Source organism: Durio zibethinus, chromosome 7 (genome assembly GCF_047325235.1).
Source record: "Durio zibethinus cultivar Kanyao isolate XHJ-2024 chromosome 7, ASM4732523v1, whole genome shotgun sequence".
Classification (NCBI taxonomy): domain Eukaryota; kingdom Viridiplantae; phylum Streptophyta; class Magnoliopsida; order Malvales; family Malvaceae; genus Durio; species Durio zibethinus.
The window spans coordinates 21,299,657-21,361,399 of record NC_143168.1 but is presented as its reverse complement, the minus strand read 5'-3'; the positions used below and the strand labels follow the sequence as shown (position 1 = coordinate 21,361,399).

General features: G+C 33.0%; 4 protein-coding genes and 2 long non-coding RNA genes across 12 annotated transcripts; 3 read left to right on the top strand and 3 right to left on the bottom strand.

Moving 5' to 3' along the window:
• Positions 1-4,873: 4,873 nt before the first annotated feature.
• Positions 4,874-7,775, bottom strand: LOC149518137 (uncharacterized). The gene is made up of 2 exons (XR_016343818.1): positions 7,147-7,775; positions 4,874-6,666 (listed from the first exon to the last, which is right to left on the bottom strand). It is a non-coding gene; the product is annotated as an uncharacterized LOC149518137 (long non-coding RNA).
• A 5,853-nt stretch (positions 7,776-13,628) lies between these two features.
• LOC111276962 (UPF0481 protein At3g47200-like) lies at positions 13,629-18,531 on the top strand. 4 transcript variants are annotated; one of them, XM_089763795.1, is made up of 3 exons: positions 13,629-13,703; positions 13,859-13,922; positions 16,997-18,531. In XM_089763795.1, exons 2-3 carry the CDS (start codon positions 13,872-13,874, stop codon positions 18,314-18,316), a joined length of 1,371 nt encoding a protein of 456 aa, XP_089619921.1. In that variant the 5' UTR covers positions 13,629-13,703; positions 13,859-13,871; the 3' UTR covers positions 18,317-18,531. The 4 variants fall into 4 exon arrangements, with proteins under 4 accessions (XP_089619921.1, XP_089619922.1, XP_089619920.1 ...); XM_089763796.1 differs by having other exon boundaries at positions 13,859-13,963; XM_089763794.1 differs by having other exon boundaries at positions 13,809-13,922.
• A 7,186-nt stretch (positions 18,532-25,717) lies between these two features.
• Positions 25,718-28,619, bottom strand: LOC149518136 (uncharacterized). Its single transcript, XR_016343817.1, has 2 exons — positions 27,991-28,619; positions 25,718-27,510 (listed from the first exon to the last, which is right to left on the bottom strand). It is a non-coding gene; the product is annotated as an uncharacterized LOC149518136 (long non-coding RNA).
• A 5,857-nt stretch (positions 28,620-34,476) lies between these two features.
• On the top strand, positions 34,477-39,379 carry LOC149518135 (UPF0481 protein At3g47200-like). 4 transcript variants are annotated; one of them, XM_089763791.1, is made up of 3 exons: positions 34,477-34,551; positions 34,707-34,770; positions 37,845-39,379. In XM_089763791.1, the coding sequence occupies exons 2-3, from the start codon at positions 34,720-34,722 to the stop codon at positions 39,162-39,164; spliced, it is 1,371 nt and encodes a 456-aa protein (XP_089619917.1). In that variant the 5' UTR covers positions 34,477-34,551; positions 34,707-34,719; the 3' UTR covers positions 39,165-39,379. The 4 variants fall into 4 exon arrangements, with proteins under 4 accessions (XP_089619917.1, XP_089619918.1, XP_089619916.1 ...); XM_089763792.1 differs by having other exon boundaries at positions 34,707-34,811; XM_089763790.1 differs by having other exon boundaries at positions 34,657-34,770.
• An 8,323-nt stretch (positions 39,380-47,702) lies between these two features.
• On the bottom strand, positions 47,703-48,338 carry LOC149518134 (uncharacterized). The gene has a single exon (XM_089763427.1). It carries the CDS (start codon positions 48,336-48,338, stop codon positions 47,703-47,705), a length of 636 nt encoding a protein of 211 aa, XP_089619553.1.
• Positions 48,339-51,665: 3,327 nt separating this feature from the next.
• On the top strand, positions 51,666-60,632 carry LOC149518133 (UPF0481 protein At3g47200-like). Its single transcript, XM_089763788.1, has 3 exons — positions 51,666-51,727; positions 51,857-51,946; positions 59,098-60,632. Exons 2-3 carry the CDS (start codon positions 51,860-51,862, stop codon positions 60,415-60,417), a joined length of 1,407 nt encoding a protein of 468 aa, XP_089619914.1. The 5' UTR covers positions 51,666-51,727; positions 51,857-51,859; the 3' UTR covers positions 60,418-60,632.
• Positions 60,633-61,743: the final 1,111 nt, after the last annotated feature.

Genomic DNA, 61,743 nt, shown 5'->3' with positions numbered 1-61,743 from the left:
TTGCATAAATTCTTGCATAGACGTCTTTCAATATGAGACTGTTGAGCCATTTATCACTCCAAAATAGGATTCTGGAATCGTTACCTGCACAAGGAAAAAACCTGGATTTTATGAGGTTAGAAAAATCTCCCACATTCTAACTATTTTTGAATGTCACTCCACTCTAGAGAGGAAACAAATAGAACAAGGATCCGGCCAAACAGTCGCATGGGGCATGTTACAATTGTCACAGACAACCTCTCTCCAAAGAGCTTGATTTTCATTGCCGAATCTCAATGGCCATTTCAACAGCAGTGCCTGATTACCCGATTCAAGGCTTATTATTCCCAGACCACCAAATTTCTTACTTCTACAGACAGTATCCCAATAAAACCATCCTCATTTCTCTTTTTTCATATGTGTCTCCCCATAGGAATTGTCTCTGGGTTTTTTCCAACTCTTTTCTGACACCTGCAGGCATTTTGAAAATGGACATATAGTAGTATATCGAAAGGTTTATGAGAATAGATTTTATCAAAGCAATTCTACCTCATATTGACAGAAGTTTGCCTTTCCATTTGCTCAGTCTATTCTTAAAAGAATTAATCACCCCGCTTCCATGTTGATACCAATCTTGGGTTTGCTCCAAGAGGAAGACCCAGATATTTTGGTGGAAGAGTTTCAATTTTGCACCTAAGGATCTCTACCCAATTAAGCATCAATTGATGCTCCACCATCATCTCATATAGTGCACTCTTTAAGAAGTTCACTTTTAGACCAGAGGTTAGCTGGTAGCATTTTAAGATTCTTTCTATTTGCCTTAGCTGTCCCACATCACCTTTGCAGAAGATAATCATATCGTTTGCGAACTGTAGGTGTGAGATATGAAGGTTTTGTGGAAAAATTAAGAAATAAATCAAATGTGAAAACTGAATGTATGTTGGAAAATTACTTATTGAGAATTATACAAAAATCTTAGGTTTATATACAACTAACTAGGGGTTAAACTAGGAAACTAAATCTTCCTAAAAAACTAATCCTATAATTGAAGGATTGTCTATCCTAATTTTAGGGATACAAATACTTAATTCTAGAGATACAAATATAAATATATAGATTACAATATTACAACCAACTGTAAATAAGTGTTTTCCCACACTCCCCCTCAAGCTGGTGAATAGGAGTTTTCCATTCCCAGCTTGGAAATAATTTCTTGAAATGTTGCACTAATGAGACCTTTAGTCAACACATCTGCAAGTTGACCCTTGGTTGATACATAAGGTGTACAAATCAACCTACTGTCCAGTTTCTCATTTATGAAATGACGGTCTACTTCAATGTGTTTTGTTCTATCATGTTGCACAGGATTGTGTGCAATGCTTATTGTAGACTTGTTATTACAGTAGAGTCTCATTGGTCCATCCCACTTAATCTTCAAGTCTTTTAGGATAATTTTTAACCATAGTAGTTCACAAATTCCTTGAGCTATTGCTCTGAACTCTGTTTCAGCACTTGATCTTGCCATCACATTATGTTTTTTACTTCTCCAAGCCACAAGATTACCACCTAAAAAAGTGCAGTAGCCTGAGGTGGATCTTCTATCAGTTACTGAACCTGTATAATCAGCATCTGTATATGCTTCTAGAACTAACCCTGAATTTTTTTTGAATAAAATACCTCTCCCAGGATTGGCCTTCAAATAGTGCAATATACGGTAGACAGCCTGTAGGTGCACTTTTTTAGGACTATGCATAAATTGACTTACCACACTCACAACATATGCTATATCGGGCCTAGTATGTGAGAGATAGATGAGTCTTCAAACTAATCTTTGGTACATCTCTCTATTTACAGCAACATCTTCATTAGCTTCTCCAATTTTATGATTAGGATCTATAGAGGTATTTGTAGATTTACATGCAAGCTTTCCAGTTTCCTTCAAAATATCCATCACATATTTTTATTGTGAGATGAAAATACCATACCGTGAGTGAGCTACTTCAATTCCTAGGAAGTACTTCAATCTCCCTAGCTCTTTTATCTCAAATTCTCTAGCCAAACACTGTTTTAGAGATTTTCTCTCTTTTTCATCATCTCCAGTTACAATTATATCATCAACATACACTAACAGAACTGTGACTCTTCCTGAATCAGAGTGCTTGATAAACAATGAGTGATCTCCTTGACTCTGTTTACATCTCATTGCTAGCATCACTTTGATAAATCTCTCGAACTAAGCTCTAGGAGACTGTTTAAGGCCATATAAAGCTTTTTTTAGCCTATATACTTTGTTTGCTTCTAGATGACCTCAAAATCTCGATGAAACCTTCATATATATTTCTTCATCCAAATCACCATGTAGAAAAGCATTCTTTACATCAAATTGTTGAAGCTGCCAATTGTAATTTGTAGCCAATGATAACAAAATCCTAACTGTATTCATCTTGTCAACTGGAGCAAATGTTTCCTGATAATCTACTCCATAAGTTTGAGTGTAGCCCTTAGCCACTAACCTGGCTTTATACCTTTCAACAATACCATCTGTCTTATATTTTACAGTGAAAACTCATTTACACCAAACTGAATTTTTTCCTTTAAGGAACTCTACCAGTTCTCATGTCTAATTTTTCTTTAAGGCCTTCATTTTTATTTTCATGGCTTGCCTCCATTTCTCACTGGATAATGCCTCGGATAATGTAGTTGGAACAAAAATAGTGTTTAGGCTCACAAGAAAATTTTTGTGGGATGATGAGAATTTTTCAAATGACACAAAATTAAAGATTGGGTATAGTAGATGCTTGGTACATTCTCTAGTTCTTTTCCTAATGGCAATAGGCAGATCATAATCACTAGTTATAGTTTTAGGAGATTCATGCTCATTTTGAGAAACATAGTCAAAAACTGTAGTTACCTTATTTTCAGAGTTAGGATCAGGTTCTTGGACTGGCATTGGTTCAAGATCTGGAACTTTTCTTCTTGAGTACACCTATAATTCCTTCATAGAATCAAGAACAATATTATCTTTTGTCACATCTTTCGTATTTGGAATGGGTTCAGACTTAAATTCAATGTTTGACTTGGGCTCAGCAGAAACAGGTTTCGACTCAGAAGAATTAATGGGTGTAAATGTTAAAGAAGGGGGCAAATCAAGCAAAAAGAAGTCTTTATCCTTATTTTTCATAAATGAAGTCTCCCCCTGAAGATAAAGTTGAGTAAAAAATGGTTTATTTTCTTCAAAAGTGACATCTGCAGACACAAAAAATTTTTTGGTAGGAAGATGATAGCACTTATATCTTTTTTTAGTTGAAGAATATCCCACAAAATACACTTAATCGCTATTGGATCTAACTTTCTCCTATTATGATTGTGAATATGAACAAATGATGTACAACCAAACATCCTAGGTGTGAGATTATTTGTGGTATTGAGGTTGGGATAAAATTGTGAGAGTAGTCCATAGGAGTTTTAAATCCAAAAACCCTTGAAGGTAACCTATTTATAATATGTGTGACAGTGAGAACAGCTTTCCCCCAGTAAAATTTAGATACATTTGCTTGAAAAAGAAAGGCTCGGGTTGTGGCTAGTAAATGACTGTTTTTTCTCCCTGCCACTCCATTCTGCTGTGGAGTATTAACACAAAATGACTCATGGATAATCTCTTCTTTTTTGAAATTGGTAGATAGACTCTGGTTGAAGTAGTCTATTGCATTATCAGACCTAAATCTCTTGATTCTCACTCCAAATTGATTTTGGATCATGTTTTAGAAACTTAAAAACATACTATTCACATTTGATTTGGATTTAAGTAAAAAAACCCAAGAGACCCTGGTACAATCATCTATGAATGAAACAAATCATCTAGCACAAAAAATATTAGGAATTGTAGAGGGACCGTAAATGTCACTATGAATCAAGTAAAAGGGAGTAGAACTTCTTTTGTTACTGATTGGAAAAGACACGTCTATACTTTGCAAGTTCGCAAACATCACAATGAAAATTTTCGACATTTAATCCTTTGAACAAAGAAGGAAATATGTTTCTCAAGGTTTCAAAAGAAAGATGTCCAAGACGAAACTGATAAAGTCAGATTTTATCTTTATTGGAAGATTTTTCAGAAAGAAATGACAAAAGTAAACTATTCTTGATACTACTTGTGTTATTTGATGTCTCAAGATAGTATAGTCCATCTTTCTCCTTAGTAAGTCCAATCATTTTTCCCGAAATCTGGTCCTAAAATTCACAATAAGAGGGATAAAAAGTTACTTTGCAATTCATATCTCTGGTAAGTTTTTGTATAGATATTAGATTAGTAGACAATCGGGAACATGAAGAACATTTTTTAGAACAAACGAGGGATTAACTTGAACATCTCCTAATCCTGCCACTGTGGTAAGTGAATCATCTGCAACAACAATTTTCTTATTACTGGGACATAGGTTATATGTACTAAACTTTTGTGAGGAATGTGTCATGTGGTCTGTGGCTCCTAAGTCAATAACCCAAGAACTCGTAATAAGCTTAGCTGAGACATTTAATCCATTAGAACCGGAAGCTTTACTTGAACTAGAAACCTTACCCAAAGAACATACCACAGTAGGCTTTTCAAAGATTTTTAATAAGTTTCTCAGCTTTTTAATCTTTTCCCTGTCGAACTCTCCTTATTTCTGAGACATCTGTAGTACTCCAGTGATTTTTCCAGTTAAAATTTTCTCAAATTGGGTGATAGTGATATCTTTCTTTGAAAAGATTCGGCAATGAAGGCCTAAACAGGATTCGGCAATAAAGGCCTAAAAAAGTCAACAATGAAGGCTGAAAATTTTGCTTCCCAAAAAGAGCCTAAAGCTTTGATACCATGTGAAAAAACTAAGAAATAAATCAATGTGAAAACTGAATGTATGTTGAAAAACTGCTTATTGAGAATTATAAAAGAATCTTAGATTTATATACAACTAACTAGAGGTTAAACTAGGAAACTAAATCTTCCTAAAAAACTAATCCTATAATTGAGGGATTGTCTATCCTAATTTTAGGGATACAAATACTTAATTCTAGAGATACAAATATAAATATACAGATTACAAGATTACAGCCAACTGTAAATAAGTGTTTTCCCACAGGTTTCCATGCCCATCCTTTATTCCATTAAACAAATTCAGATCAACCGCCCTTCTTAGCATCATACTTAATCCTTCTGCAACTATCAGAAACAACAGTGGAGAGAGCGGATCAGCTTGTCTAAGTCTGCATCATTATTAGTCTGGTGAGTGAGCCACTGATGCTGTTGATATGCACCCCCATATCCATGAAATCCATTTTCTGTTGAAGCCCATTTTTACCATCATTGATATTAAGAAGTTCCAGTCAACAATGTCAAAAGCCTTCTCAAAGTCAAGCTTCAAAATCATACCCCCCTCTGACGATTTTTTCATACTATTTATCACCTCATTTTCAATAAGAACACCGTCCATAATATGTTTTCCCTCCACAAAGGCAGATGACTTGCTTCAATCTATTAGCTAATACTCTTGCTTCTATCTTGTATAAGCTACTGATTAGAGATAATGGACGAAAGTCCTTTTAGGGACTTGTAGCACTGTGTTTTAGTTGATAACATAATGAAGGAGCAATTTATACCTTTTGCCAATTTTTCAGTTTTTTCAAACTCTTCCAAAAAATCCAGTATATCAGACTTTAGTAAGCTCCATTTCCCTTTTATAAAGTTGAAGTTGAATATATCCGGTTCAGGCACCTTATCTCCATCACATCCTTCAACTGCATTCCATACTTCCTCTTCTGTGAATGGTACCTCTAGCCTCTGGGATTCCATCACAGTTAACTTCTTGGTTTCCAATTCCACCACGAAGAGCAATTGCTTTAAAAATTTTCTGAACATATTTTGGAAATGATTCTCTGCCGCTGCTCTAATCTACTTTGGGTTGTTAAGTCTTTTGCCTCTGTGGGATATGTAGCTGAGGAAATTATTTCTCCATCTGTTGTTGGAAATACAGTGAAAATATTTTGGGTTCTTATCTCCCTCTTATATCCATTTTACTCTTGCCTTCTGCCCCCATGTTTGTTCTTCCCCTCTTTGTAATCCCCATAACATTTCTTTTTTTGTTACTATAGCCAAGTTGATGCTTTTATCCATTGGTTTGACTTCATGCTCTCTCTCCCACAATGCTATCTCCTTCTCTAGTGAGTCTATTGAGGCTTCCATATCTCCTTTCCCATGATCGTTCCATTGTCTGATGTCCTTCTTCAGAAGTTTGAGCTTTTGCATCGCCATGTTACCTGTGTATCCCTCCACCTCGTATAAGCTCCATTTATTTTCTACCAGCCAATGAAACTCCTCATTCTTAAGCCAGTGATTAAAAATTTTAAACGGTTTCGGTCCCCAATCCTGTGCTTCAATTCCCAGACAGAGAGGAATATGGTCAGATATAGAGCATTCTAAGCACCATTGATTGATCGTTGAGAAGACCGATAACCAGTTCTGTATGATAAGGAATATCTCCAGTCTGTTCATTGCGATTCTTTCACCTCTCCTATACCACGTGAATTTTTTACCAGCTAGGGGAAGATCAATTAACTCTGCTTCTTGTATGAAGTTTGCAAAGTCTGTTGATGATCTGGCAATATCTGCTATCCCAACTCTTTCCTCCTCATTTAGCATTGCATTAAAGTCGCCTGCAAAGCACCACAATTTTGAGCTACTTGCTTTTACTTCAGCTAGTTCTTACCAAAATACTTTCCTTTCGTAAACATCATTAAGGGCATGCACATTGCATAAATTAAAAGTGCCAGATTTATTTGTGAAACTACCACTGATCCAAATGAACCTCTCTCTACAAGTGGAGGATATGAATGTGAAATCCTCCTCTGCCCACATACATATCAATCCCCCCGCAACTCCATTTGGTTCATTTTGGGTAAACTTTACTCCTTTTCTTTCCCATAGTTGTCAAATTGTTTTGTCAGTCACTTTATGGGTCTTGGTTTCTTATGTAAAAATACTTTGGTTTTTCGTTTGACATTATCGTCCTAAAGGTCTCTTTTTTTCACTCCTTCCAATTCCTCTAATATTTACAGAAATAATCTTCATTGTGAGAAATAAAAACCCCTTGATTCTACCATTTTCCCTACTGAGAATAAGTAATTAAGAATTACCTTCCCATTCCTCCTCTGCCGCCTCTATCTCTATTAGCTTTTACAGTACTTCTTCTTCGTCTCCTCTTACTGATAGGCCTAGCAGCTTGCCCACTTCAAGTGTTTTCTCTGATTCTCTTCTAAGCACCCTATTCCTGTTTCGAATATCTTCATCAGATAAATCAGCCTCCTCCCAATACTGTGTCTTCAAGGCTTTCTTCCCTATGGCTGTATCTTGCCCACGGTCCTCTCTTCCTTTTAATACCTTTTCCTCGGCTTTGTATCATTTCTTCTTCTACCAGTATTTTTTCTGTCCTTTCTGCCATGTATTAGCTCGCCTTTCTGACTTTGAAGAATAATATTTTCCGCAATCGACAACTCTGTCTGAAGCTTTGCAATTTTTGGCCCCCATAATTCTTGTCCAGTCTCGTCATTATTTTCATCTTTCGATTGGGTCCTTGGCCTTTCAACTTTTGCTTGCGCAGTTTGGGCTTAGTTCAACGACCAATTCCACTCTTTTTCAGCCCAATTTTCCTCTATAGCCCAAATATCATCAGTCAGTGGTTGTCTTCATGTGTTGTGACTGGGGTTTCTTTCCCTGTTTTCCAAAGTTAATACCACGTCATCTTGCGACTGCACGCGGTTGGAACTTGCGGCTGACTTAACTCTCCTCCAGCTGTATAACCCTTTTCCAATACCTCACTACTTGCTCGTCTGTCAATGTTTCCCAGATCCGACTTTTCACCTCCTTCATCGTTGCACTATCCATTACTGCACAGTTGGAGTTCCTTTTCTGTGCTTGAGGAAGCTGAACTTGATGAGGACGATGGTGTTGATTGACTCTTTTTGATTTGTTTTATCCCAGTATTCCATAAGAAACCTGACCCGTCTTCCAGCGTTACTTTAACATGATATGATTTCCCGTTTATTACTATCTGCAAGTAACTTGGGAGATGAGTATCTGTTCTGATGAGAGCTAAAACTCTTGCTACGTCCAATCTTCGTTTTCTCATCATACTATTATCGATGGTAACAAAAGTTCCCCAAGTGCTTCCAATTCTACTAAATAGCTCATAATTCCATGCATGCAGTGGGATATTTTCAAGTTTAATCCCAACAAACTTGTCACTTGGATGTATCTCTGGATTCCACGGCCTAGTCCAGAAGAACCAGTCACATAACCACATCTTTCCATCTTCAAGCATCCCCAACATTTCCTCTCGACTCAAACTGTAGTAACACCATACTACCCCCCCACGAACGTAACAAAGAAGTGCATAACCCCTTGACTGAATATTTGTTGCTATAGGAAGTTTATTGCCTGTGGATTTTTTACCCCCGCTACTGCAAATCGTTCAAGCCATTCCAAATCAAGGTTTTCCTGTTTCCACTCAAACATAACTGACTTCTGTGGTTCTGTCTCCTTATCACGATCTTTTTTGTCATCATTATCCTTTCTACCTTCTCCTCCTCTATTACTTTCTATCTCATTGTTTCTGCAGTTGTTGCCCCTTATTATTTCGTTTTAAGTTGGCTTGCCTTTCTCTGTACTAGTATGGTTTAGTGGAACAACTTTTCTTTTGTCTTGTCTGATTGCTGTTTTGGTGACTGCGCTGTTTTTTTGCATCCCTTTCATACTTTGCTAGTTCATCGTCAGCCTCCATCCATGCCAAAAGGTCCCATTTAGTGCCCTGATTACTGCCGGTGCTTCTCTCAGATCTTTGAACCTGAAAAAACCAAACTTACTGCGCCTTGTCCATTTCTTGTTTATGGATATGTAGTAATCTAGGGCCCTTCCATATTGCATTATTAGATCTCTCAGTTCTGCTTCTCTACCCATAAGGTGAATTTTGTCCACGAAAACAGATAGTAGCTTTCTCCTCCATCTATCTTTGTCATGTCTGGCTCTCCACTGTGGCTGTTCCCTGGCTATTTTATTCCACCCTTTCTTTCTAGCTCTCTCTTTAACTCTTTCTCTCACGGTGTTTTTTATACCGGACTCCACTTATTTATTTATAAAAAAAAAAATTTCTTATAACTTTTCTTTTAAAATTTTTTTATTTATCAAGTAATATCTAATTAATTTTATCTGAAATAAATCTTTATTCAAATTTTTTATAAGATTTAAGTGAATCCTAACAAATATATATCATCTTCAAAACAGAAAATTGTTTTGTCTTTTTCTCTCAAGGTAGCAGTTCTGTCATTGTCTAATTATTTGAGTCTAATTATTTTAAATTCATGAAATAAAAATGACATGGAGAGTGAATTTGAGCTACGCGATAGTCATGGAAAGTGATGATTCTAATTATCATAAACGTACAATTATTGAAAATGTGAAGTAATATATCTGATGTCATTCATTCATGTGTCCATTATACATAAGCTGGGTATGGGTCGCCCACTCCAATATTTATAGGTGATCAGATTTATCACTCTTTTATCACCACCAAATTTCACAAGCACAGGCACGATTCTGCTTTCCACTTTGGCTGGTAAACCTTAAACAAATTATCGTTCGTTCGTTTCTCAGTAGAAGTACAATACATTCTTCAAGAGGTAGTTAACCTTTCTCTTCAATTAAATCATAATAATGTAGTGTATATCCCATGTTTTTGTCCAGGTAATGGCTATAGGTGGTGACGTCAGCATTACAATGAACAAGATGGAGTTTGTGCCATGTTCGACAGAGACTAGTCAATTTTTCAGAGAGGTAATTGAAAAGCCCTGCCGTATGTATATGAATTGCGTGGTTAGCTTTGCCGTTTTCAATTTAATACACGACATCGGAGAAATATACATCTTTTTTTTTTCTCGTACGTAGGAAATCAAGATCTAATTGTGGGTTTTTTTTTTCTCGATTGTGTGTTTCTGGCTTTCTTGTTTCCAATCACTTGTTGTTGATTGTGTTGTTCGGTATTGCATCTTTGCGTTGCTTAGTTGTGGTTTCTCGTATTCTTTCTTGCCTGTTGGTTATTTCGACCATGTCTACTGGGTCTATTGTCTCTGGGTTGTGATAAGTGATTGTGGGCTGATGCTGGGTTCTTATTCTATGCGAGCTTTTTTAACCGATGTACAAGATTTTTTATTTTTTCTATAATTTGAAAATAGTGAGTTTTGAAATAAATTTTATTTAATTCAAATCAATAGATATCTTTCAAATTAAAAAAAATAGTAAGTGATATTGTGATTTTAAATTTTGAAGAAGTTTAACAAATGTAAAAATTATGAAGAAATTTATTAAGAAAAAACTGTCTTTATGAGATTTTAAAAGTTTGAAAATTTTGTTTGGTGATTTAATTTTGAATTTGATTGTTCACTTTTATCAAATTTAAAATGTCTAACTTTTCAGATTCTTTAATTTGTGAATTATAAAATTAAATCAATACTTGATTTAAAATATAATAGAGATTTAGATAACTAATAATTATTTTAAATGAATTTATTTAATTGATTAATAACATAAAAATAAAAACCATATTACGGGTCAAATAAATAAAATATCCACTTCATGTAAACAAATTTTATTGTAATTATGTATTTTGTAATATAATATTATATATTATTGCCCTTTGCTTTGTGATTATCTTTTATTTTTAAGTTAGAACAACAAAAAATTTTATAAATTTTATCACTTTATTTAAGGAAGTTTTTATATCTTTATTGTATCAAAATATATTTTTAATATTTAATTTTCATCCAAATAAAATTTTAATATAAATCAATCTTTCATTTGAAATAAAATTTTATTTGAGTACAAATAAAAAGTAAAAAATTTTTTGAATACAAATTATAAGAGCTTACTTTAAAAAAGTAAAATAATTATTTTCTCGTTTTAACATATTCCAAAAATAGTGAAGTTTAAAACTAAAAGTGTTACCAAATTTTATGTAAATTAGGAAATAGTATTTGAAATTTCATATTCTTATATGATTAGTTAGATAAGAAATTATATGATGGGTGCTTTTATTCATACCTCAAAAATTATTCTCTACATTCAATTACTTTTTATACTCCAAATTTAAAGTCTAATTTTTTTTTTTTACTAATTACACCCTTAACCACATTTCTAATTTTCCCTAAATACCCTTACACCCATTTTTCCATTTCCTTTTCCATTTTTCTTCAACCATAACCTTCAAACCCTAACCCTAAAAACCATCCTAAAAACTTTAATCCAAACTCTAAAATCACAAGCTTTGAAGTTAATCAAGCCATTAAACTTCAATTTAGAGAGAAATGACATGTAAATTTTTTTTTATTTTGGTAAAATATTGATTAAATTGAAAATCTGAATTGTTGATATAAGTAAAAAGGGATATATTTGAAATGAAGATTTAAAAAACAGTTTCAATTGAGGATCTCATGAGGTATGGATAATGCCTAGATTGAAGAACTTAAAGATCAAGAATATTAATGGAATGAGTTTTTGAAAAAGAATTTCGAATTAATTTGTTTAGAATTGTTGAATGTTTGTTATTTTAGATGTTTTGAACCTTTCCAAGCATTTATCTTGGTAATATAATGATTTCTTTGCTTGTTTATTTTTTGCCAAACTTGTTTTTATAATGAATATCTTTTCTTTAATTTTTTTTCTTGTTCTTCACCATTTATTCCTTAAGGAAATGTGATGGATTCCATTTGTCATCAAACTAGAATGATGATGAATAAATAAATGATTGATATGAATGATTTTTGCATTATTTCGAAAAAATTAAAAAGTGATTAGAGTAGATAAAAAATGAAATGTGAGTGATAAAAAAAGTTTAAAATGATGTGCATCCTTGTGACTTATAAATGAAAAAAAAAATTCCAAATGTTGAGATCAAATGAAAGGAAATTTTGGGTCATAAGTCGGTTGATATATTTGTTGGCTAGTTCTAAAGAAGATAAAGAACGTAATGGGAAGTTGAATAGAAGAAAACACATAAAAAAGAGTCTTGAGAACCTTTTACCACAATTAGAGATATATGACATTAATTTTTGCATTTCATGTATTGTATTCATTGCATCCATTACATTTTGATTCTATCAAGTTGAAAACATGCCATTCATTATATTCATTTATTCTATGCATCATGCATATTTGAAAAAACAGGAAAAATGAAAGTTTGAGTTTTGAAATTGAATTTGAAAGTTTTGAAAAATCTTTTTCGTTCATTGTATGCATTCATTGCATACGCTTGGAAAGAAAGGAAAAAGTAGATGTTGAAATAATTTTGAGAATAGACATTGGAATATGGTCAATGGTGAATTTGACGAGATCAAAGGAATCACTTTAAGGTATGAATTTTTTATTTTAAAATTTTAATGCCTCTATTATGGAGAAGTTTTTATCCAAAAATGATAATGAGCTATAATACCTCAAAGCATAATCTTGAAAACCTCAAGTATTTCATTTTATTTTTCAAAAGTTTTAAAGTCTTTGGTGGGGAAACATTTTACTTTTTGAAAGTTTCAAGCCTTTAATAGGTTGAAGCATTTTATTTTTCTAAAAGTTTCAAAGCTTCTACTAATGAAGAGCTTTTCCATTTTTGAATGTTTTAATGCTTCTATTGAGAAGGATCTTTTGTGATTTTCCTTTTTGATTTTTTTTATCCGAATAAAATGGATGTTTTTTTTATTTTCATACACTTTCCGTTTTACAAAAAATTATACAAAAAGGGTAAATTAGTTCTTTTAATGTAAATTAAAATTTATTTTTTTAGAAATTTTTAGTTTAAGTTTAGGATAATCTTAAAAAGAATAATTTATACCAATCACATTTATATAAAAGAGATTAGTAATAATTTCATATTTTTTGTATAAATGAATAAATTTTCAAAATTAAATATTATGATAAAAAGTTAGGCACAATATATGTTAATGAAATTATTTATAAGACTCAAATAATGTTTGAAATAACTTTTTATGAATTGATGTATATATATATACACGCGTGTATATATGTATATATATATATATATATATATATGTAATGAGAGAGAGAAAGAGAGAGGATGAAGGATCATTATTTTGGAATGAAACATCATGTCGAGCGGACTTTTTTTAATTTTCAATAATTATTTTGGAATGAAACATCATGTCGAGCGGACTTTTTTTAATTTTCAATAATGACGATACCTAATAATGATATTCAATTGCTTTAAACAAATTCTCAATAGAATATAAAATAATGACAAGCATTCGACTTTTTCCTTAGAGCATTTGATTGTTTTAGTCTAAAGGTAGTTGTTATGTCATTACTGACAATAGTACATCCCGTGATTCCGAGCATTACGGTAGTCATGAAATGTGAAGATGTGAAGATGTGTAATTATCATTTAGACATACGACTGTAGAAAATGTGACAGTTGTGTTATCTGTTCTGTAAGGGTTGTTGTTATGTCATAATCGATAATAGTACATCACGTGAATCTGAGCAACACGGTAATCACGAAATGCGAAGACGTGTAATTGTTATATATACATAGCTTGGGTATTGGTCGCCCGGTCCAATATCTATAGGGGATCAGTTACATCAATCAACACCAATTTTCACAGCTGCACAGGCACGATTCTGCTTTCCACTTTGACTGGTAAATCTTAAACAAATTATCATTGATTCTTTTCTCAGTAAAATAACAATTCATTCTTCAAGAGGTGGTATTATATTTCTCTTCAATTAATTCATAATAATGTAGTGTATATCCCGTGTTTTTGTGCTGGTAATGGCTACATATGGTGACATCAGCATTCCAGTAAAGATGCCACAAGTCGGGCTTAAGGCGGCACCGGAAGAGAAGTTTGTTCCAGGGGTAATTGAAAAGCGTTGCTCTATATATATATGAATTTCGTGGTTAGCTTTGCCTTTTTCAATTAAATATATGCCTTTTTGTTTTCCTTTTCTTTTTTTACGTAGAAGATCAAGATCTAATTGTGTTTTGTTTTTTTTTTTTTTTTCCGATTGTGTGTTTCTATGTTTCTTGTTTCCTGTTTCCGATAAGTTGTTGATCTCCTGTTTGGTATTGTGTCCGTGTTGCTTAATTGTGGTTTCTTGTATTCCTTCTTGCCTATTGGTCATTTCGACCATGTCTACTGGGTTTGTTGTCTCTGGGTTGTTATAAGAGATTGTGGCTGATGCTGGATTCTTATTGGCTTTGTACGGTATATAACTATACTTAACTTTTTGAACCCACGATACACAAGATTTTTTATTATATTTTTTGTAATTTATAATTTATATTTTTTTATAATTTTAAAAGAGTGAGTTTTGAGATAAATTTTATTTTATTTAAATCGATAAATATATTTCAATTTTAAATGCATAGTATGTGATATTATGATTTTAAATTTTAAAGAAGTTTAAAAAATAAAAAAAATTATGAGGAAATTTATTAAGAAAAAAGAATCTTTTTGATATTTTGAAGTTTTAAAATTTTATTTCGTGATTTAATTTTGAATTTGATTCTTCATTTTTATCAAATTTAAAATATTTATTTTTCAGATTCTTTAATTTGTAAATTATAAAATTAAATCAATACTTGATTTAAAATATAATAAAGATTTTGATAACTAATAATTATTTTAAATGAATTTATTCAATTGATAAATAACATAAAATAAGAATTGTTTTACATTCAAATAAATAGATTATCCCCCTAAATGTTTATGTAACCATGTATCCTATAATATAATATTATTTATACTTACCTTTTGTTTTGTGTTTGTTTTTTTCTTTTTTTCTTTTTGCTTTTTAACAATTAAAATAACAAAAAAAATTTATGAATTTTATCACTTTATTTAAGGAAGTTTTATATCTTCGATCTTTATTTTATCAAAATACATTTTTTAAGTCCAACTCTTAATTTAGTGGCTAAAAAAATTTTATAAAGATGTAAAAGACCTAGTTTCAAGTTAAGATCTTCTCTTCTTTCCTCTTTGTAAGGATATTTTTTCCCCCAAACCAAAAAAAATATACTTTTTAATATTTAATTCACATCAAATAAAATTTTAGTTTAAATCAATATTTTATTTGAATTAAAAGTTTATTTGAATACAAATTATGAGCGCTTAATTAAAAAAAGTAAAATAATTATATTATCTTCCTTACACAAATTTTAACATATTCCTTAAATTTTGATATTCTTATATGATTATTTAGACAATAAATTATATGATGGGAGCTTTTATTCATATCTCATAAGTATTCTGTAAATTCAATTACCTTTTACTTTTCAAATTTAAATTTTTTTGTTTAATTACACAACTAACCATATTTTTTATTTTCCCTTAATACCCCAAACAGCCATTTTTATATTTCCTTTTCTATTTTTATTCAACTTAAACCTTCAAACCTTAACCTTAAAAGTCATCCTAAAAACATTAATCTTAACTCTAAAATCATAAGTGTTGAAGGTAATCAAGCCACTAAACTTCAATTTAGAGATAAATGACATGTAATTTTGTTTGACTTTGAGAAAATGTTGATTAAATTGAAATCTAATATTGAATTACTTTTGGGTGAAATCGTTAATTTTGGATTTACATTTCAATAAGCAAAAGCTTTTAAAAGTTTTTAAAAATGCAAATTTAAATGTTTTTACAAATTTTAGAAATGTAAATTCGAAATTTGTAAACCTTAAACTCTAAATCTCAATCTTTTAATCTCATTTTTTTTTCAGTGTGGTTATACACTTTTTAAATATTCTAGATAATAATTGCTGGAGCTGTTTGTTGTTGCTGAAATTTTTTTATCTTTGAGGTTGTATGTATTGACTCTGTTTCGGTGCCGACTCTATTTCGGCTTGTTGATGATTTGCTGCTCGGTTTGTGGATGGGTTCGGTTCTGGGTCGACTTGATTCAATTCTTTGCTTCTGGGTACAGGCTTCTCCGTAGAATTGCTTGTTGACTCTATGTTGCCTTTGTTAAATTGCTGTTGACTAGAAAATCAAACTTGAATGCCAAATTTCTCTTTGCGTCGAATTGCTCTTGATTATTGCTTCTTGCTTGTTGCTTGATGCCTGATTTGCAGACTTGATTTTGCTTGTCTTGGTCTGCTTCTGTTGGCTATATTGCCTGAATGTGCTTGTCTGCTTCTTTTGAATTGCTGGTTGGTTTGAATGCTTATTTTTTGTTGATTCTTGCTTCTGGCTTGAATTGCTTCTTCGATTGATTTCTATCCCTGGCCTTTGCTCGTGACTCTCTGTTTTGCTTGATTTTCTGCCAATTGTTTGCTTTTGACAGATTCGATCTTGGTTTAACTCTAAATTTCTTCCCGAGGATGTCTCAGTCATTAATTCAAAATCTTAAGAAAAATCAAGGCCTTCACAAAGAATCCCACTTTTTCTCTTTTGGCTTTTCTAACTTTTTTTTTTTTTCATGACCAAATTAAAACTAAAAATAAAATTAAAGTCGAAATCTAAAACAAAAAGCAAAATTAAAATTTGGGCTTCTATCTCTTGGATCCAAAATTCATCATTTGTATTAAAGCTCAATTATATAATCAAATTAAAATTTGAAATATAACTAATTTTGAAAAAATCTTATAGTTGAAATGGATGTTTAAATATGAATAAAAAGAAAAACGAAAAGAAAAAAGTGTAGGAAATAAGATGAAGAATAAAAATGAGTAGAAATGGGTGTGAGATTGAAAAGTACTTTGTCAGAGGTTAAGTAATTATATATAAGAATACTTTTGTAATAAAAAAATTAGGGTATAAATAATAATAAAGAATAGAAGCTTCCTTATATAATTTATTTTCAAAAAAAAAAAAGGTGTTGTTTGCTTAAATTTTAATGCAATTATTTTAACAATTTCAAATCTTGAAAAATGCATTTTATAAAATGATCGCTTATTAAAAATCACTGCATGTGCCACCTTTTTAACAGAAGATAGACCCAAATAGTTGGATTATTAGTAGAGTGCCTCCTCGACTACGTGAAGTAAATGCAGTAGCCTATGAACCAAATGTGATTCAAATCGGTCCCTATGGAGGTCCTCGTTATTGGGAACGCACGCAGGCAATGGAAGTTGTCAAAGAGAATTGCTTCAGTAGGTTCATTGAGAAAACCAAGCGTGATCGCAGCGAATTTGAAGGGGCCATGAGATCAATAGCAGAACGAGCTAACAAATGCTACCAAGTTTACCGTGGCACTTATGTTCCAGTAGACAAGCTGGTCCGTGATGGATTTTTTATTGTTTCGCTAATACGGGGGAAGTACCCAAAAGAAAATTTTTACCAACTTGGACGGATTCAAACTGACATTCGGTATGATTTGTTACTGTTCGAAAATCAGCTTCCTTTCTTTGTGCTTTGCCATCTAGATCGCATAATAACGTCAGAGGGTGAAGATGAAGAAGATCGCATAATAACGTCAGAGGGTGAAGATGAAGATGCTAGCATAATAACGCCAGAGGGTGAAGATGATACGTTCGCTCGTTTAGCTCTTTCTCTTTTCGGAAAAGGGGCGCGACGACCAGCGATGTGGTCTGAAAAGTACTATCCCACAGGCAGAAACCCGAATGATTTCAAGCATCTTCTGGGCTTGGTACATGCTACTTGCCTTCCTTCAGCTCAAGGAAGAAACCGCCACTTTTATTTTAAACAAAAAGCAGAAAAAGTAGCGAAAGATCCAAAATCCCAACGCTCATGGAAATTCATACGCAGTGCAACAGAGCTGGAAGAGGCAGGAATCAAGTGTGAGAAGAATAATACGGAGAGCTTGTTCGATATAGAATTTACAGATGATACAAAAGTACTGAAGATTCCCACCTTCCACGTTGACGATAATACGGAGCGTATCTTGCGAAATTTAATGGCCTACGAACAATCCATCCCAAGTTCGGAACCAACTTACGTTAGTGATTATGTGACGTTCATGGATAACCTCATCAACACAGGCAAGGATGTGCAATTACTCTGTAACTGTGGAGTTGTTGATAATTGGTTAGGGGATGATGAAGCAGTTGCCCAAATGGTTAACAAACTTCGCAACAACATTTACTCGTCCGATGACTTCTACTATGCGGAGATATTTGGTAAGGTGAACGAGCATTGCCAGAAAAAATGGAACAAATGGAAGGCAACATTGAAGAGAGATTATTTTAACTCGCCCTGGTCGCTCATTTCCTTCCTTGCTGCGGTTGTCGTACTCCTATTTACCGCGATACAAACTTTATTTTCGGTTCTTTCTTATGTTCATCAGTAAGTCTAAGTTTTCTTAAGTTCCCATGGTTGATGGGAGGCAGGGGAACTACTAAAAGCTCATGTTAATGAGCTATTACATATAATAAAATAAATACTTGAGTGCTGCCAACAGCCATGTACGTGTATTAATTAGATAGCTGTTTGTACGTGTATTAATTAATTGTGTAATTGCTTCGATGGATTAATGCTTATTCTCTGGGTTTTCTAACAATAGAATTTGTTTAACTTGTGTGCCAAAAATGACATGTTTTAATTACAGCGCTTTCTGTCGCCATGATCACTCTGATATCTTCTCAAGGGATTGATGAATATGTAACTCCCTTTTATCTTTCAACCCAAATCTTATTGCTATCAATCGTTTTCATAGGTTTTTCCCTTGAAATTGTTAGTATTGACTTTAACCAAATTATTTATGTTTTTGGACAATTCAAGTTATATTGGCGAATTTTCTTCCAATTGTACACATCTCTCAATGTTGAAAGATTTTTATTAAAGTGGCAAAAGATATTTGGGTGTTATCAAATAATTTTGGACAAAGCACATTTGAAAGTTGTTGAAGACTTAGTCACTATATTATTTTAGTATCAATTTCATAGACTATTTATAATTATAACTCTTTTATACTTACAATTTCATTAAAAAAAAAAAAAAATAGCTTAGGAAAGTTTGAACAGTTTTTTCCTATATATGTGCAGGTGCTCTTTAATCTTATTTCCCAAACTAGAGTAATTTTAAATTTAATTCTCAAAAAAAATTACTTTGTACAAATGTAATCCACATCATCATAAATAAATGACAAGTCATACCAACAAAATAAAAAATCTTCCAAAAATTCACAATTGAAAGGAAAAAAAAAAAAAAAAACTCCTTTAATCCTCTTCCAAAAAATTAGGATTCTTTTCCTACTCCGTTCTTCTTTGCCAAATGAGTTTCTCTTGACATTCTTGGGTTATCCAAAATTAAAAGCAAAAGCAGAAGCAATACTTATTCAAACGCAAAAGAACAGCTCAAGACTTTCATTAAAGCAGCAGAAGCAGAAGCAAAAGCAAAAGCAAAGGGATTAATATTCGCGTGACTCAAACGCTGTGGAGTGCAACAGAGCTGGAGGAAAAAGGCTCATGGAAATTCATACGCTGTGCAACACAGCTGGAAGAGGCAGGAATCAACTTCGTAAAGATAGGTAAGGAGGGGAATATTAAGAACGGGGAGAAGGAGCAAGTTAAAAGCTTGTTCGATGTAGACTTTACAAAAGATGCGAAACTGAAGATTCCAACCTTGACGATAATACAGAGCGTATCTTGGCCTATAAACCATTCGTCCCAAGTTCGGAACCAACTTACGTACGCTTTTGATTACGTGGAGTTCATGGATAAGCTCATCAACTGAGGCAAGGACATACAAATAGACGCAAACATGGAATTATTGATAATTTGATGAAGCAGTTGCCCCAAACGTTTAACAAAATTCTCGACTTTACTCGTCAAATGACTTCTACTATGAGAAGATAATTGGTAATTAACGTGAACAAGCAATATTGCCACAAGATGTGGAACAAATGGAAGGCATCATTGAAGAAAGATTATTTCAACTCGCCCTATTCGCCCATTTCCTTTCTCACTGCACTTGTCTTGCTCCTACTTGCAGTGCTACAAGCTATATTTTCAGTTCTTTCTTATGTACATCAGTGAGTGCCATGTTTCTTTTGCTTAATTTGCAGACTGGAGGCAGGGTGCTGTGAAGTGAAGCCAAGTGATCTATCAAGTACTGTAACCTAAATAAGTTTTTGGCTTCCCTGTAAGATATAATTAATGTCTTATGTTTGTAATTAGTAATTTCTTATGGTTTGTGCATATATATACTTCTTCATTTGATATATCTGGTAAGGTGTGATTATTTGCAATTAGTATATTAATTGTGCAATAAAATTTAGTTAAGTTGAATTTTATTTACCCAAAGCTTACAAAAATTTGCTGCAGCACTACTATTCCAGTTTACAAAACAATGATATTATGTTAGCAGCTTATTCTAGAATAACTATAGAAAGCTTCCAGCCATCACACAATTGCTTGTTCACTATATCTATTGTAATTGGCCTTAAATCATGTAACTTGTATCTGACAACTTCCTTGATCCTTCCCACCAACTGTCTTGTTGTCTCTTCTATATGCTTGAACAGCTGTTGATTTCTTTCCCCCCATAGCAAAAAATTGCAAGCATTCAAAGCTATACATAATATGATGGAAATCAAAGCTTTTCCCTTTAGCCTGTTCATTGCCCACCTTAGCTCAACTTCCCAATTCCCTGTTCTTTTGTGAATCCTGCATAACTGGAGTACCAAATGCCAAACTTCTTTAGTGTAAGCACAGTCGAATTACGTATGATCTTTAGATTCATTCGCTCTTTGACACAAGCAACACCTGTTGTCTATCTCCATTCCTCAAGACCTTAGTCTATCCTTCATTGGGAGTCTGTTCAAGATGACCATCCAAGCTATCAATGAATGCTTTGGAACATGAAATTTGAACCATATAAGCCTATGCCATCCGACCTTTCCTGCTTAGGCCTAATCCTATTCCACACCATTATAGTTTAATAGCAACCATATGGAAATGTCCATACCGCAAAACCATTCTCCTTGTTAATGAATTGATGGGCAATTTGTATTAGTTGAAGTAATTTCCTTCGACTCCAGCTACTATTTTGTTGGCCTGTCACTTGCCAAATGCTTTGTACTTTCGACACATAAGCTTCTAACCCTTGCTATCTACATTTACCCTGCTTTAGTAAACATAGACCAATGATTCTTCATAATACAAGCTCAGCAAACTATGTTCTTGACTCCTAGTCCTTCAGATTTTGGAAAACATATTGCCTGCCAACTTACTTGATGTTGTTCCTTCTCTTCATTTCAAAAAAAGCTAAACATAATTGGTTTATTTTTTTTAGGGCATGCTTGGGAAGAATAAAATGTTTGCACCAGTAGTTTTGGACATTAAACAACACAGACTGAATTAATTGCAGTCTACCCGTATATGGTAAGTGCCGACCAGCCTAGCTTTTGATCCTTGATGTGATCTACTCTAATAAAGGCAAACAATCTCTTTTTGTAAGTCTTCTAGTGACCAAAGGAACGCCTAAGTATCTAACTGGCAGAACACCAATCTGAAATCTTGTAGTGTGCTAGATCGCGTTTTGTTCATCTCTGCTAATCCCTATGTGATATAGTTCACTTTTCCCACAATTCAGCTGCAGACCATAAATGGTGTAGACAACTTCCAGCACCGTTTTTTTCCCAACACAGAATCAAGTGCCCTTTGCAAAAATCATAAACGTGTCAAACTTATTTTCTGGCACTTCGGATGGAAAGCAAGGACTCCTTGTTTGGCAGCTGCATCAAGCAATCGTAATAAAACATTGATTGCCAAATCAATTAAGGATACAGACAATAAAGGGGTTGTAATACAGCTCTTTATCTATCTAATGAATTGATCTGGCACTTTTATTGTTTCAAGACAGAATAAATAAAGCCCAGTCCACTAAATCAAATGCCTTTTGAAGATCTATCTTGATTGCACAGCTCGGAGATAAGGTAGATTGACCATACCCTCGAACCATGTCTTGAGCCATAAGGACATTATCAGTGATACTTCTCCCCTTTATGACTGCACTTTGACTGTAGCAATGATCCCTGGCAGAAATTCCTTAAACCTCTTCACCGATATCCTTATGATGCATTTGTAAACTGTGGTGCAACAAGAGATTGGCCTATATTTTTTGATGTTACTGGGATTTGTGCACTTAGGCACCAGTGCAATGATTGTTGAATTAAACGCAGGCAACATATTCCCTGTTTGAAAAAAAATGCACAATAGCATTAGAGACATCCTCTCCAAACATATTCCAAGTCTTTTTTAAAATATTGGTTGTAAAGCCATTAGGCCTTGGTGATTTCTCACTATTGAGTGAAAACATTGTCTCCTTTATCACCTCCTTGGTCACTGGTCTAATCATCATATCTTGTGCTTCGTTGGACAAGTCTCCCTGTAATAGATCAGTCAATAATTCCTGTGTGCAGCCTGTGACATTATGATCCACTTTTCCAATTAGCTTTTGAAAATACGGGATTGCTTCTTATGAAATCTAGGAAAATGAATCGAACGTATTCCCCTCTACATTGACTGATACTCTAATACTTTTCTTCTTCTGGTTAGCTGTTACCATCTTGTAAAAGAACCTCGTGTTTTGGTCTCATTCCTGCAACCATCTGATTCTAGATTTTTGTCTAAAATAACTCTCCTCAGCTTTCAACAATTCTGTAAGATCTTCATATATTCTTCTTTCTTCCTTCACTAAAGATGAAGAGATTAAACCTGATGTGGACAGAATGGCTTTTTGAATCGATTCCAATTTCATTATTTTTGCTTGCAACCTGCCAGACAGATCACCATAGCATGAAAGATTGAACTTCCTAAGCTCCAACTTTAATCTCTTCAATTTTTTATGCAATATAGGCATAGGGTTTCCTGCAATAGGAATTTGGCAGTAGTTCTCCACAATTAACTTGACCTCTAGATGCCTATTCCAATAATTAAAGAACTTGAATGGCTTGGAAGGAGATTGGGTTGCCATATTAAGCCTGATGAATGCTGTACAGTGGTTTGAAACCTCAGGGCCTAAATACTCCACATACGACTGTGGGTAAGCCGAAAGCCATGAGTCATTTATCAAAACTCTATCCACTTTCCTTGCTAGATGACTTTTAGACTGACGGTTGGACCAAGTAAATTGAGGTCCAACGTAAGCATTTTCAAACAACGTTACTTGCGTTGAGCAATTATGAAATTCTCTCATCTCAGAATTTAGAGTTTGTGCTTCAGTGTAATCTGAGCTTTCAGCAAGGTGAACTATAACATTGTAATCTCTAGCTAATATCTAGGGATTATCCCTTACAATACCTTTAAGATGAGACAAGTGTGCCCACAGCTGCCTTTTTTGAATACCATCATTACTCCCGTCAATGGGAAAGAAATAGAACTTTTTGGGTTCATGTAGAACACAACAGGTAACACTCTGATCAGATAACTCTAGTAAATCCACATTCATATGATCTCGCCATAGCATCCAGATTCTTTCATTAGGAGCTTCTAAATGATTGTCCAACATACCTCAACCTTTAAAGTGTTGATCTACTATAAGTTGCATCTAGTGCTACTTTATTCTAGTTTCTATCAAACAAACAATATCTACCTTTATTCTTCTTATTCTATCTACAACTTCTTTTTGTTTTTTAGGATCATTAAATCCTCTAATATTCCATACTATCAATTGCATGATGAAGAAGAATATGTTTAGCTCTAGAGGCAGAAGAATTTGCCTTAAATTTCTTACCCTTGTCAATAGGTCATTTCTTCTTGATTTTTAAGGTTTTCATCAAATCTGCTACTCTTGCAACTGCTGCTCTTTGCTTCTTTGGTGATGGTTGAATTAGCTTTTCAATTCTATCTGTACTGTCCTCTTCCAATGTCAGCTCAGACTCCTTAATTGATTCAAGAAGTGCAAACCTGTTAACAAAACTTGCTCTGGCCGTTGGAGACAATTGAATAGGTGCCTTCTCTTTCCTTTCTCCTCCATTGTTGTCTTGTTTCATCCCTGCTTCATCATCTTTCTTGATCTCGTGTATTGGCTTATTACCTTTATCCTTTGGCGCCTACACTTTTTCTAGGGACCTTGATTGTTTTCTATGGACATGTCTTATCATTATGCCAAAAAATACAATAATGCATACATCTCTGTGGCAACCATGGAATTTCAACTGAAACAGATGTAAAAGATCCATCTTTTTGCACCATATCAATAAACCGAGGAACCGCCATACTTGCCTTAAACTCAACACAAATATTGGCATAAGCCAACCGCTGCATATTGGCTATGATTGAGTCCATATACGGAGGATTCCCCAATGCACTTGCTATATAGCTCAACCCTTTCTTTGAACATAGCTCCAATGGAATCTTTCCTAATTGCACCCAAACTGGCAACATTTTCATATTGAACTCCAAAGATTGCATTCCTGGTTCCCATTTTCGCACTATCAATGGCTTATTCTAGATATGCCATGGTCCATGCTCAATTACCCAATCCCTACCTTCTTTTTTGGGAATTGAATCACGAAGAAGTTAAATCCAGCATGCTTAATCTGTATCTCACTATTCTTGCCTCATAGAACGTTAAACATATTCTGAAAGAAACTGAAGTTTGGCATTTTCCCATTGAATTGAGTTACCAAAGAGCTTTGCCATTGATGAACCCCTTCGTCAAAAGCCTCCTCTAACAGCTTGACAGTTAATCTACCAACTATCTGCTGTGGGGGATAATACTCTAACGTTTGATCTGATGAAGCCGCAAACAACTTCCTCCAATCCATTGTATTCTCCTTGTGAATCAGCTCCCAGATCCCCGAATCGAAGCTTTTGCTATCAAATCCAGAGTCAAACCGAAAGAATTCCCCAATTTGCTCATATCAATTCCAACAACTCAATCAATTAATACTGTTTACTCTCAGTATCAACAAAAATTTAACTGTAAATCAAAGAGAAATGATAAAGAATTGAGGAAAAATGAGAAAATCCTTAGCTCATAAAAGTTCTGCTAAGGCGAGATGAGGCACTTCCACCATGTTCATAATTCGAGTTAATAGTCTTTTTTAATTTTTTTAACTTGTAAAGAGGGAGAATAAAATCCTAAAAGTCTTACACAGGCTGCAAAAATTAAGAATTTTGGATAAATGCAATCGAATTTAGTTGCAAAAATTTAACGAAAATATCAATTAACACCTTTAAATTGACATTTTAAAAGAATATAATGGTTAAATTCATTAAAGGTGGAAAATGGTGAATAGCGTATCCGACTTAGAAGTAGAGATTGACAATATCAGTAGTAGAAGAGTGACGAGCTTTTATATGATTTTGCATGGAAGATAAAAGAAATGAGGAAAGAAATGGAAAGAATGGGATAAAAAACTGCTCGTCAGAGCTAACAGAACTTTGATACTGTATCATAGTTTAGGAAATAGAATCTTATTTGGTGTAAAAGACTTGCTGCCATTGTTCTCATTAATATATATATATATATATATATATATATATATAATTATAGTACAAGAATTACACTATCTGAGACATCTGTAGTACTCCAGTGATTTTTCCAGTTAAAATTTTCTCAAATTGGGTGATAGTGATATCTTTCTTTGAAAAGATTCGGCAATGAAGGCCTAAACAGGATTCGGCAATAAAGGCCTAAAAAAGTCAACAATGAAGGCTGAAAATTTTGCTTCCCAAAAAGAGCCTAAAGCTTTGATACCATGTGAAAAAACTAAGAAATAAATCAATGTGAAAACTGAATGTATGTTGAAAAACTGCTTATTGAGAATTATAAAAGAATCTTAGATTTATATACAACTAACTAGAGGTTAAACTAGGAAACTAAATCTTCCTAAAAAACTAATCCTATAATTGAGGGATTGTCTATCCTAATTTTAGGGATACAAATACTTAATTCTAGAGATACAAATATAAATATACAGATTACAAGATTACAGCCAACTGTAAATAAGTGTTTTCCCACAGGTTTCCATGCCCATCCTTTATTCCATTAAACAAATTCAGATCAACCGCCCTTCTTAGCATCATACTTAATCCTTCTGCAACTATCAGAAACAACAGTGGAGAGAGCGGATCAGCTTGTCTAAGTCTGCATCATTATTAGTCTGGTGAGTGAGCCACTGATGCTGTTGATATGCACCCCCATATCCATGAAATCCATTTTCTGTTGAAGCCCATTTTTACCATCATTGATATTAAGAAGTTCCAGTCAACAATGTCAAAAGCCTTCTCAAAGTCAAGCTTCAAAATCATACCCCCCTCTGACGATTTTTTCATACTATTTATCACCTCATTTTCAATAAGAACACCGTCCATAATATGTTTTCCCTCCACAAAGGCAGATGACTTGCTTCAATCTATTAGCTAATACTCTTGCTTCTATCTTGTATAAGCTACTGATTAGAGATAATGGACGAAAGTCCTTTTAGGGACTTGTAGCACTGTGTTTTAGTTGATAACATAATGAAGGAGCAATTTATACCTTTTGCCAATTTTTCAGTTTTTTCAAACTCTTCCAAAAAATCCAGTATATCAGACTTTAGTAAGCTCCATTTCCCTTTTATAAAGTTGAAGTTGAATATATCCGGTTCAGGCACCTTATCTCCATCACATCCTTCAACTGCATTCCATACTTCCTCTTCTGTGAATGGTACCTCTAGCCTCTGGGATTCCATCACAGTTAACTTCTTGGTTTCCAATTCCACCACGAAGAGCAATTGCTTTAAAAATTTTCTGAACATATTTTGGAAATGATTCTCTGCCGCTGCTCTAATCTACTTTGGGTTGTTAAGTCTTTTGCCTCTGTGGGATATGTAGCTGAGGAAATTATTTCTCCATCTGTTGTTGGAAATACAGTGAAAATATTTTGTGTTCTTATCTCCCTCTTATATCCATTTTACTCTTGCCTTCTGCCCCCATGTTTGTTCTTCCCCTCTTTGTAATCCCCATAACATTTCTTTTTTTGTTACTATAGCCAAGTTGATGCTTTTATCCATTGGTTTGACTTCATGCTCTCTCTCCCACAATGCTATCTCCTTCTCTAGTGAGTCTATTGAGGCTTCCATATCTCCTTTCCCATGATCGTTCCATTGTCTGATGTCCTTCTTCAGAAGTTTGAGCTTTTGCATCGCCATGTTACCTGTGTATCCCTCCACCTCGTATAAGCTCCATTTATTTTCTACCAGCCAATGAAACTCCTCATTCTTAAGCCAGTGATTAAAAATTTTAAACGGTTTCGGTCCCCAATCCTGTGCTTCAATTCCCAGACAGAGAGGAATATGGTCAGATATAGAGCATTCTAAGCACCATTGATTGATCGTTGAGAAGACCGATAACCAGTTCTGTATGATAAGGAATATCTCCAGTCTGTTCATTGCGATTCTTTCACCTCTCCTATACCACGTGAATTTTTTACCAGCTAGGGGAAGATCAATTAACTCTGCTTCTTGTATGAAGTTTGCAAAGTCTGTTGATGATCTGGCAATATCTGCTATCCCAACTCTTTCCTCCTCATTTAGCATTGCATTAAAGTCGCCTGCAAAGCACCACAATTTTGAGCTACTTGCTTTTACTTCAGCTAGTTCTTACCAAAATACTTTCCTTTCGTAAACATCATTAAGGGCATGCACATTGCATAAATTAAAAGTGCCAGATTTATTTGTGAAACTACCACTGATCCAAATGAACCTCTCTCTACAAGTGGAGGATATGAATGTGAAATCCTCCTCTGCCCACATACATATCAATCCCCCCGCAACTCCATTTGGTTCATTTTGGGTAAACTTTACTCCTTTTCTTTCCCATAGTTGTCAAATTGTTTTGTCAGTCACTTTATGGGTCTTGGTTTCTTATGTAAAAATACTTTGGTTTTTCGTTTGACATTATCGTCCTAAAGGTCTCTTTTTTTCACTCCTTCCAATTCCTCTAATATTTACAGAAATAATCTTCATTGTGAGAAATAAAAACCCCTTGATTCTACCATTTTCCCTACTGAGAATAAGTAATTAAGAATTACCTTCCCATTCCTCCTCTGCCGCCTCTATCTCTATTAGCTTTTACAGTACTTCTTCTTCGTCTCCTCTTACTGATAGGCCTAGCAGCTTGCCCACTTCAAGTGTTTTCTCTGATTCTCTTCTAAGCACCCTATTCCTGTTTCGAATATCTTCATCAGATAAATCAGCCTCCTCCCAATACTGTGTCTTCAAGGCTTTCTTCCCTATGGCTGTATCTTGCCCACGGTCCTCTCTTCCTTTTAATACCTTTTCCTCGGCTTTGTATCATTTCTTCTTCTACCAGTATTTTTTCTGTCCTTTCTGCCATGTATTAGCTCGCCTTTCTGACTTTGAAGAATAATATTTTCCGCAATCGACAACTCTGTCTGAAGCTTTGCAATTTTTGGCCCCCATAATTCTTGTCCAGTCTCGTCATTATTTTCATCTTTCGATTGGGTCCTTGGCCTTTCAACTTTTGCTTGCGCAGTTTGGGCTTAGTTCAACGACCAATTCCACTCTTTTTCAGCCCAATTTTCCTCTATAGCCCAAATATCATCAGTCAGTGGTTGTCTTCATGTGTTGTGACTGGGGTTTCTTTCCCTGTTTTCCAAAGTTAATACCACGTCATCTTGCGACTGCACGCGGTTGGAACTTGCGGCTGACTTAACTCTCCTCCAGCTGTATAACCCTTTTCCAATACCTCACTACTTGCTCGTCTGTCAATGTTTCCCAGATCCGACTTTTCACCTCCTTCATCGTTGCACTATCCATTACTGCACAGTTGGAGTTCCTTTTCTGTGCTTGAGGAAGCTGAACTTGATGAGGACGATGGTGTTGATTGACTCTTTTTGATTTGTTTTATCCCAGTATTCCATAAGAAACCTGACCCGTCTTCCAGCGTTACTTTAACATGATATGATTTCCCGTTTATTACTATCTGCAAGTAACTTGGGAGATGAGTATCTGTTCTGATGAGAGCTAAAACTCTTGCTACGTCCAATCTTCGTTTTCTCATCATACTATTATCGATGGTAACAAAAGTTCCCCAAGTGCTTCCAATTCTACTAAATAGCTCATAATTCCATGCATGCAGTGGGATATTTTCAAGTTTAATCCCAACAAACTTGTCACTTGGATGTATCTCTGGATTCCACGGCCTAGTCCAGAAGAACCAGTCACATAACCACATCTTTCCATCTTCAAGCATCCCCAACATTTCCTCTCGACTCAAACTGTAGTAACACCATACTACCCCCCCACGAACGTAACAAAGAAGTGCATAACCCCTTGACTGAATATTTGTTGCTATAGGAAGTTTATTGCCTGTGGATTTTTTACCCCCGCTACTGCAAATCGTTCAAGCCATTCCAAATCAAGGTTTTCCTGTTTCCACTCAAACATAACTGACTTCTGTGGTTCTGTCTCCTTATCACGATCTTTTTTGTCATCATTATCCTTTCTACCTTCTCCTCCTCTATTACTTTCTATCTCATTGTTTCTGCAGTTGTTGCCCCTTATTATTTCGTTTTAAGTTGGCTTGCCTTTCTCTGTACTAGTATGGTTTAGTGGAACAACTTTTCTTTTGTCTTGTCTGATTGCTGTTTTGGTGACTGCGCTGTTTTTTTGCATCCCTTTCATACTTTGCTAGTTCATCGTCAGCCTCCATCCATGCCAAAAGGTCCCATTTAGTGCCCTGATTACTGCCGGTGCTTCTCTCAGATCTTTGAACCTGAAAAAACCAAACTTACTGCGCCTTGTCCATTTCTTGTTTATGGATATGTAGTAATCTAGGGCCCTTCCATATTGCATTATTAGATCTCTCAGTTCTGCTTCTCTACCCATAAGGTGAATTTTGTCCACGAAAACAGATAGTAGCTTTCTCCTCCATCTATCTTTGTCATGTCTGGCTCTCCACTGTGGCTGTTCCCTGGCTATTTTATTCCACCCTTTCTTTCTAGCTCTCTCTTTAACTCTTTCTCTCACGGTGTTTTTTATACCGGACTCCACTTATTTATTTATAAAAAAAAAAATTTCTTATAACTTTTCTTTTAAAAATTTTTTATTTATCAAGTAATATTTAATTAATTTTATCTGAAATAAATCTTTATTCAAATTTTTTATAAGATTTAAGTGAATCCTAACAAATATATATCATCTTCAAAACAGAAAATTGTTTTGTCTTTTTCTCTCAAGGTAGCAGTTCTGTCATTGTCTAATTATTTGAGTCTAATTATTTTAAATTCATGAAATAAAAATGACATGGAGAGTGAATTTGAGCTACGCGATAGTCATGGAAAGTGATGATTCTAATTATCATAAACGTACAATTATTGAAAATGTGAAGTAATATATCTGATGTCATTCATTCATGTGTCCATTATACATAAGCTGGGTATGGGTCGCCCACTCCAATATTTATAGGTGATCAGATTTATCACTCTTTTATCACCACCAAATTTCACAAGCACAGGCACGATTCTGCTTTCCACTTTGGCTGGTAAACCTTAAACAAATTATCGTTCGTTCGTTTCTCAGTAGAAGTACAATACATTCTTCAAGAGGTAGTTAACCTTTCTCTTCAATTAAATCATAATAATGTAGTGTATATCCCATGTTTTTGTCCAGGTAATGGCTATAGGTGGTGACGTCAGCATTACAATGAACAAGATGGAGTTTGTGCCATGTTCGACAGAGACTAGTCAATTTTTCAGAGAGGTAATTGAAAAGCCCTGCCGTATGTATATGAATTGCGTGGTTAGCTTTGCCGTTTTCAATTTAATACACGACATCGGAGAAATATACATCTTTTTTTTTTCTCGTACGTAGGAAATCAAGATCTAATTGTGGGTTTTTTTTTTCTCGATTGTGTGTTTCTGGCTTTCTTGTTTCCAATCACTTGTTGTTGATTGTGTTGTTCGGTATTGCATCTTTGCGTTGCTTAGTTGTGGTTTCTCGTATTCTTTCTTGCCTGTTGGTTATTTCGACCATGTCTACTGGGTCTATTGTCTCTGGGTTGTGATAAGTGATTGTGGGCTGATGCTGGGTTCTTATTCTATGCGAGCTTTTTTAACCGATGTACAAGATTTTTTATTTTTTCTATAATTTGAAAATAGTGAGTTTTGAAATAAATTTTATTTAATTCAAATCAATAGATATCTTTCAAATTAAAAAAAATAGTAAGTGATATTGTGATTTTAAATTTTGAAGAAGTTTAACAAATGTAAAAATTATGAAGAAATTTATTAAGAAAAAACTGTCTTTATGAGATTTTAAAAGTTTGAAAATTTTGTTTGGTGATTTAATTTTGAATTTGATTGTTCACTTTTATCAAATTTAAAATGTCTAACTTTTCAGATTCTTTAATTTGTGAATTATAAAATTAAATCAATACTTGATTTAAAATATAATAGAGATTTAGATAACTAATAATTATTTTAAATGAATTTATTTAATTGATTAATAACATAAAAATAAAAACCATATTACGGGTCAAATAAATAAAATATCCACTTCATGTAAACAAATTTTATTGTAATTATGTATTTTGTAATATAATATTATATATTATTGCCCTTTGCTTTGTGATTATCTTTTATTTTTAAGTTAGAACAACAAAAAATTTTATAAATTTTATCACTTTATTTAAGGAAGTTTTTATATCTTTATTGTATCAAAATATATTTTTAATATTTAATTTTCATCCAAATAAAATTTTAATATAAATCAATCTTTCATTTGAAATAAAATTTTATTTGAGTACAAATAAAAAGTAAAAAATTTTTTGAATACAAATTATAAGAGCTTACTTTAAAAAAGTAAAATAATTATTTTCTCGTTTTAACATATTCCAAAAATAGTGAAGTTTAAAACTAAAAGTGTTACCAAATTTTATGTAAATTAGGAAATAGTATTTGAAATTTCATATTCTTATATGATTAGTTAGATAAGAAATTATATGATGGGTGCTTTTATTCATACCTCAAAAATTATTCTCTACATTCAATTACTTTTTATACTCCAAATTTAAAGTCTAATTTTTTTTTTTTACTAATTACACCCTTAACCACATTTCTAATTTTCCCTAAATACCCTTACACCCATTTTTCCATTTCCTTTTCCATTTTTCTTCAACCATAACCTTCAAACCCTAACCCTAAAAACCATCCTAAAAACTTTAATCCAAACTCTAAAATCACAAGCTTTGAAGTTAATCAAGCCATTAAACTTCAATTTAGAGAGAAATGACATGTAAATTTTTTTTTATTTTGGTAAAATATTGATTAAATTGAAAATCTGAATTGTTGATATAAGTAAAAAGGGATATATTTGAAATGAAGATTTAAAAAACAGTTTCAATTGAGGATCTCATGAGGTATGGATAATGCCTAGATTGAAGAACTTAAAGATCAAGAATATTAATGGAATGAGTTTTTGAAAAAGAATTTCGAATTAATTTGTTTAGAATTGTTGAATGTTTGTTATTTTAGATGTTTTGAACCTTTCCAAGCATTTATCTTGGTAATATAATGATTTCTTTGCTTGTTTATTTTTTGCCAAACTTGTTTTCATAATGAATATCTTTTCTTTAATTTTTTTTCTTGTTCTTCACCATTTATTCCTTAAGGAAATGTGATGGATTCCATTTGTCATCAAACTAGAATGATGATGAATAAATAAATGATTGATATGAATGATTTTTGCATTATTTCGAAAAAATTAAAAAGTGATTAGAGTAGATAAAAAATGAAATGTGAGTGATAAAAAAAGTTTAAAATGATGTGCATCCTTGTGACTTATAAATGAAAAAAAAAATTCCAAATGTTGAGATCAAATGAAAGGAAATTTTGGGTCATAAGTCGGTTGATATATTTGTTGGCTAGTTCTAAAGAAGATAAAGAACGTAATGGGAAGTTGAATAGAAGAAAACACATAAAAAAGAGTCTTGAGAACCTTTTACCACAATTAGAGATATATGACATTAATTTTTGCATTTCATGTATTGTATTCATTGCATCCATTACATTTTGATTCTATCAAGTTGAAAACATGCCATTCATTATATTCATTTATTCTATGCATCATGCATATTTGAAAAAACAGGAAAAATGAAAGTTTGAGTTTTGAAATTGAATTTGAAAGTTTTGAAAAATCTTTTTCGTTCATTGTATGCATTCATTGCATACGCTTGGAAAGAAAGGAAAAAGTAGATGTTGAAATAATTTTGAGAATAGACATTGGAATATGGTCAATGGTGAATTTGACGAGATCAAAGGAATCACTTTAAGGTATGAATTTTTTATTTTAAAATTTTAATGCCTCTATTATGGAGAAGTTTTTATCCAAAAATGATAATGAGCTATAATACCTCAAAGCATAATCTTGAAAACCTCAAGTATTTCATTTTATTTTTCAAAAGTTTTAAAGTCTTTGGTGGGGAAACATTTTACTTTTTGAAAGTTTCAAGCCTTTAATAGGTTGAAGCATTTTATTTTTCTAAAAGTTTCAAAGCTTCTACTAATGAAGAGCTTTTCCATTTTTGAATGTTTTAATGCTTCTATTGAGAAGGATCTTTTGTGATTTTCCTTTTTGATTTTTTTTATCCGAATAAAATGGATGTTTTTTTTATTTTCATACACTTTCCGTTTTACAAAAAATTATACAAAAAGGGTAAATTAGTTCTTTTAATGTAAATTAAAATTTATTTTTTTAGAAATTTTTAGTTTAAGTTTAGGATAATCTTAAAAAGAATAATTTATACCAATCACATTTATATAAAAGAGATTAGTAATAATTTCATATTTTTTGTATAAATGAATAAATTTTCAAAATTAAATATTATGATAAAAAGTTAGGCACAATATATGTTAATGAAATTATTTATAAGACTCAAATAATGTTTGAAATAACTTTTTATGAATTGATGTATATATATATACACGCGTGTATATATGTATATATATATATATATATATATATATATGTAATGAGAGAGAGAAAGAGAGAGGATGAAGGATCATTATTTTGGAATGAAACATCATGTCGAGCGGACTTTTTTTAATTTTCAATAATTATTTTGGAATGAAACATCATGTCGAGCGGACTTTTTTTAATTTTCAATAATGACGATACCTAATAATGATATTCAATTGCTTTAAACAAATTCTCAATAGAATATAAAATAATGACAAGCATTCGACTTTTTCCTTAGAGCATTTGATTGTTTTAGTCTAAAGGTAGTTGTTATGTCATTACTGACAATAGTACATCCCGTGATTCCGAGCATTACGGTAGTCATGAAATGTGAAGATGTGAAGATGTGTAATTATCATTTAGACATACGACTGTAGAAAATGTGACAGTTGTGTTATCTGTTCTGTAAGGGTTGTTGTTATGTCATAATCGATAATAGTACATCACGTGAATCTGAGCAACACGGTAATCACGAAATGCGAAGACGTGTAATTGTTATATATACATAGCTTGGGTATTGGTCGCCCGGTCCAATATCTATAGGGGATCAGTTACATCAATCAACACCAATTTTCACAGCTGCACAGGCACGATTCTGCTTTCCACTTTGACTGGTAAATCTTAAACAAATTATCATTGATTCTTTTCTCAGTAAAATAACAATTCATTCTTCAAGAGGTGGTATTATATTTCTCTTCAATTAATTCATAATAATGTAGTGTATATCCCGTGTTTTTGTGCTGGTAATGGCTACATATGGTGACATCAGCATTCCAGTAAAGATGCCACAAGTCGGGCTTAAGGCGGCACCGGAAGAGAAGTTTGTTCCAGGGGTAATTGAAAAGCGTTGCTCTATATATATATGAATTTCGTGGTTAGCTTTGCCTTTTTCAATTAAATATATGCCTTTTTGTTTTCCTTTTCTTTTTTTACGTAGAAGATCAAGATCTAATTGTGTTTTGTTTTTTTTTTTTTTTTCCGATTGTGTGTTTCTATGTTTCTTGTTTCCTGTTTCCGATAAGTTGTTGATCTCCTGTTTGGTATTGTGTCCGTGTTGCTTAATTGTGGTTTCTTGTATTCCTTCTTGCCTATTGGTCATTTCGACCATGTCTACTGGGTTTGTTGTCTCTGGGTTGTTATAAGAGATTGTGGCTGATGCTGGATTCTTATTGGCTTTGTACGGTATATAACTATACTTAACTTTTTGAACCCACGATACACAAGATTTTTTATTATATTTTTTGTAATTTATAATTTATATTTTTTTATAATTTTAAAAGAGTGAGTTTTGAGATAAATTTTATTTTATTTAAATCGATAAATATATTTCAATTTTAAATGCATAGTATGTGATATTATGATTTTAAATTTTAAAGAAGTTTAAAAAATAAAAAAAATTATGAGGAAATTTATTAAGAAAAAAGAATCTTTTTGATATTTTGAAGTTTTAAAATTTTATTTCGTGATTTAATTTTGAATTTGATTCTTCATTTTTATCAAATTTAAAATATTTATTTTTCAGATTCTTTAATTTGTAAATTATAAAATTAAATCAATACTTGATTTAAAATATAATAAAGATTTTGATAACTAATAATTATTTTAAATGAATTTATTCAATTGATAAATAACATAAAATAAGAATTGTTTTACATTCAAATAAATAGATTATCCCCCTAAATGTTTATGTAACCATGTATCCTATAATATAATATTATTTATACTTACCTTTTGTTTTGTGTTTGTTTTTTTCTTTTTTTCTTTTTGCTTTTTAACAATTAAAATAACAAAAAAAATTTATGAATTTTATCACTTTATTTAAGGAAGTTTTATATCTTCGATCTTTATTTTATCAAAATACATTTTTTAAGTCCAACTCTTAATTTAGTGGCTAAAAAAATTTTATAAAGATGTAAAAGACCTAGTTTCAAGTTAAGATCTTCTCTTCTTTCCTCTTTGTAAGGATATTTTTTCCCCCAAACCAAAAAAAATATACTTTTTAATATTTAATTCACATCAAATAAAATTTTAGTTTAAATCAATATTTTATTTGAATTAAAAGTTTATTTGAATACAAATTATGAGCGCTTAATTAAAAAAAGTAAAATAATTATATTATCTTCCTTACACAAATTTTAACATATTCCTTAAATTTTGATATTCTTATATGATTATTTAGACAATAAATTATATGATGGGAGCTTTTATTCATATCTCATAAGTATTCTGTAAATTCAATTACCTTTTACTTTTCAAATTTAAATTTTTTTGTTTAATTACACAACTAACCATATTTTTTATTTTCCCTTAATACCCCAAACAGCCATTTTTATATTTCCTTTTCTATTTTTATTCAACTTAAACCTTCAAACCTTAACCTTAAAAGTCATCCTAAAAACATTAATCTTAACTCTAAAATCATAAGTGTTGAAGGTAATCAAGCCACTAAACTTCAATTTAGAGATAAATGACATGTAATTTTGTTTGACTTTGAGAAAATGTTGATTAAATTGAAATCTAATATTGAATTACTTTTGGGTGAAATCGTTAATTTTGGATTTACATTTCAATAAGCAAAAGCTTTTAAAAGTTTTTAAAAATGCAAATTTAAATGTTTTTACAAATTTTAGAAATGTAAATTCGAAATTTGTAAACCTTAAACTCTAAATCTCAATCTTTTAATCTCATTTTTTTTTCAGTGTGGTTATACACTTTTTAAATATTCTAGATAATAATTGCTGGAGCTGTTTGTTGTTGCTGAAATTTTTTTATCTTTGAGGTTGTATGTATTGACTCTGTTTCGGTGCCGACTCTATTTCGGCTTGTTGATGATTTGCTGCTCGGTTTGTGGATGGGTTCGGTTCTGGGTCGACTTGATTCAATTCTTTGCTTCTGGGTACAGGCTTCTCCGTAGAATTGCTTGTTGACTCTATGTTGCCTTTGTTAAATTGCTGTTGACTAGAAAATCAAACTTGAATGCCAAATTTCTCTTTGCGTCGAATTGCTCTTGATTATTGCTTCTTGCTTGTTGCTTGATGCCTGATTTGCAGACTTGATTTTGCTTGTCTTGGTCTGCTTCTGTTGGCTATATTGCCTGAATGTGCTTGTCTGCTTCTTTTGAATTGCTGGTTGGTTTGAATGCTTATTTTTTGTTGATTCTTGCTTCTGGCTTGAATTGCTTCTTCGATTGATTTCTATCCCTGGCCTTTGCTCGTGACTCTCTGTTTTGCTTGATTTTCTGCCAATTGTTTGCTTTTGACAGATTCGATCTTGGTTTAACTCTAAATTTCTTCCCGAGGATGTCTCAGTCATTAATTCAAAATCTTAAGAAAAATCAAGGCCTTCACAAAGAATCCCACTTTTTCTCTTTTGGCTTTTCTAACTTTTTTTTTTTTTCATGACCAAATTAAAACTAAAAATAAAATTAAAGTCGAAATCTAAAACAAAAAGCAAAATTAAAATTTGGGCTTCTATCTCTTGGATCCAAAATTCATCATTTGTATTAAAGCTCAATTATATAATCAAATTAAAATTTGAAATATAACTAATTTTGAAAAAATCTTATAGTTGAAATGGATGTTTAAATATGAATAAAAAGAAAAACGAAAAGAAAAAAGTGTAGGAAATAAGATGAAGAATAAAAATGAGTAGAAATGGGTGTGAGATTGAAAAGTACTTTGTCAGAGGTTAAGTAATTATATATAAGAATACTTTTGTAATAAAAAAATTAGGGTATAAATAATAATAAAGAATAGAAGCTTCCTTATATAATTTATTTTCAAAAAAAAAAAAGGTGTTGTTTGCTTAAATTTTAATGCAATTATTTTAACAATTTCAAATCTTGAAAAATGCATTTTATAAAATGATCGCTTATTAAAAATCACTGCATGTGCCACCTTTTTAACAGAAGATAGACCCAAATAGTTGGATTATTAGTAGAGTGCCTCCTCGACTACGTGAAGTAAATGCAGTAGCCTATGAACCAAATGTGATTCAAATCGGTCCCTATGGAGGTCCTCGTTATTGGGAACGCACGCAGGCAATGGAAGTTGTCAAAGAGAATTGCTTCAGTAGGTTCATTGAGAAAACCAAGCGTGATCGCAGCGAATTTGAAGGGGCCATGAGATCAATAGCAGAACGAGCTAACAAATGCTACCAAGTTTACCGTGGCACTTATGTTCCAGTAGACAAGCTGGTCCGTGATGGATTTTTTATTGTTTCGCTAATACGGGGGAAGTACCCAAAAGAAAATTTTTACCAACTTGGACGGATTCAAACTGACATTCGGTATGATTTGTTACTGTTCGAAAATCAGCTTCCTTTCTTTGTGCTTTGCCATCTAGATCGCATAATAACGTCAGAGGGTGAAGATGAAGAAGATCGCATAATAACGTCAGAGGGTGAAGATGAAGATGCTAGCATAATAACGCCAGAGGGTGAAGATGATACGTTCGCTCGTTTAGCTCTTTCTCTTTTCGGAAAAGGGGCGCGACGACCAGCGATGTGGTCTGAAAAGTACTATCCCACAGGCAGAAACCCGAATGATTTCAAGCATCTTCTGGGCTTGGTACATGCTACTTGCCTTCCTTCAGCTCAAGGAAGAAACCGCCACTTTTATTTTAAACAAAAAGCAGAAAAAGTAGCGAAAGATCCAAAATCCCAACGCTCATGGAAATTCATACGCAGTGCAACAGAGCTGGAAGAGGCAGGAATCAAGTGTGAGAAGAATAATACGGAGAGCTTGTTCGATATAGAATTTACAGATGATACAAAAGTACTGAAGATTCCCACCTTCCACGTTGACGATAATACGGAGCGTATCTTGCGAAATTTAATGGCCTACGAACAATCCATCCCAAGTTCGGAACCAACTTACGTTAGTGATTATGTGACGTTCATGGATAACCTCATCAACACAGGCAAGGATGTGCAATTACTCTGTAACTGTGGAGTTGTTGATAATTGGTTAGGGGATGATGAAGCAGTTGCCCAAATGGTTAACAAACTTCGCAACAACATTTACTCGTCCGATGACTTCTACTATGCGGAGATATTTGGTAAGGTGAACGAGCATTGCCAGAAAAAATGGAACAAATGGAAGGCAACATTGAAGAGAGATTATTTTAACTCGCCCTGGTCGCTCATTTCCTTCCTTGCTGCGGTTGTCGTACTCCTATTTACCGCGATACAAACTTTATTTTCGGTTCTTTCTTATGTTCATCAGTAAGTCTAAGTTTTCTTAAGTTCCCATGGTTGATGGGAGGCAGGGGAACTACTAAAAGCTCATGTTAATGAGCTATTACATATAATAAAATAAATACTTGAGTGCTGCCAACAGCCATGTACGTGTATTAATTAGATAGCTGTTTGTACGTGTATTAATTAATTGTGTAATTGCTTCGATGGATTAATGCTTATTCTCTGGGTTTTCTAACAATAGAATTTGTTTAACTTGTGTGCCAAAAATGACATGTTTTAATTACAGCGCTTTCTGTCGCCATGATCACTCTGATATCTTCTCAAGGGATTGATGAATATGTAACTCCCTTTTATCTTTCAACCCAAATCTTATTGCTATCAATCGTTTTCATAGGTTTTTCCCTTGAAATTGTTAGTATTGACTTTAACCAAATTATTTATGTTTTTGGACAATTCAAGTTATATTGGCGAATTTTCTTCCAATTGTACACATCTCTCAATGTTGAAAGATTTTTATTAAAGTGGCAAAAGATATTTGGGTGTTATCAAATAATTTTGGACAAAGCACATTTGAAAGTTGTTGAAGACTTAGTCACTATATTATTTTAGTATCAATTTCATAGACTATTTATAATTATAACTCTTTTATACTTACAATTTCATTAAAAAAAAAAAAAAATAGCTTAGGAAAGTTTGAACAGTTTTTTCCTATATATGTGCAGGTGCTCTTTAATCTTATTTCCCAAACTAGAGTAATTTTAAATTTAATTCTCAAAAAAAATTACTTTGTACAAATGTAATCCACATCATCATAAATAAATGACAAGTCATACCAACAAAATAAAAAATCTTCCAAAAATTCACAATTGAAAGGAAAAAAAAAAAAAAAAACTCCTTTAATCCTCTTCCAAAAAATTAGGATTCTTTTCCTACTCCGTTCTTCTTTGCCAAATGAGTTTCTCTTGACATTCTTGGGTTATCCAAAATTAAAAGCAAAAGCAGAAGCAATACTTATTCAAACGCAAAAGAACAGCTCAAGACTTTCATTAAAGCAGCAGAAGCAGAAGCAAAAGCAAAAGCAAAGGGATTAATATTCGCGTGACTCAAACGCTGTGGAGTGCAACAGAGCTGGAGGAAAAAGGCTCATGGAAATTCATACGCTGTGCAACACAGCTGGAAGAGGCAGGAATCAACTTCGTAAAGATAGGTAAGGAGGGGAATATTAAGAACGGGGAGAAGGAGCAAGTTAAAAGCTTGTTCGATGTAGACTTTACAAAAGATGCGAAACTGAAGATTCCAACCTTGACGATAATACAGAGCGTATCTTGGCCTATAAACCATTCGTCCCAAGTTCGGAACCAACTTACGTACGCTTTTGATTACGTGGAGTTCATGGATAAGCTCATCAACTGAGGCAAGGACATACAAATAGACGCAAACATGGAATTATTGATAATTTGATGAAGCAGTTGCCCCAAACGTTTAACAAAATTCTCGACTTTACTCGTCAAATGACTTCTACTATGAGAAGATAATTGGTAATTAACGTGAACAAGCAATATTGCCACAAGATGTGGAACAAATGGAAGGCATCATTGAAGAAAGATTATTTCAACTCGCCCTATTCGCCCATTTCCTTTCTCACTGCACTTGTCTTGCTCCTACTTGCAGTGCTACAAGCTATATTTTCAGTTCTTTCTTATGTACATCAGTGAGTGCCATGTTTCTTTTGCTTAATTTGCAGACTGGAGGCAGGGTGCTGTGAAGTGAAGCCAAGTGATCTATCAAGTACTGTAACCTAAATAAGTTTTTGGCTTCCCTGTAAGATATAATTAATGTCTTATGTTTGTAATTAGTAATTTCTTATGGTTTGTGCATATATATACTTCTTCATTTGATATATCTGGTAAGGTGTGATTATTTGCAATTAGTATATTAATTGTGCAATAAAATTTAGTTAAGTTGAATTTTATTTACCCAAAGCTTACAAAAATTTGCTGCAGCACTACTATTCCAGTTTACAAAACAATGATATTATGTTAGCAGCTTATTCTAGAATAACTATAGAAAGCTTCCAGCCATCACACAATTGCTTGTTCACTATATCTATTGTAATTGGCCTTAAATCATGTAACTTGTATCTGACAACTTCCTTGATCCTTCCCACCAACTGTCTTGTTGTCTCTTCTATATGCTTGAACAGCTGTTGATTTCTTTCCCCCCATAGCAAAAAATTGCAAGCATTCAAAGCTATACATAATATGATGGAAATCAAAGCTTTTCCCTTTAGCCTGTTCATTGCCCACCTTAGCTCAACTTCCCAATTCCCTGTTCTTTTGTGAATCCTGCATAACTGGAGTACCAAATGCCAAACTTCTTTAGTGTAAGCACAGTCGAATTACGTATGATCTTTAGATTCATTCGCTCTTTGACACAAGCAACACCTGTTGTCTATCTCCATTCCTCAAGACCTTAGTCTATCCTTCATTGGGAGTCTGTTCAAGATGACCATCCAAGCTATCAATGAATGCTTTGGAACATGAAATTTGAACCATATAAGCCTATGCCATCCGACCTTTCCTGCTTAGGCCTAATCCTATTCCACACCATTATAGTTTAATAGCAACCATATGGAAATGTCCATACCGCAAAACCATTCTCCTTGTTAATGAATTGATGGGCAATTTGTATTAGTTGAAGTAATTTCCTTCGACTCCAGCTACTATTTTGTTGGCCTGTCACTTGCCAAATGCTTTGTACTTTCGACACATAAGCTTCTAACCCTTGCTATCTACATTTACCCTGCTTTAGTAAACATAGACCAATGATTCTTCATAATACAAGCTCAGCAAACTATGTTCTTGACTCCTAGTCCTTCAGATTTTGGAAAACATATTGCCTGCCAACTTACTTGATGTTGTTCCTTCTCTTCATTTCAAAAAAAGCTAAACATAATTGGTTTATTTTTTTTAGGGCATGCTTGGGAAGAATAAAATGTTTGCACCAGTAGTTTTGGACATTAAACAACACAGACTGAATTAATTGCAGTCTACCCGTATATGGTAAGTGCCGACCAGCCTAGCTTTTGATCCTTGATGTGATCTACTCTAATAAAGGCAAACAATCTCTTTTTGTAAGTCTTCTAGTGACCAAAGGAACGCCTAAGTATCTAACTGGCAGAACACCAATCTGAAATCTTGTAGTGTGCTAGATCGCGTTTTGTTCATCTCTGCTAATCCCTATGTGATATAGTTCACTTTTCCCACAATTCAGCTGCAGACCATAAATGGTGTAGACAACTTCCAGCACCGTTTTTTTCCCAACACAGAATCAAGTGCCCTTTGCAAAAATCATAAACGTGTCAAACTTATTTTCTGGCACTTCGGATGGAAAGCAAGGACTCCTTGTTTGGCAGCTGCATCAAGCAATCGTAATAAAACATTGATTGCCAAATCAATTAAGGATACAGACAATAAAGGGGTTGTAATACAGCTCTTTATCTATCTAATGAATTGATCTGGCACTTTTATTGTTTCAAGACAGAATAAATAAAGCCCAGTCCACTAAATCAAATGCCTTTTGAAGATCTATCTTGATTGCACAGCTCGGAGATAAGGTAGATTGACCATACCCTCGAACCATGTCTTGAGCCATAAGGACATTATCAGTGATACTTCTCCCCTTTATGACTGCACTTTGACTGTAGCAATGATCCCTGGCAGAAATTCCTTAAACCTCTTCACCGATATCCTTATGATGCATTTGTAAACTGTGGTGCAACAAGAGATTGGCCTATATTTTTTGATGTTACTGGGATTTGTGCACTTAGGCACCAGTGCAATGATTGTTGAATTAAACGCAGGCAACATATTCCCTGTTTGAAAAAAAATGCACAATAGCATTAGAGACATCCTCTCCAAACATATTCCAAGTCTTTTTTAAAATATTGGTTGTAAAGCCATTAGGCCTTGGTGATTTCTCACTATTGAGTGAAAACATTGTCTCCTTTATCACCTCCTTGGTCACTGGTCTAATCATCATATCTTGTGCTTCGTTGGACAAGTCTCCCTGTAATAGATCAGTCAATAATTCCTGTGTGCAGCCTGTGACATTATGATCCACTTTTCCAATTAGCTTTTGAAAATACGGGATTGCTTCTTATGAAATCTAGGAAAATGAATCGAACGTATTCCCCTCTACATTGACTGATACTCTAATACTTTTCTTCTTCTGGTTAGCTGTTACCATCTTGTAAAAGAACCTCGTGTTTTGGTCTCATTCCTGCAACCATCTGATTCTAGATTTTTGTCTAAAATAACTCTCCTCAGCTTTCAACAATTCTGTAAGATCTTCATATATTCTTCTTTCTTCCTTCACTAAAGATGAAGAGATTAAACCTGATGTGGACAGAATGGCTTTTTGAATCGATTCCAATTTCATTATTTTTGCTTGCAACCTGCCAGACAGATCACCATAGCATGAAAGATTGAACTTCCTAAGCTCCAACTTTAATCTCTTCAATTTTTTATGCAATATAGGCATAGGGTTTCCTGCAATAGGAATTTGGCAGTAGTTCTCCACAATTAACTTGACCTCTAGATGCCTATTCCAATAATTAAAGAACTTGAATGGCTTGGAAGGAGATTGGGTTGCCATATTAAGCCTGATGAATGCTGTACAGTGGTTTGAAACCTCAGGGCCTAAATACTCCACATACGACTGTGGGTAAGCCGAAAGCCATGAGTCATTTATCAAAACTCTATCCACTTTCCTTGCTAGATGACTTTTAGACTGACGGTTGGACCAAGTAAATTGAGGTCCAACGTAAGCATTTTCAAACAACGTTACTTGCGTTGAGCAATTATGAAATTCTCTCATCTCAGAATTTAGAGTTTGTGCTTCAGTGTAATCTGAGCTTTCAGCAAGGTGAACTATAACATTGTAATCTCTAGCTAATATCTAGGGATTATCCCTTACAATACCTTTAAGATGAGACAAGTGTGCCCACAGCTGCCTTTTTTGAATACCATCATTACTCCCGTCAATGGGAAAGAAATAGAACTTTTTGGGTTCATGTAGAACACAACAGGTAACACTCTGATCAGATAACTCTAGTAAATCCACATTCATATGATCTCGCCATAGCATCCAGATTCTTTCATTAGGAGCTTCTAAATGATTGTCCAACATACCTCAACCTTTAAAGTGTTGATCTACTATAAGTTGCATCTAGTGCTACTTTATTCTAGTTTCTATCAAACAAACAATATCTACCTTTATTCTTCTTATTCTATCTACAACTTCTTTTTGTTTTTTAGGATCATTAAATCCTCTAATATTCCATACTATCAATTGCATGATGAAGAAGAATATGTTTAGCTCTAGAGGCAGAAGAATTTGCCTTAAATTTCTTACCCTTGTCAATAGGTCATTTCTTCTTGATTTTTAAGGTTTTCATCAAATCTGCTACTCTTGCAACTGCTGCTCTTTGCTTCTTTGGTGATGGTTGAATTAGCTTTTCAATTCTATCTGTACTGTCCTCTTCCAATGTCAGCTCAGACTCCTTAATTGATTCAAGAAGTGCAAACCTGTTAACAAAACTTGCTCTGGCCGTTGGAGACAATTGAATAGGTGCCTTCTCTTTCCTTTCTCCTCCATTGTTGTCTTGTTTCATCCCTGCTTCATCATCTTTCTTGATCTCGTGTATTGGCTTATTACCTTTATCCTTTGGCGCCTACACTTTTTCTAGGGACCTTGATTGTTTTCTATGGACATGTCTTATCATTATGCCAAAAAATACAATAATGCATACATCTCTGTGGCAACCATGGAATTTCAACTGAAACAGATGTAAAAGATCCATCTTTTTGCACCATATCAATAAACCGAGGAACCGCCATACTTGCCTTAAACTCAACACAAATATTGGCATAAGCCAACCGCTGCATATTGGCTATGATTGAGTCCATATACGGAGGATTCCCCAATGCACTTGCTATATAGCTCAACCCTTTCTTTGAACATAGCTCCAATGGAATCTTTCCTAATTGCACCCAAACTGGCAACATTTTCATATTGAACTCCAAAGATTGCATTCCTGGTTCCCATTTTCGCACTATCAATGGCTTATTCTAGATATGCCATGGTCCATGCTCAATTACCCAATCCCTACCTTCTTTTTTGGGAATTGAATCACGAAGAAGTTAAATCCAGCATGCTTAATCTGTATCTCACTATTCTTGCCTCATAGAACGTTAAACATATTCTGAAAGAAACTGAAGTTTGGCATTTTCCCATTGAATTGAGTTACCAAAGAGCTTTGCCATTGATGAACCCCTTCGTCAAAAGCCTCCTCTAACAGCTTGACAGTTAATCTACCAACTATCTGCTGTGGGGGATAATACTCTAACGTTTGATCTGATGAAGCCGCAAACAACTTCCTCCAATCCATTGTATTCTCCTTGTGAATCAGCTCCCAGATCCCCGAATCGAAGCTTTTGCTATCAAATCCAGAGTCAAACCGAAAGAATTCCCCAATTTGCTCATATCAATTCCAACAACTCAATCAATTAATACTGTTTACTCTCAGTATCAACAAAAATTTAACTGTAAATCAAAGAGAAATGATAAAGAATTGAGGAAAAATGAGAAAATCCTTAGCTCATAAAAGTTCTGCTAAGGCGAGATGAGGCACTTCCACCATGTTCATAATTCGAGTTAATAGTCTTTTTTAATTTTTTTAACTTGTAAAGAGGGAGAATAAAATCCTAAAAGTCTTACACAGGCTGCAAAAATTAAGAATTTTGGATAAATGCAATCGAATTTAGTTGCAAAAATTTAACGAAAATATCAATTAACACCTTTAAATTGACATTTTAAAAGAATATAATGGTTAAATTCATTAAAGGTGGAAAATGGTGAATAGCGTATCCGACTTAGAAGTAGAGATTGACAATATCAGTAGTAGAAGAGTGACGAGCTTTTATATGATTTTGCATGGAAGATAAAAGAAATGAGGAAAGAAATGGAAAGAATGGGATAAAAAACTGCTCGTCAGAGCTAACAGAACTTTGATACTGTATCATAGTTTAGGAAATAGAATCTTATTTGGTGTAAAAGACTTGCTGCCATTGTTCTCATTAATATATATATATATATATATATATATAATTATAGTACAAGAATTACACTATCTGAGACATCTGTAGTACTCCAGTGATTTTTCCAGTTAAAATTTTCTCAAATTGGGTGATAGTGATATCTTTCTTTGAAAAGATTCGGCAATGAAGGCCTAAACAGGATTCGGCAATAAAGGCCTAAAAAAGTCAACAATGAAGGCTGAAAATTTTGCTTCCCAAAAAGAGCCTAAAGCTTTGATACCATGTGAAAAAACTAAGAAATAAATCAATGTGAAAACTGAATGTATGTTGAAAAACTGCTTATTGAGAATTATAAAAGAATCTTAGATTTATATACAACTAACTAGAGGTTAAACTAGGAAACTAAATCTTCCTAAAAAACTAATCCTATAATTGAGGGATTGTCTATCCTAATTTTAGGGATACAAATACTTAATTCTAGAGATACAAATATAAATATACAGATTACAAGATTACAGCCAACTGTAAATAAGTGTTTTCCCACAGGTTTCCATGCCCATCCTTTATTCCATTAAACAAATTCAGATCAACCGCCCTTCTTAGCATCATACTTAATCCTTCTGCAACTATCAGAAACAACAGTGGAGAGAGCGGATCAGCTTGTCTAAGTCTGCATCATTATTAGTCTGGTGAGTGAGCCACTGATGCTGTTGATATGCACCCCCATATCCATGAAATCCATTTTCTGTTGAAGCCCATTTTTACCATCATTGATATTAAGAAGTTCCAGTCAACAATGTCAAAAGCCTTCTCAAAGTCAAGCTTCAAAATCATACCCCCCTCTGACGATTTTTTCATACTATTTATCACCTCATTTTCAATAAGAACACCGTCCATAATATGTTTTCCCTCCACAAAGGCAGATGACTTGCTTCAATCTATTAGCTAATACTCTTGCTTCTATCTTGTATAAGCTACTGATTAGAGATAATGGACGAAAGTCCTTTTAGGGACTTGTAGCACTGTGTTTTAGTTGATAACATAATGAAGGAGCAATTTATACCTTTTGCCAATTTTTCAGTTTTTTCAAACTCTTCCAAAAAATCCAGTATATCAGACTTTAGTAAGCTCCATTTCCCTTTTATAAAGTTGAAGTTGAATATATCCGGTTCAGGCACCTTATCTCCATCACATCCTTCAACTGCATTCCATACTTCCTCTTCTGTGAATGGTACCTCTAGCCTCTGGGATTCCATCACAGTTAACTTCTTGGTTTCCAATTCCACCACGAAGAGCAATTGCTTTAAAAATTTTCTGAACATATTTTGGAAATGATTCTCTGCCGCTGCTCTAATCTACTTTGGGTTGTTAAGTCTTTTGCCTCTGTGGGATATGTAGCTGAGGAAATTATTTCTCCATCTGTTGTTGGAAATACAGTGAAAATATTTTGTGTTCTTATCTCCCTCTTATATCCATTTTACTCTTGCCTTCTGCCCCCATGTTTGTTCTTCCCCTCTTTGTAATCCCCATAACATTTCTTTTTTTGTTACTATAGCCAAGTTGATGCTTTTATCCATTGGTTTGACTTCATGCTCTCTCTCCCACAATGCTATCTCCTTCTCTAGTGAGTCTATTGAGGCTTCCATATCTCCTTTCCCATGATCGTTCCATTGTCTGATGTCCTTCTTCAGAAGTTTGAGCTTTTGCATCGCCATGTTACCTGTGTATCCCTCCACCTCGTATAAGCTCCATTTATTTTCTACCAGCCAATGAAACTCCTCATTCTTAAGCCAGTGATTAAAAATTTTAAACGGTTTCGGTCCCCAATCCTGTGCTTCAATTCCCAGACAGAGAGGAATATGGTCAGATATAGAGCATTCTAAGCACCATTGATTGATCGTTGAGAAGACCGATAACCAGTTCTGTATGATAAGGAATATATCCAGTCTGTTCATTGCGATTCTTTCACCTCTCCTATACCACGTGAATTTTTTACCAGCTAGGGGAAGATCAATTAACTCTGCTTCTTGTATGAAGTTTGCAAAGTCTGTTGATGATCTGGCAATATCTGCTATCCCAACTCTTTCCTCCTCATTTAGCATTGCATTAAAGTCGCCTGCAAAGCACCACAATTTTGAGCTACTTGCTTTTACTTCAGCTAGTTCTTACCAAAATACTTTCCTTTCGTAAACATCATTAAGGGCATGCACATTGCATAAATTAAAAGTGCCAGATTTATTTGTGAAACTACCACTGATCCAAATGAACCTCTCTCTACAAGTGGAGGATATGAATGTGAAATCCTCCTCTGCCCACATACATATCAATCCCCCCGCAACTCCATTTGGTTCATTTTGGGTAAACTTTACTCCTTTTCTTTCCCATAGTTGTCAAATTGTTTTGTCAGTCACTTTATGGGTCTTGGTTTCTTATGTAAAAATACTTTGGTTTTTCGTTTGACATTATCGTCCTAAAGGTCTCTTTTTTTCACTCCTTCCAATTCCTCTAATATTTACAGAAATAATCTTCATTGTGAGAAATAAAAACCCCTTGATTCTACCATTTTCCCTACTGAGAATAAGTAATTAAGAATTACCTTCCCATTCCTCTGTTGGGAAATATCACAATACCCACGCGCAGCAACCACACAAAAAAACAAGCTCAAATCAAGAATAAGAACACACAAATATATTTGGTTCGGCCCAACTCAAAATGGCCTACTCCAAATCTAATTCACTATCAAATAAGTCTTTACAATTGTGAGACTTTTAGAATGAGAAAAGTCTCCTAAAACTCCTTACTCAAAACTTAACCCAAAACCCAATTACACCCTTTTAATAGCCTACTCACTTAGCTATTCTCTTGGTGTCTAACTCTCTGGGGTTACAAACTAAAACCAAAACATCTTATTTATAAGGGTGAAACCCTTTATACCTTTACTAAACTCCCGATGTGGGATACAAGACAAATTCAAACTTACTTAACTGTCGATGTGGGATTTTGAGATTCAAGGCAAATCCCAACATCCTCCTCTGCCGCCTCTATCTCTATTAGCTTTTACAGTACTTCTTCTTCGTCTCCTCTTACTGATAGGCCTAGCAGCTTGCCCACTTCAAGTGTTTTCTCTGATTCTCTTCTAAGCACCCTATTCCTGTTTCGAATATCTTCATCAGATAAATCAGCCTCCTCCCAATACTGTGTCTTCAAGGCTTTCTTCCCTATGGCTGTATCTTGCCCACGGTCCTCTCTTCCTTTTAATACCTTTTCCTCGGCTTTGTATCATTTCTTCTTCTACCAGTATTTTTTCTGTCCTTTCTGCCATGTATTAGCTCGCCTTTCTGACTTTGAAGAATAATATTTTCCGCAATCGACAACTCTGTCTGAAGCTTTGCAATTTTTGGCCCCCATAATTCTTGTCCAGTCTCGTCATTATTTTCATCTTTCGATTGGGTCCTTGGCCTTTCAACTTTTGCTTGCGCAGTTTGGGCTTAGTTCAACGACCAATTCCACTCTTTTTCAGCCCAATTTTCCTCTATAGCCCAAATATCATCAGTCAGTGGTTGTCTTCATGTGTTGTGACTGGGGTTTCTTTCCCTGTTTTCCAAAGTTAATACCACGTCATCTTGCGACTGCACGCGGTTGGAACTTGCGGCTGACTTAACTCTCCTCCAGCTGTATAACCCTTTTCCAATACCTCACTACTTGCTCGTCTGTCAATGTTTCCCAGATCCGACTTTTCACCTCCTTCATCGTTGCACTATCCATTACTGCACAGTTGGAGTTCCTTTTCTGTGCTTGAGGAAGCTGAACTTGATGAGGACGATGGTGTTGATTGACTCTTTTTGATTTGTTTTATCCCAGTATTCCATAAGAAACCTGACCCGTCTTCCAGCGTTACTTTAACATGATATGATTTCCCGTTTATTACTGTCTGCAAGTAACTTGGGAGATGAGTATCTGTTCTGATGAGAGCTAAAACTCTTGCTACGTCCAATCTTCGTTTTCTCATCATACTATTATCGATGGTAACAAAAGTTCCCCAAGTGCTTCCAATTCTACTAAATAGCTCATAATTCCATGCATGCAGTGGGATATTTTCAAGTTTAATCCCAACAAACTTGTCACTTGGATGTATCTCTGGATTCCACGGCCTAGTCCAGAAGAACCAGTCACATAACCACACCTTTCCATCTTCAAGCATCCCCAACATTTCCTCTCGACTCAAACTGTAGTAACACCATACTACCCCCCCACGAACGTAACAAAGAAGTGCATAACCCCTTGACTGAATATTTGTTGCTATAGGAAGTTTATTGCCTGTGGATTTTTTACCCCCGCTACTGCAAATCGTTCAAGCCATTCCAAATCAAGGTTTTCCTGTTTCCACTCAAACATAACTGACTTCTGTGGTTCTGTCTCCTTATCACGATCTTTTTTGTCATCATCATCCTTTCTACCTTCTCCTCCTCTATTACTTTCTATCTCATTGTTTCTGCAGTTGTTGCCCCTTATTATTTCGTTTTAAGTTGGCTTGCCTTTCTCTGTACTAGTATGGTTTAGTGGAACAACTTTTCTTTTGTCTTGTCTGATTGCTGTTTTGGTGACTGCGCTGTTTTTTTGCATCCCTTTCATACTTTGCTAGTTCATCGTCAGCCTCCATCCATGCCAAAAGGTCCCATTTAGTGCCCTGATTACTGCCGGTGCTTCTCTCAGATCTTTGAACCTGAAAAAACCAAACTTACTGCGCCTTGTCCATTTCTTGTTTATGGATATGTAGTAATCTAGGGCCCTTCCATATTGCATTATTAGATCTCTCAGTTCTGCTTCTCTACCCATAAGGTGAATTTTGTCCACGAAAACAGATAGTAGCTTTCTCCTCCATCTATCTTTGTCATGTCTGGCTCTCCACTGTGGCTGTTCCCTGGCTATTTTATTCCACCCTTTCTTTCTAGCTCTCTCTTTAACTCTTTCTCTCACGGTGTTTTTTATACCGGACTCCACTTATTTATTTATAAAAAAAAAAATTTCTTATAACTTTTCTTTTAAAAATTTTTTATTTATCAAGTAATATTTAATTAATTTTATCTGAAATAAATCTTTATTCAAATTTTTTATAAGATTTAAGTGAATCCTAACAAATATATATCATCTTCAAAACAGAAAATTGTTTTGTCTTTTTCTCTCAAGGTAGCAGTTCTGTCATTGTCTAATTATTTGAGTCTAATTATTTTAAATTCATGAAATAAAAATGACATGGAGAGTGAATTTGAGCTACGCGATAGTCATGGAAAGTGATGATTCTAATTATCATAAACGTACAATTATTGAAAATGTGAAGTAATATATCTGATGTCATTCATTCATGTGTCCATTATACATAAGCTGGGTATGGGTCGCCCACTCCAATATTTATAGGTGATCAGATTTATCACTCTTTTATCACCACCAAATTTCACAAGCACAGGCACGATTCTGCTTTCCACTTTGGCTGGTAAACCTTAAACAAATTATCGTTCGTTCGTTTCTCAGTAGAAGTACAATACATTCTTCAAGAGGTAGTATAACCTTTCTCTTCAATTAAATCATAATAATGTAGTGTATATCCCATGTTTTTGTCCAGGTAATGGCTATAGGTGGTGACGTCAGCATTACAATGAACAAGATGGAGTTTGTGCCATGTTCGACAGAGACTAGTCAATTTTTCAGAGAGGTAATTGAAAAGCCCTGCCGTATGTATATGAATTGCGTGGTTAGCTTTGCCGTTTTCAATTTAATACACGACATCGGAGAAATATACATCTTTTTTTTTTCTCGTACGTAGGAAATCAAGATCTAATTGTGGGTTTTTTTTTTCTCGATTGTGTGTTTCTGGCTTTCTTGTTTCCAATCACTTGTTGTTGATTGTGTTGTTCGGTATTGCATCTTTGCGTTGCTTAGTTGTGGTTTCTCGTATTCTTTCTTGCCTGTTGGTTATTTCGACCATGTCTACTGGGTCTATTGTCTCTGGGTTGTGATAAGTGATTGTGGGCTGATGCTGGGTTCTTATTCTATGCGAGCTTTTTTAACCGATGTACAAGATTTTTTATTTTTTCTATAATTTGAAAATAGTGAGTTTTGAAATAAATTTTATTTAATTCAAATCAATAAATATCTTTCAAATTAAAAAAAATAGTAAGTGATATTGTGATTTTAAATTTTGAAGAAGTTTAACAAATGTAAAAATTATGAAGAAATTTATTAAGAAAAAACTGTCTTTATGAGATTTTAAAAGTTTGAAAATTTTGTTTGGTGATTTAATTTTGAATTTGATTGTTCACTTTTATCAAATTTAAAATGTCTAACTTTTCAGATTCTTTAATTTGTGAATTATAAAATTAAATCAATACTTGATTTAAAATATAATAGAGATTTAGATAACTAATAATTATTTTAAATGAATTTATTTAATTGATTAATAACATAAAAATAAAAACCATATTACGGGTCAAATAAATAAAATATCCACTTCATGTAAACAAATTTTATTGTAATTATGTATTTTGTAATATAATATTATATATTATTGCCCTTTGCTTTGTGATTATCTTTTATTTTTAAGTTAGAACAACAAAAAATTTTATAAATTTTATCACTTTATTTAAGGAAGTTTTTATATCTTTATTGTATCAAAATATATTTTTAATATTTAATTTTCATCCAAATAAAATTTTAATATAAATCAATCTTTCATTTGAAATAAAATTTTATTTGAGTACAAATAAAAAGTAAAAAAATTTTTGAATACAAATTATAAGAGCTTACTTTAAAAAAGTAAAATAATTATTTTCTCGTTTTAACATATTCCAAAAATAGTGAAGTTTAAAACTAAAAGTGTTACCAAATTTTATGTAAATTAGGAAATAGTATTTGAAATTTCATATTCTTATATGATTAGTTAGATAAGAAATTATATGATGGGTGCTTTTATTCATACCTCAAAAATTATTCTCTACATTCAATTACTTTTTATACTCCAAATTTAAAGTCTAATTTTTTTTTTTTACTAATTACACCCTTAACCACATTTCTAATTTTCCCTAAATACCCTTACACCCATTTTTCCATTTCCTTTTCCATTTTTCTTCAACCATAACCTTCAAACCCTAACCCTAAAAACCATCCTAAAAACTTTAATCCAAACTCTAAAATCACAAGCTTTGAAGTTAATCAAGCCATTAAACTTCAATTTAGAGAGAAATGACATGTAAATTTTTTTTTATTTTGGTAAAATATTGATTAAATTGAAAATCTGAATTGTTGATATAAGTAAAAAGGGATATATTTGAAATGAAGATTTAAAAAACAGTTTCAATTGAGGATCTCATGAGGTATGGATAATGCCTAGATTGAAGAACTTAAAGATCAAGAATATTAATGGAATGAGTTTTTGAAAAAGAATTTCGAATTAATTTGTTTAGAATTGTTGAATGTTTGTTATTTTAGATGTTTTGAACCTTTCCAAGCATTTATCTTGGTAATATAATGATTTCTTTGCTTGTTTATTTTTTGCCAAACTTGTTTTCATAATGAATATCTTTTCTTTAATTTTTTTTCTTGTTCTTCACCATTTATTCCTTAAGGAAATGTGATGGATTCCATTTGTCATCAAACTAGAATGATGATGAATAAATAAATGATTGATATGAATGATTTTTGCATTATTTCGAAAAAATTAAAAAGTGATTAGAGTAGATAAAAAATGAAATGTGAGTGATAAAAAAAGTTTAAAATGATGTGCATCCTTGTGACTTATAAATGAAAAAAAAAATTCCAAATGTTGAGATCAAATGAAAGGAAATTTTGGGTCATAAGTCGGTTGATATATTTGTTGGCTAGTTCTAAAGAAGATAAAGAACGTAATGGGAAGTTGAATAGAAGAAAACACATAAAAAAGAGTCTTGAGAACCTTTTACCACAATTAGAGATATATGACATTAATTTTTGCATTTCATGTATTGTATTCATTGCATCCATTACATTTTGATTCTATCAAGTTGAAAACATGCCATTCATTATATTCATTTATTCTATGCATCATGCATATTTGAAAAAACAGGAAAAATGAAAGTTTGAGTTTTGAAATTGAATTTGAAAGTTTTGAAAAATCTTTTTCGTTCATTGTATGCATTCATTGCATACGCTTGGAAAGAAAGGAAAAAGTAGATGTTGAAATAATTTTGAGAATAGACATTGGAATATGGTCAATGGTGAATTTGACGAGATCAAAGGAATCACTTTAAGGTATGAATTTTTTATTTTAAAATTTTAATGCCTCTATTATGGAGAAGTTTTTATCCAAAAATGATAATGAGCTATAATACCTCAAAGCATAATCTTGAAAACCTCAAGTATTTCATTTTATTTTTCAAAAGTTTTAAAGTCTTTGGTTGGGAAACATTTTACTTTTTGAAAGTTTCAAGCCTTTAATAGGTTGAAGCATTTTATTTTTCTAAAAGTTTCAAAGCTTCTACTAATGAAGAGCTTTTCGATTTTTGAATGTTTTAATGCTTCTATTGAGAAGGATCTTTTGTGATTTTCCTTTTTGATTTTTTTTATCCGAATAAAATGGATGTTTTTTTTATTTTCATACACTTTCCGTTTTACAAAAAATTATACAAAAAGGGTAAATTAGCTCTTTTAATGTAAATTAAAATTTATTTTTTTAGAAATTTTTAGTTTAAGTTTAGGATAATCTTAAAAAGAATAATTTATACCAATCACATTTATATAAAAGAGATTAGTAATAATTTCATATTTTTTGTATAAATGAATAAATTTTCAAAATTAAATATTATGATAAAAAGTTAGGCACAATATATGTTAATGAAATTATTTATAAGACTCAAATAATGTTTGAAATAACTTTTTATGAATTGATGTATATATATATACACGCGTGTATATATGTATATATATATATATATATATATGTAATGAGAGAGAGAAAGAGAGAGGATGAAGGATCATTATTTTGGAATGAAACATCATGTCGAGCGGACTTTTTTTAATTTTCAATAATTATTTTGGAATGAAACATCATGTCGAGCGGACTTTTTTTAATTTTCAATAATGACGATACCTAATAATGATATTCAATTGCTTTAAACAAATTCTCAATAGAATATAAAATAATGACAAGCATTCGACTTTTTCCTTAGAGCATTTGATTGTTTTAGTCTAAAGGTAGTTGTTATGTCATTACTGACAATAGTACATCCCGTGATTCCGAGCATTACGGTAGTCATGAAATGTGAAGATGTGAAGATGTGTAATTATCATTTAGACATACGACTGTAGAAAATGTGACAGTTGTGTTATCTGTTCTGTAAGGGTTGTTGTTATGTCATAATCGATAATAGTACATCACGTGAATCTGAGCAACACGGTAATCACGAAATGCGAAGACGTGTAATTGTTATATATACATAGCTTGGGTATTGGTCGCCCGGTCCAATATCTATAGGGGATCAGTTACATCAATCAACACCAATTTTCACAGCTGCACAGGCACGATTCTGCTTTCCACTTTGACTGGTAAATCTTAAACAAATTATCATTGATTCTTTTCTCAGTAAAATAACAATTCATTCTTCAAGAGGTGGTATTATATTTCTCTTCAATTAATTCATAATAATGTAGTGTATATCCCGTGTTTTTGTGCTGGTAATGGCTACATATGGTGACATCAGCATTCCAGTAAAGATGCCACAAGTCGAGCTTATGGCGGCACCGGAAGAGAAGTTTGTTCCAGGGGTAATTGAAAAGCGTTGCTCTATATATATATGAATTTCGTGGTTAGCTTTGCCTTTTTCAATTAAATATATGCCTTTTTGTTTTCCTTTTCTTTTTTTACGTAGAAGATCAAGATCTAATTGTGTTTTGTTTTTTTTTTTTTTTTCCGATTGTGTGTTTCTATGTTTCTTGTTTCCTGTTTCCGATAAGTTGTTGATCTCCTGTTTGGTATTGTGTCCGTGTTGCTTAATTGTGGTTTCTTGTATTCCTTCTTGCCTATTGGTCATTTCGACCATGTCTACTGGGTTTGTTGTCTCTGGGTTGTTATAAGAGATTGTGGCTGATGCTGGATTCTTATTGGCTTTGTACGGTATATAACTATACTTAACTTTTTGAACCCACGATACACAAGATTTTTTATTATATTTTTTGTAATTTATAATTTATATTTTTTTATAATTTTAAAAGAGTGAGTTTTGAGATAAATTTTATTTTATTTAAATCGATAAATATATTTCAATTTTAAATGCATAGTATGTGATATTATGATTTTAAATTTTAAAGAAGTTTAAAAAATAAAAAAAATTATGAGGAAATTTATTAAGAAAAAAGAATCTTTTTGATATTTTGAAGTTTTAAAATTTTATTTCGTGATTTAATTTTGAATTTGATTCTTCATTTTTATCAAATTTAAAATATTTATTTTTCAGATTCTTTAATTTGTAAATTATAAAATTAAATCAATACTTGATTTAAAATATAATAAAGATTTTGATAACTAATAATTATTTTAAATGAATTTATTCAATTGATAAATAACATAAAATAAGAATTGTTTTACATTCAAATAAATAGATTATCCCCCTAAATGTTTATGTAACCATGTATCCTATAATATAATATTATTTATACTCACCTTTTGTTTTGTGTTTATTTTTTTCTTTTTTTGTTTTTGCTTTTTAACGGTTAAAATAACAAAAAAAATTTATGAATTTTATCACTTTATTTAAGGAAGTTTTATATCTTCGATCTTTATTTTATCAAAATACATTTTTTAAGTCCAACTCTTAATTTAGTGGCTAAAAAAATTTTATAAAGATGTAAAAGACCTAGTTTCAAGTTAAGATCTTCTCTTCTTTCCTCCTTGTAAGGGATATTTTTTCCCCCAAACCAAAAGAAATATACTTTTTAATATTTAATTCGCATCAAATAAAATTTTAGTTTAAATCAATATTTTATTTGAATTAAAAGTTTATTTGAATACAAATTATGAGCGCTTAATTAAAAAAAGTAAAATAATTATATTATCTTCCTTACACAAATTTTAACATATTTCATAAATTTTGATATTCTTATATGATTATTTAGACAATAAATTATATGATGGGAGCTTTTATTCATATCTCATAAGTATTCTCTAAATTCAATTACTTTTCAAATTTAAATTTTTTTATTTAATTACACAACTAACCATATTTTTTATTTTCCCTTAATACACCTAACAGCCATTTTTATATTTCCTTTTCTATTTTTATTCAACTTAAACCTTCAAACCTTAACCTTAAAAGTCATCCTAAAAACATTAATCTTAACTCTAAAATCATAAGTGTTGAAGGTAATCAAGCCACTAAACTTCAATTTAGAGATAAATGACATGTAATTTTGTTTGACTTTGAGAAAATGTTGATTAAATTGAAATCTAATATTGAATTACTTTTGGGTGAAATCGTTAATTTTGGATTTACATTTCAATAAGCAAAAGCTTTTAAAAGTTTTTAAAAATGCAAATTTAAATGTTTTTACAAGTTTTAGAAATGTAAATTCGAAATTTGTAAACCTTAAACTCTAAATCTCAATCTTTTAATCTCATTTTTTTTTTCAGTGTTGTTATACATTTTTTAAATATTCTAGATAATAATTGCTGGAGCTGTTTGTTGTTGCTGAAATTTTTTTATCTTTGAGGTTGAATGTATTGACTCTGTTTCGGTGCCGACTCTATTTCTGCTTGTTGATGATTTGCTGCTCGGTTTGTGGATGGGTTCGGTTCTGGGTCGACTTGATTCAATTCTTTGCTTCTGGGTAGAGGCTTCTTCGTAGAATTGCTTGTTGACTCTATATTGCCTTTGTTAAATTGCTGTTGACTAGAAAATCAAACTTGAATGCCAAATTTCTCTTTGCGTCGAATTGCTCTTGATTATTGCTTCTTGCTTGTTGCTTGATGCCTGATTTGCAGACTTGATTTTGCTTGTCTTGGTCTGCTTCTGTTGGCTATATTGCCTGAATGTGCTTGTCTGCTTCTTTTGAATTGCTGGTTGGTTTGAATGCTTATTTTTTGTTGCTTCTTGCTTCTAGCTTGAATTGCTTCTTCGATTGATTTCTATCCCTGGCCTTTGCTCGTGATTCTCTGTTTTGCTTGATTTTCTGCCGATTGTTTGCTTTTGACAGATTCGATCTTGGTTTAACTCTAAATTTCTTCCCGAGGATGTCTCAGTCATTAATTCAAAATCTTAAGAAAAATCAAGGCCTTCACAAAGAATCCCACTTTTTCTCTTTTGGCTTTTCTAACTTTTTTTTTTTTTCATGACCAAATTAAAACTAAAAATAAAATTAAAGTCGAAATCTAAAACAAAAAGCAAAATTAAAATTTGGGCTTCTATCTCTTGGATCCAAAATTCATCATTTGTATTAAAGCTCAATTATATAATCAAATTAAAATTTGAAATATAACTAATTTTGAAAAAATCTTATAGTTGAAATGGATGTTTAAATATGAATAAAAAGAAAAACGAAAAGAAAAAAGTGTAGGAAATAAGATGAAGAATAAAAATGAGTAGAAATGGGTGTGAGATTGAAAAGTACTTTGTCAGAGGTTAAGTAATTATATATAAGAATACTTTTGTAATAAAAAAATTAGGGTATAAATAATAATAAAGAATAGAAGCTTCCTTATATAATTTATTTTCAAAAAAAAAAAAGGTGTTGTTTGCTTAAATTTTAATGCAATTATTTTAACAATTTCAAATCTTGAAAAATGCATTTTATAAAATGATCGCTTATTAAAAATCACTGCATGTGCCACCTTTTTAACAGAAGATAGACCCAAATAGTTGGATTATTAGTAGAGTGCCTCCTCGACTACGTGAAGTAAATGCAGTAGCCTATGAACCAAATGTGATTCAAATCGGTCCCTATGGAGGTCCTCGTTATTGGGAACGCACGCAGGCAATGGAAGTTGTCAAAGAGAATTGCTTCAGTAGGTTCATTGAGAAAACCAAGCGTGATCGCAGCGAATTTGAAGGGGCCATGAGATCAATAGCAGAACGAGCTAACAAATGCTACCAAGTTTACCGTGGCACTTATGTTCCAGTAGACAAGCTGGTCCGTGATGGATTTTTTATTGTTTCGCTAATACGGGGGAAGTACCCAAAAGAAAATTTTTACCAACTTGGACGGATTCAAACTGACATTCGGTATGATTTGTTACTGTTCGAAAATCAGCTTCCTTTCTTTGTGCTTTGCCATCTAGATCGCATAATAACGTCAGAGGGTGAAGATGAAGAAGATCGCATAATAACGTCAGAGGGTGAAGATGAAGATGCTAGCATAATAACGCCAGAGGGTGAAGATGATACGTTCGCTCGTTTAGCTCTTTCTCTTTTCGGAAAAGGGGCGCGACGACCAGCGATGTGGTCTGAAAAGTACTATCCCACAGGCAGAAACCCGAATGATTTCAAGCATCTTCTGGGCTTGGTACATGCTACTTGCCTTCCTTCAGCTCAAGGAAGAAACCGCCACTTTTATTTTAAACAAAAAGCAGAAAAAGTAGCGAAAGATCCAAAATCCCAACGCTCATGGAAATTCATACGCAGTGCAACAGAGCTGGAAGAGGCAGGAATCAAGTGTGAGAAGAATAATACGGAGAGCTTGTTCGATATAGAATTTACAGATGATACAAAAGTACTGAAGATTCCCACCTTCCACGTTGACGATAATACGGAGCGTATCTTGCGAAATTTAATGGCCTACGAACAATCCATCCCAAGTTCGGAACCAACTTACGTTAGTGATTATGTGACGTTCATGGATAACCTCATCAACACAGGCAAGGATGTGCAATTACTCTGTAACTGTGGAGTTGTTGATAATTGGTTAGGGGATGATGAAGCAGTTGCCCAAATGGTTAACAAACTTCGCAACAACATTTACTCGTCCGATGACTTCTACTATGCGGAGATATTTGGTAAGGTGAACGAGCATTGCCAGAAAAAATGGAACAAATGGAAGGCAACATTGAAGAGAGATTATTTTAACTCGCCCTGGTCGCTCATTTCCTTCCTTGCTGCGGTTGTCGTACTCCTATTTACCGCGATACAAACTTTATTTTCGGTTCTTTCTTATGTTCATCAGTAAGTCTAAGTTTTCTTAAGTTCCCATGGTTGATGGGAGGCAGGGGAACTACTAAAAGCTCATGTTAATGAGCTATTACATATAATAAAATAAATACTTGAGTGCTGCCAACAGCCATGTACGTGTATTAATTAGATAGCTGTTTGTACGTGTATTAATTAATTGTGTAATTGCTTCGATGGATTAATGCTTATTCTCTGGGTTTTCTAACAATAGAATTTGTTTAACTTGTGTGCCAAAAATGACATGTTTTAATTACAGCGCTTTCTGTCGCCATGATCACTCTGATATCTTCTCAAGGGATTGATGAATATGTAACTCCCTTTTATCTTTCAACCCAAATCTTATTGCTATCAATCGTTTTCATAGGTTTTTCCCTTGAAATTGTTAGTATTGACTTTAACCAAATTATTTATGTTTTTGGACAATTCAAGTTATATTGGCGAATTTTCTTCCAATTGTACACATCTCTCAATGTTGAAAGATTTTTATTAAAGTGGCAAAAGATATTTGGGTGTTATCAAATAATTTTGGACAAAGCACATTTGAAAGTTGTTGAAGACTTAGTCACTATATTATTTTAGTATCAATTTCATAGACTATTTATAATTATAACTCTTTTATACTTACAATTTCATTAAAAAAAAAAAAAAATAGCTTAGGAAAGTTTGAACAGTTTTTTCCTATATATGTGCAGGTGCTCTTTAATCTTATTTCCCAAACTAGAGTAATTTTAAATTTAATTCTCAAAAAAAATTACTTTGTACAAATGTAATCCACATCATCATAAATAAATGACAAGTCATACCAACAAAATAAAAAATCTTCCAAAAATTCACAATTGAAAGGAAAAAAAAAAAAAAAAACTCCTTTAATCCTCTTCCAAAAAATTAGGATTCTTTTCCTACTCCGTTCTTCTTTGCCAAATGAGTTTCTCTTGACATTCTTGGGTTATCCAAAATTAAAAGCAAAAGCAGAAGCAATACTTATTCAAACGCAAAAGAACAGCTCAAGACTTTCATTAAAGCAGCAGAAGCAGAAGCAAAAGCAAAAGCAAAGGGATTAATATTCGCGTGACTCAAACGCTGTGGAGTGCAACAGAGCTGGAGGAAAAAGGCTCATGGAAATTCATACGCTGTGCAACACAGCTGGAAGAGGCAGGAATCAACTTCGTAAAGATAGGTAAGGAGGGGAATATTAAGAACGGGGAGAAGGAGCAAGTTAAAAGCTTGTTCGATGTAGACTTTACAAAAGATGCGAAACTGAAGATTCCAACCTTGACGATAATACAGAGCGTATCTTGGCCTATAAACCATTCGTCCCAAGTTC

Coding starts and splice junctions, on each gene's coding strand:
- LOC111276962 (XM_089763794.1), top strand. CDS start 13,836: ATGGCTACATATGGTGACATCAGCATTCCAGTAAAGATGCCACAAGTC. Junction 13,923..16,996: donor AAGAGAAGTTTGTTCCAGGG/GTAATTGAAAAG, acceptor CCTTTTTAACAG/AAGATAGACCCAAATAGTTG.
- LOC149518135 (XM_089763790.1), top strand. CDS start 34,684: ATGGCTACATATGGTGACATCAGCATTCCAGTAAAGATGCCACAAGTC. Junction 34,771..37,844: donor AAGAGAAGTTTGTTCCAGGG/GTAATTGAAAAG, acceptor CCTTTTTAACAG/AAGATAGACCCAAATAGTTG.
- LOC149518134 (XM_089763427.1), bottom strand. CDS start 48,338: ATGCTAAATGAGGAGGAAAGAGTTGGGATAGCAGATATTGCCAGATCA.
- LOC149518133 (XM_089763788.1), top strand. CDS start 51,860: ATGGCTATAGGTGGTGACGTCAGCATTACAATGAACAAGATGGAGTTT. Junction 51,947..59,097: donor CTAGTCAATTTTTCAGAGAG/GTAATTGAAAAG, acceptor CCTTTTTAACAG/AAGATAGACCCAAATAGTTG.